This window comes from Salvia splendens, chromosome 22 (genome assembly GCF_004379255.2).
Source record: "Salvia splendens isolate huo1 chromosome 22, SspV2, whole genome shotgun sequence".
NCBI lineage: Eukaryota > Viridiplantae > Streptophyta > Magnoliopsida > Lamiales > Lamiaceae > Salvia > Salvia splendens.
This window is the reverse complement of record NC_056053.1, coordinates 20,039,642-20,100,019: the sequence shown is the minus strand read 5'-3', so window position 1 is coordinate 20,100,019 and position 60,378 is coordinate 20,039,642. Positions and strand designations below refer to the sequence as shown.

At 40.2% G+C, this 60,378-nt stretch overlaps 4 protein-coding genes and 1 pseudogene across 10 annotated transcripts; 2 read left to right on the top strand and 3 right to left on the bottom strand.

Moving 5' to 3' along the window:
- The first annotated feature begins 2,961 nt into the window (after positions 1 to 2,961).
- Positions 2,962 to 3,971, top strand: LOC121785961 (putative germin-like protein 2-1). The gene is made up of 2 exons (XM_042184453.1): positions 2,962 to 3,163; positions 3,232 to 3,971. Exons 1-2 carry the CDS (start codon positions 3,040 to 3,042, stop codon positions 3,795 to 3,797), a joined length of 690 nt encoding a protein of 229 aa, XP_042040387.1. The 5' UTR covers positions 2,962 to 3,039; the 3' UTR covers positions 3,798 to 3,971.
- A 61-nt stretch (positions 3,972 to 4,032) lies between these two features.
- On the bottom strand, positions 4,033 to 6,161 carry LOC121785960 (annotated as a pseudogene).
- A 6,252-nt stretch (positions 6,162 to 12,413) lies between these two features.
- Positions 12,414 to 24,683, top strand: LOC121787615 (tubby-like F-box protein 5). Of its 6 annotated transcripts, none has more exons than XM_042186401.1 (5): positions 12,414 to 12,675; positions 13,208 to 13,566; positions 13,654 to 13,741; positions 23,545 to 23,674; positions 23,755 to 24,683. In XM_042186401.1, exons 2-5 carry the CDS (start codon positions 13,228 to 13,230, stop codon positions 24,422 to 24,424), a joined length of 1,227 nt encoding a protein of 408 aa, XP_042042335.1. In that variant the 5' UTR covers positions 12,414 to 12,675; positions 13,208 to 13,227; the 3' UTR covers positions 24,425 to 24,683. The 6 variants fall into 6 exon arrangements, with proteins under 6 accessions (XP_042042335.1, XP_042042333.1, XP_042042334.1 ...); XM_042186399.1 differs by having other exon boundaries at positions 13,204 to 13,566; XM_042186400.1 differs by having other exon boundaries at positions 12,417 to 12,572; positions 13,204 to 13,566.
- Positions 24,684 to 24,788: 105 nt separating this feature from the next.
- LOC121787614 (U-box domain-containing protein 5-like) lies at positions 24,789 to 29,125 on the bottom strand. Its single transcript, XM_042186397.1, has 6 exons — positions 28,730 to 29,125; positions 27,942 to 28,033; positions 27,326 to 27,511; positions 26,984 to 27,091; positions 25,786 to 26,876; positions 24,789 to 25,697 (listed from the first exon to the last, which is right to left on the bottom strand). Exons 2-6 carry the CDS (start codon positions 28,011 to 28,013, stop codon positions 24,965 to 24,967), a joined length of 2,190 nt encoding a protein of 729 aa, XP_042042331.1. The 5' UTR covers positions 28,014 to 28,033; positions 28,730 to 29,125; the 3' UTR covers positions 24,789 to 24,964.
- A 12,852-nt stretch (positions 29,126 to 41,977) lies between these two features.
- LOC121787738 (zinc-finger homeodomain protein 2-like) lies at positions 41,978 to 43,965 on the bottom strand. 2 transcript variants are annotated; one of them, XM_042186567.1, is made up of 2 exons: positions 43,686 to 43,965; positions 41,978 to 43,147 (listed from the first exon to the last, which is right to left on the bottom strand). In XM_042186567.1, the coding sequence occupies exon 2, from the start codon at positions 43,123 to 43,125 to the stop codon at positions 42,193 to 42,195; it is 933 nt and encodes a 310-aa protein (XP_042042501.1). In that variant the 5' UTR covers positions 43,126 to 43,147; positions 43,686 to 43,965; the 3' UTR covers positions 41,978 to 42,192. The 2 variants fall into 2 exon arrangements, with proteins under 2 accessions (XP_042042501.1, XP_042042502.1); XM_042186568.1 differs by having other exon boundaries at positions 41,978 to 43,131.
- Between the last annotated feature and the right edge of the window lie 16,413 nt (positions 43,966 to 60,378).

The window sequence follows — 60,378 nt, the reverse complement described above, 5'->3', positions numbered from 1 at the left end:
GGGGTTTGAATCTTAGCTCAATCTTTGCATTTTGATACTTTATTTCACATGGATTTTCGAATTTTCCAGTTTTTTGTATAATTTGATAGAGTGAAGATGAAAAGAATTTAAGTGTATTAAAAAGTCGATTAGAATTAGTAGAGGAATTAGGCCTAGGGCCTTGCTGTTTGGGCTTAAATTAAAAATACGACTATTGGGCCTGTATAGATTAAAAAACCAGTAGCCCATTTATTCGGCCCTTTAATATTAAGTCCTCAGGCCTCTTGTTTTTGTCATAATTTGTTGCTTTATTTCAAAATGATTTCGATACGTCATACGATTATGAAAAGACTTTTGTTCTCTATATTTTGAGTTCTCAAATATCAATTCCTCATATAACAAAACAATTTATCATTAAATAATTAAGTAGAGTATATATTTGGACGAATAAGATTAAAGTCTAGTGCCGCAAATTGTTTATAGCCTAATGTATTTTTCTTTTTCAGATATTTTCTTTCCTTTTTATTTTTTTATCGATGCTTTGCTTTCTCATTTTCATTACTATATCGAATAATACTATTAGAAACTTTATTACTATATTAATCGACCTCAAACCAATGACAGATCTAGAAAATCGAACTCGTGGTGTCAAAAAACATTAATAATAGTACATAATATAATATTTAAATAATTATTATATGTATATTAATACAATTTAAATATTGCATTATTTTTGTTAAGCACAGTAATTAATTAATTAATGCCAGTATCCATATTTTTTAAAATATAAAAAAACACATCATACAATAATTTAACTATTTAGGCTGTTATAAATTTTTTAATATTTCATCCTTTTTATTATTCTAACTATACTTTTCTCATCTTCTAAGTATTCTCTCTTGTACTTTATAATTTGTTCATTTTAACTATTTATTATTATTTTTATAAAATGAGTGCAGAAAAGTCAAAATAACTCCTAATATGATACGGAGGAAGTAATGAATTGTTATTGAAATGGTATAAAATGCAGTCTGGCTAAGTATACATCAAGGTAGGCAGCATTTCAATTCATTAAATCAGGTTATAGATTAATTACGTCTATATATATGAATATATGTCATGCAAATATAAATTTATTGGATGTTTAAATTGATAATTATGAACCGCTGTCTATGCTGTGACGTCTGACTGTTTCAGATCATCTAGAATTACTCTCTAGCAAGTAAAGGTTACCAAGTCTAACGCACTGTAATTTGGTTGATTTAAATATCAACACAAATTAAGTTGTTGAGGTTTCACTTTCACTTTCACTCACTGTATACATAGAAAATGGTATGATGATGTCAAATTTTGATAGTATGATTTTATGCATGGTTGATTGCCTGATAGCCTTTCCAAAAGGGATCTAGCTAATAACATATTGGCCAATTTAATTAAGTTTGTCCGATAAATTTCCAGACTAAATTCTTACAAACTCCAATCCAATATTACTTATAATTCTAATACTTCTAATTTATTGTTCATTAATTTTTCTAGGAATTCTTTTAATAAGAATAAAGGTAAATGTACATAAATTGCTAATATCTTTAAAATGTAGGTTGAATTGAATTTACATTATATAAATCAATTTAATTATTAGTTTAACTATTTTATAAATAAAGAGGGTTTCTATTTATAAAAGATTTATGAAAAATCCACACATGAATTTGAGCATGAACCGAAAATAATTATGCAATCTCTTCTTGACACTTTAAATATTTAATTGAAACTTTAATCTATTCCTAAATTACTGTAGAAGGATAAATATGTAATATATTAATTTATTTAAAATAAACATCTTAAATGTCCAATTAAATATGTACTTTTACAATTTATGTACAGTGTGGTAGTCCGTTAGAGATAGTAAGATTTAGTTATTGTATTTATTCACGCAACCACAATTATTGTAATTTGACTATGCACATAAGCGTGCATGACAATTTCAATTTAACTCTTCAGAATAAGATAATTTCAAATTTTCAACTATAAGTCTATAACTTACCTGCTCATCGCTTGAATTAATAATTTTAAAAGAATCGAGTTAAAGGACCGCAGTTTATAAGAAAATATTGGCCTAGTCAAATGCATGATTGGTACTCAAGATTTTATACGTATATGTGTTTTTCTTAATTTGGTAAATTACAAATATAATCAATTCATGATCCACTATTCATAGATATTAATGTATCAGAATTATCCTAGTGAACTTTCTTGTGTACAAAAATCTCTGTCCAACATGGTAGTAATCAGATACAAAGAAGGCTAAAACAGCTCTAATTTCTAAATATTTTAGTTCACAACTGCGTGCTTATTTCTTCACTTGATTCACCTTGGTTTTTGTCTACTCCTACATTAATTATTTCTAGTAGTACTAATATTTATTGGCAACGGTGAAAATGAAAGATCAACAGCCTTGGCTTTAATATTCAAAGCAATAGAAACTTTTGTTAGAGATATTCAGTGTGAGTTGTTTTGCATCGAAAGATCAACTTAAATACTTATACTTGGTGAGTAGTCACTTCGACTATCATCAATTGATTATGGGAAGTAAGTTTTTAGTGTTTGGTTTGTCTTCCATTCTTACATCATGTAATCATGTTCAGATATATAGATACGAAGAAGGATAGGAAATGAGGTAACACAATCGAGCAGGTGAGTTAATGAGACAACCAACAGGAAATTAGAAGAGAAGAAAATTCGTAGCACGTTGGTTGTTTGTAAAAGTTACTCCTATATCCAACCTATTATAAATGGAGATTGAAGATGTCTAATTTTTCTACTTAGATATGGAAATATGAAATGTATTAGGTATATGATGAAATAAGATAATGGACTTATTAGAAGTTAAAACGTGTAGCGAAGGTATGACTGACTCATTTATTTTTAAAATAAAATAAGTTTGAAAATGTAATGAATTTTGTCCTATAAAAAGGAGGGTTTCTCATGCTATGTTTTCCCATCACAGGTAGAACAAAAAACAAATATACAAGTGTGATAAAATAAATTCAGCGAACCACCAAAATGAAGATATCTTTTGGTTTCAACACCATTTTTGTTGTTTTGTCATGTGCTTGGATTGCATATGCTTCTGATCCAAGCCAACTTCAAGATTTCTGTGTTGCTGTTCCTGATGCCAACTCTGCAGGTAATTCCTTCAATCAAATAAAACCTACATTCATCATTTTCTTGTAGTGATTAATTGTTTGCATGCAGTGTTTGTGAACGGCAAGTTTTGCAAGGACCCCGACATGGTGGTTGCGGAGGATTTCCTCAAACAGGGTCTAAACAATGCCGGAAACACATCCAACCAGCTGGGATCGGTCGTGACTGCAGTGAACGTTAACCAGCTTCCGGGGCTCAACACTCTTGGCGTTTCCCTGGCTCGCCTCGACTTCGCTCCTTACGGGATCAACCCTCCCCACACCCACCCTCGTGCTACTGAAGCTTTCCTCTTGATGGAAGGCACTCTCTATGTCGGCTTTGTCACTTCCAACCCTGCCGATCTCAACCAGAAGAACAAGCTCTTCACCAAGTACTTGAACCCTGGGGATGTCTTCGTCTTCCCCCAGGGTCTTATCCACTTCCAGTTCAACGTCGGCAAGACCAACGCTGTAGCATTTGCAGGATTCGGAAGCCAGAATCCGGGTACCATAACCATTGCCAACGCTGTCTTTGGGTCGGATCCTAAGATCGACCCTGATGTGTTGGCCAAGGCTTTCCAGGTGGAGAAGAATATTATCGATTACCTTCAAGCTCAGTTCTGGTCTAACTATAACTAAAACTTAAGTCTGCCTAAGATATACAAACATTATATGTTGTGTCTTTTTATATAATAACTGAAATAGTCACAACTGCTTGACTTGGAAAACTGTGTTTCCGAGTCATATATATATATATGTCATGTGATGGTGCAATCTTTGCCCCACATAATAAATAAAGTTCTTCTTGTGTTCTCTGTTTTTCCCACAATTTCGCTTCTAATCCTATAATATGAACAGAAGAATATACACCGAATTAAAACTGAATGATGATGAATCTGGAGTCGAGCTATTCAAAGCAACACTCGTAGGCGTTGCAGTTAGTTCTATACAGAGGAGTCACAGTCACACTTACAGCGCTGAAGCAATTGAGCTTCGACCAAGCAGCATCTTCTGAAGCTCATGGATGAGTACATCCATGGCTTTTGGCGGTAAGCATAAGGGGACCATTATCCCATCCTCGCCCTTGCTATTCTTAAAGGACATAAAATAACTAACTGCACGCGGAAATGAATCCACACCCCCTCTTGCCACTCCACCGTATGCGGGCTTTCCCCAACCAACATCCACTTCTTCGAAACCCTTTGCATAGGACACCAAATAAGTTCGCGCCCCAGTGAGATTCGGTCGCCCTCTCAGCACCATCAAATCCACAACTGATTTCACATATTCCTCTGTTGCTTCATGTATTGCCTTCTTAACTAGCTCTACTGCATAATGCAATGGGTTTTCCAATAACTTCTCAGCAGTGGTTACTGCTGCAGGGTAAACAATAGCATTACCATAGTACCCTTCTCGGAGAGGTGGGTTCAACCGCTTACGAATATTCACAACACACAGCAATCTAACATCTTCGTTAGGGTGAGAAAGGGTGGCAATTGTACGGCAGCGCCACATGCAGGCTGTCACAATTTGAAACCTGGAGCAACTGTGGAGGTGCGGAGGTAAGCTCTGGCGAAGAATGGAGATCTCAGTTGGACCGAAGAAAAAATGACGCATCATGCGATCATGTGGGATAGTGGTTCGTTTAGTGTCGATCACGATATCATGCTCAGTGTGTCTAAATGTCACGCGCGGGGGGGTAACGAGCACAGAGGATATGTCTCTCCCAAACTGGTAAGACAGAAGGGCGTTCAGGACCACAGGCAAGTTCTCCTACTGCTGTTATGAATTGGAGAATCCCTGCAGCGTCGCTCATGGTGTGACTGTAGCGCCAGGCTAAGACAAATCCACCACATAGTAAGCGTGTAACCTGAAAAGGCTGAATGTGTGAAAAAAATAGGCAGATATGAACGATGTGGAACCATTCCAATGCATGTCTTAATACTACTAAATAAACATTTGTTTTCCCTTCCACATAAAATGTATCCATGGACATGATTTGTATCATTGTATCACAGATTGGCATCTATCTGGAACTAGCAGAAGCTTTTTGGGATTAAACACGGTTGTTCAAATATCATGGTTCAGTCGTTGCATTTATGAGTTTAAATACCTTTTAGAATGAATTTGGTTAACAATTTAAGAATTCACTCATTGACACACAATTATGATATTCAATTTATTAGTTTAGCTTAATGAATTTGCTTTCAAATCAATACTATATGAGAAAGAATTTAGTGATCAACCTCGAAAATCCCAACAGTTTAATCGTGAGCAGATCAAAGTTTCACAAGGTAATGATGTATGTAAAAATACCTGAATAAGCATCAAAGGGCAATCGATGACTCCTGCGACGCCGGGGACATCGTAGAGAAGCTCGCGCAGGTTTTGGATCGGCGGTAGAAGCGTGCCGAGCTGTTGCAGAGTGGCATCGGCGTCGGCCTCAACGAACAACACCCCCTTGCTGGTGCACTCCACCAACAGTTTCCTGGTGGCGAATTCCCTAATTAGCCGGCAAAAGGGTAGTAGAAGACCAGTGCTTCGGCGACAGCATCGCGAATAACCCTAACAGGATCTCTCCCTTCCATGGAGGGGCTATGCCGGTATATTAGTATCAGCGGCATCTGAAAACGGAGGCCATCTTGATCGTCGATGTCGGAGAGGATTCTCAATTCATGAGGAGTGGGCTTCGCCGGCCGGATTAGCTCGGGGTTTTTCCTACTTACTTTGAAGGTTGCACCAGCGTTGATTGATGCCATCCTTCACTGATAATTAGTGGATTCCAAAATTGATCAAAATCCAAAAGCTGCAGAAACTCGATCGACCTGTTCAATAATCATCAAAATTAAAGTTATTAATAACACCGAAAAAATTGAACATTGTTAGGTGAATCGCGAAGGGAACATACAGATTGGCCAGAAGTGAACATGAGGAAGAGTAATGAAAGAGGTGAGTGATGAGAGTCAAGTACCATCGTTGCACAGTTGAGAAAATTCTAGTTGGTTCATAACATCCCACTTTTGCACGACTCTTCAAAAACGTTATTTGCCAATAAATACCTTTTTTCTTGTTTTTCCCCAACACTTTAAAATTTAAATAGAAATGCATGAATTTTAGATTTTTTTTATTTTTCCCACTGGAGCTAAAATCAAAATATATGTGACAAATTAAAGTACACGTGGCAATTAAAACTACACCATTAGGCCATCCACAATAGGAATTACCCAGCAATAGCCCAGCCATAGCCTAGCCACTGCCACATCAGCAGCACTAAAAATCCTCCTGCCACATCATCAAAACAAGCAAATAGCTCAGCAATAGCCTAGCCACATAATATCCACATCACTATTAACAAATATATACAAAATGAAATAATTAACAATCACACAATATGCGAAATTTAATTTACGAGACATATACGATAAATGTTTAATAATACTATTAAAATTTAAAAAAGTACAATAATTTAAAAAAAGTACATTAATTTAAAAAAAAATACAATAATAAAAAAGAGTGACAATTCACTCCTCGTCTGAATTAATTTTCGGAAATTAAGATAGAGAGAGTACTCGTTAAAACAAGTTGTGCGAATGAAAATGACGAGCAAAGCGCGTATATATAGTGTTTCGGAAGAAAAAAAAATTAATTTTCGCGCGAGGCGGTGCACTGGGCGATCCGGGCGCTGCAATAGCGCCGAACGGACCGCCCAGCCGACCGCCCAGCGCCACATAACCGCCCAGCGCTGCGCGGTTTCTCTCTCCACTCAGCCGCTGGGCGGCTGCAATAGACCGCCCAGTGAACCGCCCAGCGCCGGCGCTCGGCTGGGCGGTCGCTGGGCGCCTATTGTGGATGGTCTTAGTTAAAAAATAATAAACTTCAAATCCACATAAGCCATCTCTACCAACCAAACCATCCCCCCTCTATCTTGTCGAGCTGAAAGGTTCTTCTACCGCTGGGGACAGGAGATGTATTCCAAACAGTAGAGTCAAAAGGTATAGTGGATAGGTAAGAGCATCTCCAATAGCTAGTGGACAAGCAATAGCTCAGCCACAAACCCCTCTGCCACATCATCAGCCTTAAAATCCTCCTGTCACATCATCAGGACAAGCAACTGGACAAACAATAGCCCAGCCATAGCCTACATACATCATCAACACTAAAAACAAATAATTAACAATCACACAAAATACGGAATTCAACTTACGACACAGACATAGGAAAATGCAATAATTTCATTTAAATTAAAAAGGTACATTAAAAAAAATTACATAATTAAAAAAAAACTCTAACGCCGTGCAGTCCTCCGCGCCCACAACTCTTCAATTAAATCCTTTTGGAGTCGAATATGAGCTTCCACTTGGCGCATGTCGGCATGTGCTTAGAGGCGGCCGACGTCATCGTGAGGTACCCCACTTCGTACGTTCGGGGTGGCCACGCCGTGGCTTGGACCGGCTTCGTTATCGTCGTTGGCCCAACTAGTCAGTTGTCCACCTTCATCTTCGACAATCATGTTGTGCATGATAATACAGGCGCACATTATATCAACAATGCAGTCGACATGCCACAAACGCGTTGGACCCCTAATTGCCGCCCATCGAGACTGGAGCACACCAAATGCGTGCTCCACGTCCTTGCGCGCCGACTCCTGCCGTTCCGCAAAGTATGCCTTCCTCTCATCCGATGCGCATCTGATCGTCTTCACAAAGACGGGCCACCTAGGGTATATCCCATCCGCCAAGTAGTAGCCCATATCATGCTGGCTCCCGTTGGCGACAAAACTGATGGCCGGACCGGCGCCCTGGCACTGCTCGTTGAAAAGGGGCGACAAGTTGAGGACGTTGAGGTCGTTGTTCGACCCATCTACCCCAAAATACGCATGCCAAATCCACATCCGGTAATCAGCTACGGCCTCGAGGATCATCGTGGGATTCTTTCCCTTGTAGCCGGTCGTGTAGAACCCTTTCCAAGCAGCGGGGTAGTTCTTCCACTCCCAATGCATACAATCTATGCTGCCTAACATACCCGGGAACCCATGTTTCTCCCCGTGCATCTGCATCAGCTCTTGGCAGTCTTCGGGGGTAGGGCTTCGAAGGTACTGCTCACCGAATATTTCAATCACGCCCTGACAGAAATACTTCATACATTCAAGGGTAGTCGACTCGCCGATGTGGAGGTACTCGTCCCACATGTCTGTCGCGCCTCCGTAGGCCACCTGCATGATTGCCGCAGTGCACTTTTGAATAGGTGTGTGGCCGGGTCTACCAGACGCATCGTGCCTGAATCGGAAACACTTATATCGATGCTCCAAAGCGTCAACAATACGCATAAACAGGGCTCTGCTCATCCTAAAACGCCGCCTGAAAAGGTTGGCGTTAAACCGAGGCTCCGGTGCGAAGTAGTCTTCGTATAGCCGCTGATGTGCAGCTACGTGATCCCGCTCAATCACTGCTCGGCGGTGGACAACGGGTCGAGGTCGAGGTCGAGGTACCGCCGGCTGCAAGGCCCATTGTAGCAGCCGGTCTATCTCTCGGGACGTACAAGCATCCAAATGTTCGTTCAAACGCCGTTCGTACTCCTCAGCATCCCCACCACTATCACTACTACTACCACTCGCGTTACTCATTTCGCGTTGTTGATCTTGTACATAAATTAAGATAGAGAGAGTACTCGTTAAAACAAGTGGTGCGAATGAAAATGACTTGCAAATCGCGTATAAATAGAGTTCCGAAAATAAAAAAATCAAAAATCCGCTCGCCGATCGAGAGGCTGCAATAGAGGCGAGCGGATCGGCGAGCGCTCGCCGAAATTCTCGCCGATTTGGCGCTCGCCGGCTGCAATAGTTCGGCGAGCGCCAAAAATCGGCGAGTCGGTCGCTCGCCTATTATTAGAGATGCTCTAAGGCAGTGGTGTGGGGGAGGATTTAGATTTTAGAGATTTTGGGATATTACATGTGAAAAATGGAGAATCAAATTGATAGAGAAATCTGGAATAAGAAATTTCCATGGAATGGAAGAAACCGCCGGAAGAGAGAAAGAAGAGAAATGGGAGAATTTTCATTAATGGACTATATTTTTGGAGAGTTAAGCAAATTACAATAAGGAGCCTTATATATAGGCTAAGTAAAGGAACAAAAATCCAACTAATCAATCTAACCAATTACACTTTATTTTCAATTTTAACACTCCCCTCAAGATGGGAGCAAAACAGATGCAACCATCTTGCCAATAGAACACCAAATGCAGAAGTGGTTGTGTTTTCAAGATGCAAAGGATCCTGTGGAGCAAAACAGATGCAACCATCTTGCCAATAGAACACCAAATGCAGAAGTGGTTGTGTTTTCAAGATGCAAAAAATCCTGTGGAGCTGCCTTTATGTCCGATATCATCGCATCAAAATCCAAACCAAACAATTTTAGGATCATAATATCAGAACTCCGGCATCGTTGAAAATGTTCTTGTGATTCCCCAGGTTGGAGCTGATATCAGAACTTTAGCGCCAGGAAAACATCTCTCTATGAGCACTGCAGCAAGCCGCAGAGAGCCAGTTCCCGAAAGACCAAACACAACTCTTGCATTTCTGCAACAACTCTTTGTTGCTGAAGAACAGAGCTTTCTGCTCCAAATAATAGTTCAGTCGTAGCCTTGGTGAATGCAGCCAAACCTTAGATTGGTAGATCCTCTTTCTTCTCTCCCCTTTCCAGCATAAGATTTTCTGCTTTCTTCACAACATCCAGCACATTACCAACACATAACCAAACACATAAGAAGATGTTGATTACGCAACTCCAAGCTTGCAAACAAAAATTCACCAATTGTTGCAATCACCAACAACAAATTTCCAATCCCCTACCAAATGCAAGAGCATCAACAGCCTAGCAACCAAAGGTCTTGCATTTGCAACAACTAAGAACAATGAGTCAATCACAACACCAGCTACGAACAACAATGCCACGAACCAGGCTTCGATTATAGACAAGAGACTGAACAAAAAGGTTTAGAAAACAGAGGATCCGATTTGATCGGAGAAAAAAGAAACTGATTCACAAACGAAACAGATTCAACCGAACAATTGGTGAACAACAAAACAAACATCCGACATACAATTGGAAAACTAGAGATAAATCTGAAAACATATTTAGATTCAATAACAAATTTGAGAAAACATATTCTGAAACACTCATCCGATTTTAATCGGAGAGATACAAGCTTGGATCATGCAAATCCAATGAACAAAGAATTGAGAAAATTGAAAAACTCAATTGAGATTAGAAGATAGAGAAATCACCGATCAATTGGTGAAAACATAACAATTTCAGTGAGAGGAACAAAAAAAAAAGAGATCGGCGAAGTGAAAAATCATGGAGAAACTGCCGAAAAAAATGAGATGAATCCAATCGATAAAACCAGAGAATTTCAAACAAGAGAACCGATTGAAAATCAGAATTGAAGAAAAACAGATCGGAGAGAGAATAGAACCTGATAATTTTCGGATCGGAAATAGAGAGATCCAAAAGATGATAGAACCCTAGTTGGAAACCAAATGAAAATTTGAAAAAAAATAGAAGAGATGGAGGTAATCAGATGCGCGCAACGGATTTGCGCTCTGATGCCATATGAAAAATGGAGAATCAAAGTGATAGAGAAATCTGGAATAAGAAATTTCCATGGAATGGAAGAAACCACCGGAAGAGAGAAAGGGGAGAATTTTCATTAATGGACTACATTTTTTGAGAGTTAAGCAAATTACAATGAGGAGCCTTATATATAGGCTAAGTAAAGGAACAAAATCCAACTAATTAATCTAACCAATTACACTTTATTTTCAATTTTAACATGACATTTTGAGGGCGAAAATCAGAGAGAATTCAATTCGGTGTCGACGGTGTGGAAAGCGAACTACAGAAGCACCAGTGATGCGGTGGCTCTCAGGCAAATAGGGGCCTCCAAGCTTACGTCACACCTCAGGAATTGCCTCGACTGCGAGCTCGCCTTCTTGTCCTCCGTCAATCACCCCAACATTACCGCCTCCTCCATGTGCTTCATTTTCTTTGCTCATGAACAAACACACAGCATAACATGACATGAAGATGGGGTTGTGATCCCTTTTATATGCATCTGATCACACGCCCCACACCTTCTTTGCCACCTCACTCCGCCAGCTCGGTTGACCCATGTGCTACTTATTGATCCACATAAGCTTATTCATATCTAGTAATTAACTACGCCACATGCACCGCACCACGCAACTAGCTATGTTGCATGCACATACGAATATTGCTCGAAATAATTGTGCATGCAACATGCGGGGGACGGAGGCGAGGAGGAGGGAGACGTCGATGCGGTGGCAGACGGAGAGGTCGAGGGAGGAGAGGGAGGGGAGTTTGGGGAGAAGGGAAGGAATGAAGTCGAATAGGGCGACGAATCAAAATTAGAATAATAATTAATGATATAATTAGTGAGTTAAAAATCATAATTAACAGCTTTAATCGGTCAAAATCGGGTTAAAACCGTTGGCCGTTTAAAAATTGACGAAACTGTTAGTGTAGGACCAATTGTGATCCGAGTTCAAATGTTCATGATGCAAAAATTCAAAAGATAAAGTATAAGACCAAAATCGTAAAATGAGCTATGTTAAGGACCAATTTTGGCCTTTACTCTAAAAAAATCTCATTTTCTATTTTTAGTTTTTTTTTCTCTCTTTTATTTTTTCATCAACTATCATTATTATGGGCTGATATTACAAATGAAATTAGACGTACCGAGATTATTTCTCCTCTGTTCACTAAAAAATAAGAAATGCAATTTAGTGATTCATATATATTTCCTGTAAATCACGTCCATCACAATTGCTCAAAAGGGAATAAAAGAAACAGTACTCCTTCCATCCCATTTAATATGGTTTATTTCTTTTCGACATAAAAATTAAGTATTAAATAAGTTAAATGATAATGATAATAATATAAAATATGAAGAGAAAAAAATTAGAAAAGATAAGAAAAGTAAAGTATTATCATAGAGTAAAATAAAATTAATTAAATATTTTATCTTATTATTAAAAAAATGATTCAATGAGATGTCTAAAAAGATATAACTCTAATACAAAGAGAATCATTGCATACAATACGATTATTGGACAGTGATAAAACGCTATTTTCCACTAATATTTTAAGCATAGACTCAAATTTATGGAAAAAAAGGGAAAATAAATTAATTTTGAATAATAAAATATGTGGTGAGAGAGAACCACAGATTTAAAGGTGTGCAGACAAACGCTTGCGCTCAGTATTATGAAAGCAGCTGTTATTTTCCGTCTTCTCCTATCTCGTGATCACAATTTGCGCTATTCCCGCAGCGGAGACGACGCTGATTTCTGCTATGTAGAGGTTAAATCTGAAAATTTAGGGAAGATGATAAGGTTTTGGTCTTCACATTTTTATGGATCTGAATCTGCTTTCGTCCGATTTATTCGTTCTCAGCGAATTTTTCCCATTCGGTTTCATTCTTAGTTTATTCTTCAGGTTTGTGTGAATGTTTCAACTCATTCTCTGGATCTCCGGAAAATTGAATCTCCCCTCTTACTTTTTCTGGTTTCTTTTTGCACTGTGGGTTTAGTTCATGATTTTTTTAATTATTTTATATAAATGTTTTCAAGATTAGAGTTTGGGTTTAAGCAAATTTTTACTCGGACGTTCGTGAATCTGTATAAATTTTATATCTTGTAGCTATATGAATGCGAACTACTGGTAAATATGATTCGTTTTTTTCTTTTTTTTTAAATTTCAGTTCGAATTTCACATTTTAATCTCTAGGTTCACTGATTCATAAGGTGCAAATACTATGATTCTTGAATTTCTTATGTTTGTGTATATCTCTTTGGAACTTCTTCAATTCAGTTTATGTAGCAATTTATGTGTTTATTGGATTTGAGCTTGAAATAATTGTCTAGGATCCGTAAGCAAGCCTGATAAAATGAATTGAGCTAAGCATGGAGATGAATTGGGATTCTTGTTTTCTGATTGCCTCTGATTTGTCATGTTTACTTGAAGATAGCGTCTGACGATATCACTGAGATGTCATTCAAGAGCATTGTACGGGAGCTGAGAGATGGGATTGGCAGCATGTCAAGGAGAGGTGTGGAGGGGAAGCACTGGCGCATCCATACGAGGTCTTTTGTAGCCCCTGATGTAACTCTTTCAGAGCCGATAGAGCAAGGGCAGTGGGCAAATTTACCATCGGAATTGCTTTTAGATATCATCAGGAGGGTTGAAGAGAGTGAGACTGCTTGGCCTGCTAGGGCGGTTGTTGTTTCTTGTGCATCAGTCTGTAGATCTTGGAGGGATGTTACCAAGGATATTGTTAAAACCCCTGAGGAATGTGGGAGATTGACATTCCCCATTTCATTAAAGCAGGTATTTTATGCATTCTGTCTTAGTAGTAGACCTGTTTCTCAGGATGAATTTTATTTGCCTAAACTGTGGTTCATTTATTGCTACAAGCCGGGGCCTCGAGATGCTCCAGTCCAATGCTTTATCAAGAGGGATAGAGCAACATCTACCTATCGCCTGCGTTTTGGCCTGTCTCCCTGTAAGTTATTTTATTCACTTAGATAATTTGATTCTGCTTTGTTTCTATTATTTCCCATACTACCTACTTATATCATCAAAGGCTTAGAGCATCCACATCCGTGCTCTTGCCACGAGCACGGATGTGGGCCCGGTCCCACTTTTACTCCCTGCTCTTAGGCAAGAGCACAACACTCACCTCCGTACTCTTCCGCAAGGACAAGCTCAAGGGTCCCACCATTCTATTATTCAATTTAAATAAAAACTGGGTCCCACTATTATTTATATATTTTTCATATCTTGCATTATTATTTAGTTGCATTATTTAGTTAGATATTTAGGGAGTGCATATCTTTTGTCTTGCTCATTAAGTTAGTATCTACTATTATAAATAGTGGACATTGTTATTCATTTCATTCAATCAAGAAATATCATAATTTTCCTATTTTTATCGTCTTCTTTATTTTCTAGCAACCCTAGTTTGGAGCTGATCCCGGGGAAAGCCCGAGACGTCCACTTTTATCGCTCCGTCGTCGACCTCTCATCGTCGCCGGAATCTTGTTAAGGGAGTGCACCCTTAACAAGGATCCGGCGACGACGAGCAGTCGACGACGGAAGTAAAACGGTGGACGTCACGGGCTTGCCCCGGGATCAGCTCCAAAAACTAGGGTTTATGCGAAAATAATAAAGAAGACGGAAAGTGGGAGAATTATGATATTTTTCTTCATTCAATAAAAAGAGAACAATGAGTCATGTTTATAATACTAATTCTCTAATACCCTAACTTAGTGATCAAGAAAATAATCAAAAGCATATATGGAAAATAATTGATAGACAAATTAATAGAGATATCTCGTATCAACTCCCCCGCGGTTAAAATCCACATTGTCCTCAAGGTGGGAACCACGACACAACGAAGAGCGACGCGAACAGAAGTTTTGGCGAGCTCTCCCCTGACACAACGAATAGCGACGCGAACAGAAGTTTTGGCGAGCTCTCCCCTCCTGGATCAAACGCACACTGAATGGTTAAGCGTCTTCATGCACCAATTCCTCGGCGACCAGCTTGGCCGCTTGATTGTATATACTCTCCATAGATAATAATCTTCAAACCGGTATAAGCACCTCCTCTCTTGTCCCAACAAATCTCAACATCTTGAGATGACACACGAGCAACATGAATTGATGCGATGATCTCCTTCACTTCACCAATAGAATCCTCCTCCAACGCCTCTTCTTCCTCACTAACATCGAGGATGTACAACTGCAAAATTGGGGGCGGTTGGGGCGGTTCGTCGTCGAACAATATCCCCTCCTCCCCACTGATATTGCTAGTCACGAAAATGGCTTGGTTCGACACGTTTCCTTTATGAGAATAAGCAGCCTCACGATCTATGAATTTAGTCGCTTCCATTGCTAATATAGAGTCCGTGGACACCAACCCCCTCTCTGGAATATCACAATGCTCCCCTTCCACCATACCACGATTAGAAACGCAGTTGAAATCTTTGGGATCATCACATGAATATTCAACCCGAGCATCTAAAATCAAAGAATCTGACATTGCACCCTCTTGCTCCCTCATTCGATGCTTACTTTCATACACATAACTATAAATCCCTTCTTCGCTTACAAATTTAGTAGCTGCCACGGACTGCATAGGAGCTACATCGAATGAAGTAGATTCGGGTCTCCATGAAGGGGTGTAAGCTGCAGGTATCTCCGTTTGAGTTTGATTGTGATAATCAAGCCATTGATTATAGCATTGCTAGATCACATCATTGGTATTCTTGCCGCACGCGATAGTCCCAAGTAGGGGGTCCGTAACTCGGCGCCCCGTAGGATAGGGTTGGGTCTAGCTGCGGCTGTGGAGCGTGGTAGGATTGATTGTGGGGCGGGAAGCCGTGAAGGGCTCGTTGCGAAGGTGGATCCCAACAGCAAGGCGGGCTCGACAGCGGCTGATTTTTCTCACGGTGGTGGTATGGCATCGGATATTGGTCATATGGCATGAACCCCGATTGTTGGCGGTAGCCTGGAGGGTCCTAGCTCGTTGGACGTCGCGTTTGGACCGGCCGCGTGTGGGGCTGATGTTGTTGCCACAACCAATCCTGCATCTCCGGTTGTTGCGGTTTCAGATAGTACTGGGGTAGTTGTGCAATGGTGTCTGTAGAACAGTAAAATATAGAGACATAATGGAGAAAGTAGTAGTGTATCTCTCATTAGTAAACATAGGCCACATATATATACAAGTAACTAAGCTAGGCTATGTTACATAACCGATGTGGGATAGAAATCATATACTATATTAACACTCCCCCTCAAGCTGGATCATATATATTGATCAAGTCTAGCTTGGTACAAAGTTCTGAGAAACGCTTCACAGGCAACGGTTTTGTGAAGATATCAGCAATCTGGTTAGACGATGAAGTGAAAGGAGTAGTAATTGTCCGATTCAAAACACACTCTCGAATGAAATGACAATCAACTTCAATATGTTTAGTCCTCATGAAAAACCGGATTGTTTGCAATATAGATTGCAGCTTGGTTATCACAATGCATAGGTAAAGGTTCATTGAAAGTGAATCCCAATTCTCCAAGTAGATTCTTGACTCCGATCATCTCAGTAGCAGTATGAGCCATAGCTCTATACTCGGCCTCGGCAGACGATCTCGCAACAGTATGTTGTTTCTTGCTTCGCCAAGTTACAAGGTTTCTTCCCAAGTAGGTGCAATATCCAGAAGTAGACTTTCTATCAGACTTAGAATCAGCATAATCAGCATCAGAATATCCTTCAATTTTTAGATGCCCATTCTTTTTGAATAACAATCCGTTGCCGGGAGATTTCTTGACATATTGAAGAATTCGAATAGCGGCATCCCAGTGAACTTGCTTAGGCTTATCCAGAAAACGACTGACTAAGCCAACAGCAAAGGAAATATCCGTTGACTAAGCCAACAGCAAAGGAAATATCCGGCCTTGTTACTGTCAAGTAGATTAGTTTTCCAACTAGACGTCTATACTTAGCTTTATCAAACACTTGGATCAACCTCCATAGGAGTATCAACGGGCTTTGCTCCAAGTAGTCCAGTTTCTTTCAATAAATCTGTAGCATACTTTTGCTGAGATAGAGACACTCCAGAATTTCCGTGTGCAATTTCAATTCCCAAGAAATACTTAGGACGGCCCAGATCCTTGATAACAAAATGTTGCTGCAAATATTTCTTAGTTTCCTCAATTCCACGAACATCACTTCCAGATATGAGTATATCATCAACATATACAATGAGAATAACAATACCCGATGCTTGATGTCGCACAAAAACCGAATGATCAGACTTGCATTGCTTAAAACCAATAATTCCAAGGACACTGCTGAACTTATCGAACCACGCCTTGGGACTTTGTTTAAGGCCATAAATTGCCTTTTTGAGACAAACTTTGGTAGCATCCTCCCCCTGAGCAACATATCCCGGAGGTTGCTCCATAAAGACCGTCGGAGTCAAATCACCATACAAGAAAGCATTCTTCACATCAAGTTGATACATGGGCCACGAAAGATTAATAGCCAAAGAGAACAGAATTCGGATTGAATTCATACGAGCAGTGGGCGAGAACGTCTCAAAGTAATCAATACCATAAGTTTGCGTGTATCCTTTGGCCACAAGCCGAGCTTTGTAACGATTAATACTGCCATCAGCCAGAAATTTTATGGTAAACACCCAACGACAAGACACAATATCCACCGAATCAGGGGCATGGACCAGAACCCAAGTACCACGACTCAAGAGAGCTCGCATCTCCTCATCCATAGCGGCTCGCCATAAAGGGTGTTTGAGTGCCTCTTGGTAAGAAGTTGGAATCACTGTAGACAAAAGGCAAAGAGCAAAGGCACGAAAAGGAGCACTCAAGCGAGTAAAAGAAATATGATTAGATACGGGGTGTTTGGTGGTACAAGTACGTTTACCTTTGCGAATGGCTATGGGTAACTCATCAGAAGGAGGTGGATCTTCAGAAGCTGGAGGCGAAGATGACTGTGGCAGTGGACATGAGACTGTTGGTACTGTTTCAGGGGCTTCAGGGGCTGTTGCAGGTCGACGACGTCGTGTATAGACCTGTAAAAGAGGAGCAGGAGGAGCAGAAGACATAGGAGAAACAAAAGTTTGGGCAGGTAAAGGAGTATGATATAACTGGCTGGTTGGTTTAGTTTGAGAATTGAGTAAAATAAGGCTGAAACTCAAAGAAAGTAACGTCTGTAGAGATATAATGACGTTTGGTAAGAGGGTCAAAGCATCGGTATCCCTTTTTGGTTCTAGAATAACCAAGAAAAACACACTTAATAGAGCGAGGAGACAACTTATCCAACCCAGGAGTCAGATCATGAACAAAACAAGTACATCCAAAAATGCGTGGAGGAATATGATAAAGAGGTTTATCAGGATGAAGACACGAAAAAGGAATATCCCCATGCAACACACTAGATGGCATCCTGTTAATAAGGAAGCATGCAGTAAGAACAGCATCAGACCATAGATACTTAGGCACATGCATGTGAGACATAAGAGTACGCGCAACATCTAAAACATGACGATGCTTACGCTCAGCTACCCCATTTTGTTGAGAAGTGTGAGAGCAAGAGGTTTGATGAATTATACCATGAGATTCACAAAAAAATGAGATAGACTGTTGTGTGAACTCAAGAGCATTATCAGTACGAAGAACACGCAGATCAACAGAATATTGGGTCTTTATTTCATGATAAAAAGATTTTAGAACAGTAGGGACTTCACTTCTGTGTTTAAGCAAATACAACCATGACATACGGGAATAATCATCAACAAGAATTAGAAAATACTTGAAACCCCCTCTGGACTCAATCCTACTCGGACCCTAAACATCACAATGAACTAAATCAAAAATAGAAGAGCTACGAGTCTCGACTCGAGAAGGAAAGGAAGTGCGATGGTGTTTGCCCAACTCACATGGCTCACAATTAAAATCAACAGACGCAACTGGAACTAAACTACGAAGACTAGCAGAAGACGGATGACCAAGACGACAATGCCACTGATAAGAGAGCACTAGGAGAGACAGGTGAAACATTATCCAAGTAGTACAGACCGCCACGCTCATGTCCTCCACCAATCGTCCTCTTCGTCTGCAGGTCCTGAAAGATACAATATGAAGGATAAAAAGTGACAGAACAATTGTGAGTTTTTGTTAGCTGACCAATAGATATTAAGCTGACTGGAAAATTTGGGGCAAACAAAACATTATCAAGGGTAATATGAGTAGTGGGATTGACAACACCAGTGCCAGTTACAGGAGAATAGTTGCCATCAGCAAGACGAATAGATTGGAGAGAAGATGGAGAAAAAGATGTCAAAAGGGATTTTGTACCAGTAATATGGGTAGAGGCACCTGAATCCAACATCCAAGACTTACCAGGAGACACAGCAAACGCAGCTACAGAGGTAGAGGCATCAGTAGTAGTAGATGAAGAACTTGGCGCAGCAAACTCAATGTTATTAGCCCAATCTGGTTTGCCAAACTTCTTCCAACACTTATCAGACTCATGATTCGAACGACCACAATGATCACATAGTCGATCATGAAACCCTCGTCCTCGACCTCGGCCACGTCCCTGTCCACGGCCACGTCCACCATACGAACCTCGACCGCGAGCAGACATAGCTGAATTATCAAACGAGGTGGATTCCGTACGCCCGGTGGAGACACGAAGAACGCGAGACAACGCATTAGACAACGTTGGAATGTCATCACTATAGCCATTAAGCTATCTCGAAGTGGCTGGAGATCAGCATTAAGACCTGACAAAAATTTTGCTACCATGAATTCCTCCCATTGTTTTGCTCTTGTTGTGGCATCACAGGAAAGAGGATGATAAACTAAGATCTCATCAGCAAGGCCTTTCAAGGTAGAGAAGTAATCATTGACTGACTGAGTATCCTGAGTATGAGAGAAGTTTCTCATATAATTCAAATACCCGAGAAACGTTTTTGTCATTGAAGAACATCTCCCGTAGAGCATCCCACATGGCTTTGGCACTATCCAAGCACATGATATTTTGACTGATGGCTGGTTCTAGGCTATTGAGAAGCCAAGTCATGACGGATCAGTCATCGGCACACCAAGTGTCGTAGTTGGCATCTGTAGTAGCAGGCGGGGCAGTTTGAACATGGCTTTTCTTCTTCTGTGATCCCAAAAATAGGAGAAAAGCACGAGACCAAAGCATATAGTTGGAACCATTCAGCTTAATGGTGGTTCCAATTGGAGGTCTAAAATCAGACATGATAAAACGAGAGTAAATCCGATAAAGAGCAGTAGGCAAGAGTGCAAGTCAATAAAAAAGAAGTAGCGGGCAGCAGCGCAGGCAGATGATAGCGCAGAGCAACGGAGTAGGAGTAGAACAGTAGCCAGATAAGGTTGCAGGCAGATAACAGTTGCAGAGCAGCGGAGCAGGAGCAGAGCAGCGGAGCCGGAGCAGGAGCAGGAGCAGAGCAAAAAAAACCCTAATTTTCGAAACCCTAATTTTCGTTTTTTTTTTCTTTTTTTACAAAACTAGCTACGAATTCGAACCCGCTGTGATACCATGTAGAACAGTAAAATATAGAGACATAATGGAGAAAGTAGTAGTGTATCTCTCATTAGTAAACATAGGCCACATATATATACAAGTAACTAAGCTAGGCTATGTTACTTAACCGATGTGGGATAGAAATCATATACTATATTAACAGTGTCCAACATGGCCGTGTCGGGTGGATCCGGCTCCGGCCGATGTGGATGCCGCGGTGAAGAAGGACGACAATCATACTCGTCCATCCTCGCCTCAACCCTAGCCATGCGGGCTACTAGATGCTCCAACATGGTACGAATTGGATCCAAGGGTGGTGAATACGCCGCCGGCGAAAGCACCGGGTTTGAAATCGTGGGTAGGGAACACATTGGTTCCGTACGCCCCTTGTTGCCTGAAAGTCTGACATGAGTTCAATGAAAGCACCAATTGTTAAAGGTGCGCTCCCTTAACAAGGATCCGGCGACGACGAGCGGTCGACGACGGAAGTAAAACGGTGTACGCCACGGGCTTGCCCCGGGATCAACTCCAAAAACTATGGGTTTATGCGAAAATAATAAAGAAGACGGAAAGTAGGAGAATTAATAAATTTTTCTTCATTCAATAAAAAGATAACAAAGAGTCCTATTTATAATACTAATTCTCTAATACCCTAACTTAGGGATCAAGAAAATAATCATAAGCATATATGAAAGATATGGAAAATAATTGATAGACAGATTAATAGAGATATGGAGATATCTCGTATCAGGGGGCGGATCGAGTCGCGGCGTGACGGCGGTTGGCCGCCGCCTTCTTCCTTCCTTCCTTGCGGCTGGCGTTGGGAACTGCTCGGGCCGGCGTCGAGGCTATCCAAGTTAGCTCCGGCAAGTTGGCTAGTCACATCCTCGGAGCCGGCGTCGGATAGGGATACCGACCTCGACCGTTTGGAGGAGCTAGAGGAGGATGATACGCCTCTCCTATACTTCGGATGCGCCCGCGTCTCCTGCAAATGTTGAGGTACTTGAACGGTTTGTAGTTCATGGATTGGTAGATCGCCAAGGCGGAACTGATGATGTCCGGCCGCTCCCCGCCGACCGCTCTTCCTGGAGATAATACCCCTGGAACTTTTGGATTTCTTCGTTGGCTCTGTATATGGCATTGCGCACCATACTCTCGTTGCGCTCGATTGTTGCAGCCGGCCGGTTATGATTGTACTGGCGACAGATGCGCCACCAATAATGGTCATCGGATTAGTTCGTGCCAACCACCGGATCTTCGGAGATTGACAAGTACGCTTTGAATAATTGCTCCATCTCCCCCGAAGTGTACGGGGTGCGGACACCACGAGTAGGAAGAGGAGGAGTTTGAGAGGGGCCGCTCTCTCCCGCTCTAGGTACGAGTGGTTCGGGTGTCCACCCGAATTGCCCTTCGGGGCCATCTTGGTCGTAGATCGGGTAAGGCCGGTAGCCACCCGGAACTTGCGAACCTTGGGTTTGAGGAGGGGCCGAATACTCCGTTTCCGGACTAGGAAATGGTTGTGAACCGAACCAATCGGGTTCCAACTGTGGGAGCCGGAGGGGTGATCGCCGGAGCTGGACATTTTTTTTGTTGTGAGTGAAAGAAAGATTGAGAATCGTAAGAATAGAAATGAGAGAATTTAGATGAGAATTGTGTAGTGTGGTGTGAATTTTTGGTGTGGAAGTGGGGGGTATTTATAGATGAAAATGTGTATTTATGGGAAAAAAATTTGAAAAATAAATTAAAAGTTGGTAGAAAACGGATATAATTTTTTGGGAAGTGGGAAAATATTTTTATTTTGATGAGCAGCGGTTGCCGCGCCGCTGGCACGGACGGCGGAATTCAACCGCTGTGGATGCTCTTAGTAGGAGGATTTATGAATGTTGATCACAGATTAATAATTTTTAATAAACTACTCAACATATTTATACATCAATACACTGTATGTGCGCTGGAAATTAACATTTTTGGCTTACTTTTGTATTCCCTCTGTCCCAACCCAACTAAGTTGCTACAAAATTATTGGGCACGAAGATTAAGAATTGTGTTAAAAAGTATGAGAGAAGAATAAAGTAAGAAAGATAAAGAGAGAGTAAAGTGGCGATGGAACAAAGTAAGACTGATTGGATGTTTTGTTTTTTTGTCAAAAAAAGGAAATGACTCAACTTTATTGGGACATCCAAAAAAGGAATATGACTCGACTTACTTGGGACGGAGTGAGTAATTGGTTCTTAAAGTGGTCTCTTGGGATATATGTGTCTCCATCTAGTAGATATACAAAAAGAATTGTCTCATCCGGGAACTGGCTTGTTCTTTTACCCCCTTCCATGTCTGTTACTCTATGATTTAAATCCAATTTGCAAAATTCGTCATAAATCACCCGCTTTCTTCACATTGACAGACCTGTAACACTACGGAAATCCCTTTCTGAACTCACACTGCCTCTCCATGGCGCATAGAATAATGCATGTTCAGTGAATATTCCCCAGAGAAATACGGAGTAATATGGGATCAAGATTAATTCTTGCTTGAAGTTGAATGATGCATCTTTAGTCTTCTATGAAGCATGTATGATTGCTTTTGCTTATGTTGACCATTGAGTAATATTGTGTGTACATGCTTTTGGGTTCTTCCTTAACTACTATGTGGAATGAAAGGAATCTAAAGTGCATCAGCTGTAATCTTCCGCAAGGGTATTCTAAATGAAGTATATACCTTATGAAAATCTAGAAATAATTGCGTAAAGGATGTTTTCTCTCTACTTGTTGTTCCTTTTGATTGTGTCCTGCCAAGTGATTACCCCTAATATAAATTCTACACTGTAGTATTTATATTAAGACATATGGTTGCTACTGTCCTTAAGTAGATCATTACAAGGATGGAATCACATTGGCAATAGACTTTGTATTGGAAAATAATCAGACTTATGTGAAATATATCAAAGATTAAAGTTGATACAGTTCAGTTATGTTTAAGTGAATGTGAATGATATAGTTACTTATCAAGGATGTTCATACTCTTCCTATATTTAGGATGAACCTGGGTTAAGAAGCACACAATTAAGTAAAGGCCAGTTGTCTCTGGGTTTTTTAAACATATATATACATTTATGCGTAATAATTTGGTTCCTTCTTTGTGGATGAGTTTAATCACTTTAGCATGCCCGTTAGATAGTACTATATGGTTAGCCACCAGGATGCCTTTTGCTGATTCATAGATCTATGTTGGCAGCGGAAGACGAGAGTGATAAATTATTGCTGACAGCTAGAAAGATGAGAAGGGCGACAAGCACAGATTTCTTAATTTCTCTGGTTGCTGATGATTTTTCTAGAGCCAGCAACACTTATGTTGGAAAACTTAGGTAGGCAAGCCATCTCATACAATTTTTTTAAGAATCTATCACTATATTCTAATCTAACAAGATTGCATTTCTGTGATCAGATCTAATTTCCTGGGTACCAAGTTTACCATATATGATAGCCAATCTCCAAATGATGGTGCAATTCAGCATAGGAGTCGGCACAGTCGAAGATTTAATGCTAAGCAAGTTTCTCCAAAATTACCTGCTTATAACTACAGTGTGGCCACCATTTCCTATGAACTCAATGTTCTTCGCACAAGAGGTCCTAGAAGAATGCATTGCACGATGCTCTCTATTCCAGTCTCTTCTATTCAGGAGGGGGGCATTGCCCCAACCCCGACATCATTTCCTCTGTATAGTGAGGACAAGTCCTCAGTCCTAAAGGTTTCGAAAGAAAAGGAGCCAGCTATATCTTTCAGCTCCCCGAACCTGACAACTTCACCGGTACCAACACATTCTGGTGAGGCGCTCGTTCTGAAAAACAAGGCCCCGAGGTGGCATGAACACTTACAATGCTGGTGCCTGAATTTCAAAGGCCGTGTAACAGTAGCATCTGTTAAAAACTTCCAGCTTGTGGCCCGTATTGACCCTCTGCTAAACATTCCTGCTGCAGAACAGGACAAGGTGATTTTGCAGTTTGGAAAGATTGGGAAGGACATTTTTACCATGGATTATCGCTACCCACTCTCTGCATTTCAAGCTTTTGCGATCTGCTTGAGCAGCTTTGACACCAAACCGGCCTGTGAATGACGAGTCTTGGATGGTTTATGTACTTCAAGATCCTCGTCTAGCTTGCAGAGGCGCCATGAACGAACATGCATGATTCTGATTCAGAGTTCAGAACCTTTACTGTGCAGGTAGTAACTTATTAATTTAGAAGCTCGGATGGAAACACTTGTTCTGAATCTATGGATCTTCATTTGGGTTATGATATTTGTTATGAACGTTGTATGTCAGATGAAAGATTTAATCATTCACCTCTTAGTCTAGGTGGTTTGTGTCTTCTAAATATGGTAAATGTTATTCAGATTAAATATACAATTGAAATTGCAGCTGCAACTTGTATGTTCGTGAGACTATCAGTTAAAATCCCCATGAATGAAATGAGAGCAAATACCAAATCAACAAATCTAGTACTATCTGTGACCACTGTTTGGCCGTCATGGATCAAAATCCTTCTACAAACTATATTACATACAGAGACAGGGTTACATCACCATATCACACTAATTAACATCTTCAATTCTCAATCTAATTCAACACCTAACCATATGAACAAGCCATTACCTATTATTTCTTCTTTGCACTTGATTTGGCAAAAAACTTCCCCAGAAATCTTGATGCTTTTGGAGGGTTTGCATCATTCCTTTGTGGGGTAGAGCCTATACTAGCAGCATCTGCTTCAGAGTTTTCTCCAGCAGTATCCTCTTTCAGAATCCGCAGCATTTCAGAGGCCATCGCAGCTGCTCTTCTGTTTCCGTTAACAGAGATGCAGACAAGGCCAGGGATAACACCCTCCTCCATGGCCAACTTACAGAATTCAACACGCTGTGAGCACAGCTTAAGGAGTACTGAAACTGCATACTCTTGATCCTCCCGATTGTCACTCTCAAGTACTTTGGCCATCGCAGCAATACAACCATCTGTGTAAGCAACAGCAACTCTAGCCTCTTCATTGTCGCTCATGTTCCTCAAAATGACTATGCAGTGACTCGCTAGGTTATCATCTTCGAAAAGTGGGACTAGTTTGGGCATCAGTTCTGAAGGGGTGATGAAAGAACGAACATCACCATTTGAAGACAGATTTCTCAATATCTTTAACGCTGGTTCCAGCAGTTCCTGAATCTGGCTGTCGAGTATGTTAAAGATGACAACGAGAGCACCTGAAGCAGCAATTTTCTGACCACATTGTTGGTGGTTAGACAGTTCCTCCAATATGAAGAGAGCTTGCTTTGAGACCTCTGTATCAAGAAGCAATGCTAACTGACCATACTCGTCTTCCTTCAAATACGATACACTGTTACTGTAATGCCACAAGAGCAAAAAGGAGATTAGAATCTGCAACTATCTCAACTATCTCAAGAGAAAATATAGTAGAGATATATAATTACCTGTGCTTCCGCACCACCTCATACAATAGCTGACATCCTGTCATCTGTGCTTCCATGTCATGACGGTCGTAGGCGTCCTTCAAAAATCCATGGATTAGTCGGACAAACTTTCTTAACGGGATACCCGCCAAATATTGTTCATTGTGTATCAGTTTCTTCAGGATATCACCAACTGCATTGCACTGAGTATCCCAGGGAAGTGTAGTGAATTTGGATAGAAACTTCCAATCAATTTCATGTGTCGATCTCACTTCGTTACTGATCATGGTGTTCGAGTAATCTGAACCGAGACTAGATCCCATTGACACATTGCTGTAATCCAGTGGAATATTTAAACCAACCATAGAATTGGTCAGACTAGCAACGGAATTGATGGAATCCCAAGACCTAAGAAATCCCTCCTGCATCTTTTTCGGGTCAGGAACAGACACACTATGCATGGCAGACCACTTGATGATCAGATCCTTCATAGTGGTATTTGATGTGAAAGACAAATTAGATAGCTCCACATGAGTCTTGGGGCAAGTACAGTGACCTTCATCGAACCATTTTTGGATCCACATCCTTTCAAAAGTTTGCCCTGATGCAATGACAACAGGATCATACATTAAGCTCGATGATAAAGAGCATATGAATTCTTGGGGTGGCACGGGCCTGCTTAAGGTGTTGATATGAGATTCATTAGACCTATAAACTGCACGGAGCTCCACGTCCTCTGTTAAAAGGTACGGGTTTGGAATCGGGAGATGGTTACCACGCTCTGATGCAGCATTGTCAGTTTGTGTTTCTGCTATAGCCTTTCCATATTTTTTCAGTAGATTCAGGAAGAATATTAAGATCTTCCTCTTACTTGAATCCCTTTCACCAAATTTGTCAAGCAGCTTTCGGATAGATCTTTTCTCGGTCAGTAGAGCCTTTTGTGATGAAATATGAAGACAGGAGGATACAGTACGAAGAGCTGCAAGTGCAGCTTCCTCTGTATAATCAACTGCTGAGCTGTGAATCAATTCCCGCAGAACCCTACCAGCCTCTTCTTCAGATGGATCCAAAAAGAACGCAGCACTCCTGAGATCGGCTATTATTCCAGAAATCTGATGGAAAATACAGACACAACAACTTCATCAGCGTGCATTACTATGAAAATTTGCAATAAGAAAAATGCAGGTTGTTCTTCTATTATTTAGTGATGATTCCTCACCTTTGCAGCCAGCAACACTGGGACCATAGATTGAAGTTGGCAGAGGCTTCGCTCTAATAAATTTCTTGTCTTTTTGCATCTGGACAATATTGCATCTCCAGTAAGTGCCTGTAAGATTTTAATGAATATTGATCATTAGAACAATATAGCAATTAGATACAGAAAAATGAATTTCTATTACATGTGATGTACTACAGCACAATGTAGATTAGGCAAGACAGATGTCAAGAAGGTCTTAGGAATTATTTGCATTCACATTCGTGCACATGTGACGGCATACACACCATAACATATTGAGAAAAAACAAGAATTCCATATCAATCGGACGGAAGAGACACATACCAGATAAAGTACACTTGACTCACTCCATTGCTGTAGGAGAGACTTAGCTTTAACAATACCATCATTTAACAAGCAGAGTGCCTCTATTCCTGAAGAGCATCGAGGGCGAGCTGCTTCTATTTCTGGAAAGTTCTTTGAAACTCGGACGACCACCTTAAATAATTCTGAATAGATTTGAGCATGCACCTGCAATCATATTTATATCCCAAGTCTTTAAGACACAGAATTTGATGAACTACCTCATATTTGATTGCAGAAAATATGGTTTTTCTGTTGAAACAGTTGGTGTATGAACTATTTGAAATTTGATTGAATCATAAATATATAACTCGAGGCTTTTCAATATAGTGACAAAGACTCTGAATGCAAGGCTTTATTGGATAAGGGAAGAGCATGTTGAAACTGCAATCTCGGTAAAAATGGGGTATACTTTCACTATTCTTTTGCAAAATCAAAGACTCCTTTCAAGACCAAATAAAAAGAAAGGAACTGTAGAATACAAATTATAATTCGAAAAACTCCAAGATGTTCCATGGTGTGAGTAGCCTCTTAAAGGATTTTTTGTTAAACACGGTATCTAGAAAATTAAAAAGTGATTCGAGAGTAGTAGTCGTACCTTGATGGTCTGAGTTTGCAGGAGTTCTTGAACACTTTCGGCATGATTTCTCATTGAGGAAACAACTTTCATGGAAAACTAAAAACCTTCAGCTGGCAAAGAAGGACATAATTATACTATTAGTTTGTTGATCCAAGTTATGTCTACCACTCAATTAACCTCTCAACATATAGTACTATTATGATTACACAGACATTTCAAGTCATAACATCAAAATTCCATTCATGAACCAGAATTTATAAAATACTGTACACATTTTTTATAAAAATCACCAATTTCCAATTCAACTGTCTTAGAGTAACTAGAATGTTGAAATTTTATCTTCCATCACCTGAATCAATTGAACTCAAGTCCAAATTTTCATATTTAGCAAGGTATAAATCACTAGCATGTCAAATAATGCATTTTTTATACATCACTTGTAAATCTTCAAACTTTTTCATATTTGAGCTAGCCTAACAAACTAAGAAATGCAGTCTGCATCACAAGAATCTATATATTCAACTCAAACTACAGCATCTCCCAAATTCTGATTTTGAGCTTATAAAACCACAAGATTTCCATCAAGTGTAGATATCCAATAATTATAATCAAACATTAACAAAAATTGATTCTTAAAACATTCACTTCTACCATAGACATTGTAGATCATTGTTTTTCTCCTCCCAATCGATCAAAATGCATCATGCATACATAAAATGACACTGAAGCCGTCATCACAAACTAAAAACTCCTTTTAAAAAGCATAGCAAACGAAAAACAGAGCAACCAAATCCAAAATCCCTTACCCCCTATGAAGTTCATGCCACACACATAAAAAAGGAATCTTTCACCACAATTTTGCTCCAAGCCGCAGCAGAATCTCAAAATATTTCAGATGATCAAAACTCCAGGAACTTAATCTCTATCCGGAATCAGCCCAGAAGACAAAACATTAGAAAATGAAATTACAATATGTTTCTTATTCGGAAATGGGGGAAAAAATGCAAACTTTATGTGAAGAGTACAATGATAAGGTCGTGGATGTGTACATCAAACTATAAAGGAAGATGCACAATGCCTAAAGCCTTTTGGTTTAGGGTGCTTGGACCACAACAATTAAAGCACCCACCAAGAAATTTTCATGGCAACCCAGTTTGACCCTACAGAATACAACCCAATCCAAAGGCTTAGCACTAAATATGATGATGTAGGTCACCTTGTGTTTCTTTCAGAGAGAGCGCTTTTGGAAATAAAGCATAGTTAATTAATTAAGGTCAAAACTGAAAATCAGAAATCAAGAAGAAAGATTGTCTGTTTAATAGTAGTACTACTCCCTCCATATAGAATAAAGCTATGCGGCCACGTTATGGCTAGCCATAAATTAATTAAATAACAAAAAAAATTAATTTTTTTTCAAATTTTTGGTTTAATACTACTTGATTTTACTTTTATATCATCTTCATTATATGTTGCTCAACATGTTAGTGTTGTTCTTTCGTAGTTTTTGCTCAACTTATTACTACTGTCATTTCTTGATTGTTGTTCAACGTATACAGTAATTCGTGATATTAATGTGTTTTACGTAATAGAATTCAAAGATAAGTATCAACTCACAAGTCCATTCACACACATATAAGTTTATATCAGTAATTCTAATTTTTTTATACATGTAAATGGACTAAATTAACTCTTTATGGCCGGCCACATTATGACCATTTAGCATCACTCCTCCATATAAGGTCATCCACAATAGGAATAGCCCAGCAATAGCCCAGCCATAGCCTAGCCACTGCCACATCATCAGCACTAAAAATCCTCCTGCCACGTCATAAATAGCCCAGCCATAGCCTAGCCACATCATAAATAGCCCAGCCACATCAATAGCCACATCACTAATAACAATTATATAAAATGACATAATTAACAATCACACAATATACGGAATTTAATTTACGAGACATATACGGGAAACATTAATAATACTATTAAAAATTTAAAAAGTACAATAATTTAAAAATATTACAATAATTAAAAAAAAGTACAATAATTAAAAAAAAGCACAATAATTTAGATAGAGAGAGTACTCGTTAATACAAGTGGTGTGAATGAAAATGACAGGCAAGTCGCGTATATATAGTGTTTCGGAAAAAAAATAAAATAAAATAAAAATTCGCGCTAGGCGGTGCGCTAGACGATCCGGATGCTGCAATAGCGCCTAGCGGATCGCCTAGCGCACCGCCTAACGCCGCGGAACCGCCGAGCGCTAGGCGGTTTTTTATCGCGAAATCCGCTAGGCGGTTGCAATAGATCGCCTAGCGCCGGCGCTCGGCTAGGCGGTGCGCTAGGCGCTATTGTGGATGCTCTAATGGAGGAGTTTTTTTTCGCACTGAAATTAAGAAAAATTATGCTAGGTGAGTTAAGTAAAGGGAGAAATAAGTAGAAAATGAAAAAGGCAGAGATATGAAAAGAGAAAAAAAGTAAGAGAGAGTAAAATAGCTATGAAAAAATGTATTGACTTTTACTAAAAAAAGGAATGACTCTATTATTATGGAACGCACCAAAATGGTAAAATGACTCTATTACTATGGAACAGAGGGAGCATTATCTAAGTAGGTAGGAGTATTAATTTGGTGAATTGTGGTTGTGGGCCTATGCTAATAATGGTGTGGTTGAACTTGCGTGGAAGCAGTCATCCATCAACTTTTTTTTTTTTTTTTAAATATGATAAAATGCAAAAGATTAGAAGTGTGTGTGATAGATTAAAAAAAATATAGTACTAGTACTAAAAATTTGGGGATTCAAGCCAATATAATCAGATTGTAATAGCTCACTGCAAAGTGCAAACTGAACTTGATAATGTGGGGGGAAATTTGTAAAGTATTCTATAAAAAGAAGAGGTTAAGTTATTGTCACTGAGATGATAAAATGATATTACTACTAATTTTGCTCCTAATTAAAACACTAGTCTTTGTCAATATTTCCACAAGCCACAGGCTAAATATTATTGGTCTATTTGAAAATTAATGAAAAATGAATTTTGATTGGCCTACCAAAAGACAACTTTTTAATTTGGCCCTATTTTGATGTCGAAAAGCCCTCTTACACGGAACTCTTTTTATTTTATCTTTCCCCCTATTATTCTTCCCCTTCATATGCGAAGCCAAGAATTTAATAGTGGGGTTCAAACTTATTATTCCATCCTTCCACAAAAAATAGGATACATTGTGAATAGTACGAGTTTTAATGTGGAATTAGTAAAGTAAGAGAAAAGTAGTATTAGTGGAATGTGAGGTTCATATTATTAGTAAGAGAGAAGGGAAAAAGTATGCTGAAAACTTTCCTTTTTTAAATGTGCTCTATTTTTCTTGGACAACCAAAAATAGCAATTGTGCTCTATTTTTCGTAGACGGAGGGAGTATGATATGCCATTGCCGAAAATAATTGTAGCATTAACAGTAGGATTTGCATAAGAGCATCGGCAAGAGCATGGAAGTGGGCACGGACCCACTTTTATTCATTTTTTACTCCTTACTCTTCCCTAAGAGCACAACACTCACATTCATGCTCTTTCGCAAGGACATGCTCAAGGGTCCCACCATTCTATTATTCAATTTAAATAAAAACATTTCCACAATATTAGAATGTATTAAAAATATCCGGAATACTATTACAAATTACTAAAAATTAAAAATTACATAATTCAAATCCTAAAAATTACATAATTACATAATTAAAGTCCTAAAAATTAAAAATTACATAATTAAATTCATAATATTATAAAAACCACTACTCGTCATCGAATTTCGCTCAAATGTGTTTGATTAGGTTTTCTTGTAGCTCAATGTGGGCTTTGGTATCGCGCATTGTGTGTCTTGTTTCGATCATCTCTCGCACCGTCGTATGCACACATCGGCGTGGGGGGACCTTGCGGTTGAGCTTCCGGATTCATCCTCGTCGTAAAAGTTAGTCGCCCTCGGTCCTTCGTCAGCTATAATCATGTTGTGCAAGATAATACACGTGTACATGATGTCGGCAATATTCTTAGAGTACCATAGCCGAGACGGGGCCTTCACAATATTGAATCGGCCTTGAAGGACCCCAAAAGCTCTTTCGATGTCTATCCGAGCAGACTCTTGACGCTTCGCAAAAAGAACCCGTCTCGGGTCTTGCGGATTGCTGAGCATCTTCACGAAAGTCGACCACTCTGGGTAGATACCATCGGCGAGATAGTAACCCATGTGATATGGATTTCCGTTGACGGTGAAGTCGACCACCAGTGCCACACCATTCAAAACATCATTGAAGAGTGGTAAAGAATAGAGCACGTTTAAGTCGTTGTTGGATCCGGCAACACCGAAATATGCATGCCAAATCCATAGGCGGTAGTCGGCGACCGCTTCAAGGATAAGCATTGGGCCGCCGCCTTTGTGGCCGCTTAAGTGTTGCCCCCTCCAAGCATTCGGGCAATTCTTCCACTTCCAATGCATGCAGTCAATGCTGTCAAACATACCGGGAAAACCGTGGACTGTTTCGTGAAGATGAAGCAACCGTTGACAATCTTCGGTGGTGGGTGCCCGAAGGAATTCCTCACCGAAAGCAGAACGAATATCGTCGCAAAAGTTTTTGAGACATAGGATTCCAGTTGACTCACCCACATGCAAATACTCATCGAAGAGGTCAGCCGTTTGCCCAGTAGTAAGTTGTAGGAGGGCACAAGTACACTTCTGCAACGCCGAGAGACTTTGCCGACCGGTTGCATCTTTACGTGATTGAAAGTATTCTACACGGGCGGACAATGTGTTGACAATACGCATAAACAACCGCTTTGACATGCGAAAACGGCGCCAGAAGTAATCTTCCAGAAACCGCGGCGTGTCGGAAAAATAGTCGGCAACGAACCTTTCATGGGCTCCCTCCCGGTCACGAGGAATGTAGCGGCGTTTTGATCTAGTTGGTTGAGGAGGAGGGGAGGGGATGGCGGCGGCGACATAGGCTTCATAGGCGGCACGATATTTTTCATAGAATTCTTGTTCTTCGCGCTACGCTTCAGCCATGATATCGGTGAAATCCATTTTTGAATTTTTAGAGAGGGTTTGAGTAAGAGAGGAAGATGGATGATGAATCCGTGTATTTATAGATGATTTTGGGATTAAAAAAATTCAAAAAAACGGTAATAAACGGCTATATTTTTTGGGAATCCGAATTTTTTTTAAAATTTTTGGTATTATTTTTTATTTTTTTAAAAAAAAGAAATTACAACGGCATTGCCGTTGACTAATCGCACGCTGCCACGTCGACCTGCTCAGCGGCACGGACATGCTCTTATTATCGAGTAGTGTCGTGTCGTTGGCGCGAGCACAGCGGCGGACAGGGCTGTGTCGCTGTCCACCCCGGAGAGTGGCGATGGGAATGCTCTAAAAATAAATATATAATAAGAAAAAATGAACTAGAAAATTGGTGTTAATAAATAGAGATGAGAAGATCGAAATCGAATGTTGCAATGAGTCCCGAACTCAAAACCTAGTGCATATCAGGCTTCTCATATTTACTCTTTATAATTGCAACAGACTATAATATACTCGCTCCGTCCCATTAAAGATGACTCACTTTCCTTTTTTATTTGTCCCAATCAAGATGACCCATTACTAAAAATGGAAACACATGTATATCTACTTTATTCATTCTTTGTTACTTTACTCTCTCCACTTCACACACAAAACAAACTTGCATAAATTCCCGTGCCGCCTAAGGAAGAGGTCATCTTCCTTGGGACGGAGGGAATACTACTTAAATTTAAAATTCATGAGAGACCATCATGCCCCCACTTACCTTCGCCTCTACCTACCGAATTTATCGATTCTTTGCATATATATTTACATGGTCTTATTTCCTAAAGTGACGTCACTGATATAATGAATCATTTTTTCTCAAGTTCTCATTTTAATGTACCGCGTAGTTCTTAATTGATCATAACTTTATATGATTATATCCATAAATTACTATATCCGTCTCATGCTATGATCCATTTTCTTTTTTGGTTTGTCCCAACCAAAATGACTCATTACTTAAAATAAAAACACATTTATCTCTACTTTATTATCACTCTCTTACTTTACTCTTTTCACTTAAAACACAAAATAAAATTGCAATAAATCTCGTGCCACCTAAGAAATGGATCATCTTTCTTGGGATGGAGGGAGTACAATATTTGGATTAAAAAATCATAATTTCAATGTAATAGGCATATTGTAACATTTTGCATGCAGTAAAGTGTAAACAAAAATGATTTTGGGAAATCAATTCGTATAGTGTGGTAGGGCATCGTTGGTCCACCACAAAAAGTCATGCAGCCCAAAACAAAATAGATTTCTGGTGCAAATTTTTTTGCTTATATCCGTCCGTCAGCGCACATACCAAATATATCTACTCAAGGACTATAAATTACGAGAGTCAGCCTACGACAAATTCAAACACGGTTTGATTTGTCGCAGATTAATTTTAGACAAGTTTATTTCTAGTGAATACTACTATTTGTTCAAATTTGACTCATCGTCTCTTTCATCTACAAAATATCGAATGCAACTTGCTTGATGTAACTTAGAGCCACTTAAATTGTTTTCTTTTAATGAAAATGGTCTATTAATTTATTTTTTGATTTTATATTGCTTTCGACACATTATCAACAAGGAAAACCTCACAGCCTCAGACGATGTTGAGGCCTGCAGTTACGCACGGAATAAATAATTTGGGCCTGCAATGATTTTTGTGCTAGAGGTATATAGAATATTCAGTTATTTATTTCATAGCCACAATATGGATTTAAATTACTACCAAAAAAATAATTGTGACACTATTGGTCTTAAAGCATCCACAACTGTGCTCTTGCCAGCGAGCACGGTTGTGGGCCCGGCGCCACTATTCTTGCCTGCTCTCTGGCAAGAGCACAACACCCACAACTGTGCTCTTTCGCAAGGACGAGCACAATTCAATTTAAAATTCAATTAAACAAAAACATTTCCATAATATGAAAATTCATTAAAAAACCGAAATAACATTACAAATTACAAATAAATTTAAAAAGACATAATTAAAATCCTAAAATTTAAAAAGACATAATTAAAATCCTAAAATTAAAAAAACCACTACTCGTTGCTGAATTTCGCCCACATGTGTTTGATTAGGTCTTCTTGTAGCTGAATGTGGGTTCGGGTGTCGCGCATTGTGTGCCTTGTCTCGATCATCTGGCCAACCGTCATATGCGCACCTCGGCGTGGGGGAGACCTCGCGGTTGAGCTTTCGGCTTCATCCTCATCGTAGAAGCTAGCCGCCCTCGGTCCTTCGTCGGCTATAATCATGTTGTGTAAGATAATACACGTGAACATGATGTCGGCGATATTATTCACGTACCACAGCCGAGCTGGGGCCTTCACAATGTTGAATCGGGCTTGAAGGACCCCGAAGGCTCTTTCGACGTCTTTCCGCGCGGACTCTTGACGCTGCGCAAAAAGAACCCGTCTCGGGTCGTGCGGGTTGCTGAGCGTCTTCACGAAAGTCGACCACCTTGGGTAGATACCATCGGCGAGATAGTAACCCATGTGGTATGTAGTTTCGTTGACGGTGAAGTTGATCGCCGGTGCTACACCATTCATCACATCATTGAAGAGTGGTGAAGAATAGAGCACGTTCATCACATCATTGAAGAGTGGTGAAGAATAGAGCACGTTCATCACACCATTCATCACATCATTGATCTAGTTCGCTAAGGAGGAGGAGCGGGGGTATTCGCCGCGACATATGCTTCGTAAGCGGCCCGATGTTGTTCGTAGTATTCTTGTTCTTCGCGCTCCGCTTCCGCCATAAGATGGGTGAAATCCATTTGAGGTTTTGAGTGAGGGATGAATGTGTTGATAGTTTGTATGAGAATTATGAATGATAGATGAATGCGAGATGATTTGAAGTGATAAATGGATGATGAATGTGTGTATTTAAACCATCCACAATAACCGCCCAGCGACCGCCCAGCCGAGCGCCGGCGCTGGGCGGTTCGCTGGGCGGTCTATTGCAGCCGCCCAGCCGCTGACTGGAGAGAGAAACCGCGCAGCGCTGGGCGGTGGCGTGGCGCTGGGCGGTCGGCTAGGAGGTCCTTTCGGCGCTATTGCAGCTCCCGGATCGCCCAGCGCACCGCCTAGCGCGAAAATTAATTTTTTTTTTTCCGAAACACTATATATACGCGCTTTGCTCGTCATTTTCATTCGCACCACTTGTTTTAACGAGTACTCTCTCTATCTTTCTTTCTGTTCAAGATCAACAACGGGAAATGGATCTCAACAACGAGCCTAGTTCCGGGAGTAGCGGGTCACAAACTCCGTCGATCCCTGTGGGAAGTGGATGGGGTCAGGTGCCCGGGTACTACAACATGTACCCATGGCAGCAGATGATGCCCGGGGCCCCAATGGGGGGAGTCCGCCGGGGGGGTTTCCGCCGATACCGGGGTGGGTACCCGGGATGCAGATGATGCCCGGGGGAGCACCGGCGACACAGTGGACTCCGGGGGTCGTACCGGCGACACAGTGGACTCCGGGGGTCGTACCGGCTACACAGGGGACTCCTGGGGGGTCCCCGGCGACGGCGGGGGATGTCTATCGCCCTAGTTTTGATTTTTCGACTGGGTCTTCGCACACATCGACCCAAACACCCTTGGGGTTTGATAGTTTCTCCTTGGATGAGTTGGGGTTTGATACTCTCGGAGCTCCGGAGACTCTAGTTCAGGGGGGGCAGTGCCGGGGCGTGGCGCCCCAAAGAAGAAGGGCAAGAAGAAGGTCGGCGAGTCGTCGCAGCCGGGTGAGGAGGAGGTACGGAGGAGGTGGACGGACGACGAGAACGTCGCTCTCAGCAAGGCGTGGGTGAGTGTTTGCGACGATCCTCTCGTTTCGAACGAGCAAAGGATCGTCAACATGTGGGGCAAGATAGCAGCAGCCTACCAGAGATTTTGCCCGGAGGGGAGGCCCCGCAACGGGGAGGATTGCCGGAAGGGCTGGAACCGAATCAGGGCGGCGGTCTCCCGATTTTCGGGTTTGTACACCAACGCACTCCGCATGATGAGCAGTGGCCAAACGGAGGATGACTGCAGGAGAATAGCGGAGAAAGCCTTCCCACTGAAGGGTTTATACAAGGACTTCACCTACTGGAACTGCTATCTTGTACTGAGCGAGTCCGAGAAGTTCCGAGTAGGTGTCGACTCTGGCTGGCCGAAGAAGCAACGACTGAACTACACCGGCGATTACAGCGGCAGCAGCGGAGGTTCCCACGACCTCCCCGAGACGACGCAGGAGTTCCCCACGCCGCGTTCGGTCGGTGGCCGACCTCGCCCGATTGGGCGCAAGCGCGCTCAGCAGGCGTCGAGAGGGAACGCCGCAGCTTCCCAGGAGGTCCAGTCGGCATTCCCCCTTGGCCAATCCACCCAGGAGCTCAAATTCTTCGCTCGCGCCCAAACGCGCGCTCAGTTGATCAAGACGATGGCCGAATGGCGGGTGGCGACGGATCCCGTGGAGAAGAGCGTGCTTCAAACCTTGCTCATGAGCCTGCAGGACGAGTTGGAGGCTATACGGAGGGAGACCGGTGGCGGCGGCGGCGGCGTAGGCGGCGGAGGTGACGGCGATGGTGGCGGCGGCGATGGTGGCGACGGAGGCGACGACGACGGAGACGAGGAGTGAATTGTCACTCTTTTTTATTAATGTATTTTTTTTTAAATTAATGTACTTTTTTTAAATTATTGTACTTTTTTAAATTTTAATAGTATTATTAAACTTTTCCCGTATATGTCTCGTAAATTAAATTTCGTATATTGTGTGATTGTTAATTATGTCATTTTATATAATTGTTATTAGTGATATGGCTATTGATGTGGCTGGGCTATTTATGATGTGGCTAGGCTATGGCTGGGCTATTTATGATGTGGCAGGAGGATTTTTAGTGCTGATGATGTGGCAGTGGCTGGGCTATGGCTGGGCTATTGCTGGGCTATTCCTATTGTGGATGGCCTTATAGATGATTTTGGGGGGAAAAAAATAAAAAAAAATTCAGAAAAACGGGCAAAAAAACGGTCATATTTTTGTGATTTGGAAAATATTTTTTTTATCATTTTATAAAATTAAATAACGAATTTTAAATAAATAAAAAAAATTCAAAGGCAACGGCTATGCCGTTGCCCAATCGCGTGCCGCCACGGCACAACGCCGTGCCGCCGCCGGCGAGCCTCGTCCTTACCAGCGGCGCGGACGGACGCGTGGCTGGCGTCCACCGTTGTACATGCTCTTATAGCCCCGACCTTTACAACCCCTAAAAATAGTAAAGCCCACAATATATAGAGCTCCAGCCTACCAACAAAATACTTGTTCTGCCTTCTAATTATTATGGACCATATTGTCATGAATATTATTATGTAGCATTGACATATGGTGATTGTCAGTTTTATAAGATTTAAATTCGCAATTTAAAATGACAAAGTCTCATTTTTGCAATGTTTCATCCACGAAACTTTCGTGAAATTGGTAGTACAGTATGAGCCAAAATTTCCTCCATGAACTAAATGTAACAAAATATATCGCAGAAACTTAATCAGTATTAACATATAATGTGGGATGTTATGGACCTAGATCAATATTTGGCTCAATTCTGATTTATTGGTGTAGGTCCAAATGTGTTATGAGAGGCCCAATCACTTACATGCGGTATGCGACGAGGATCACGAGCATGAGAAGTCGGATTGTGCTTATGTTTCTTTTGTGAGACACATTACTCACACTGACGCTTAATCGCCTCTCTCAATTCACTCACTCGCTCATTCTAGACTCTTCTGTACAATTAGGGTTTTTGCTCTCGCTTTTCTCCAGAATTTTCTCTCTTTCGATAACCGCCTCCGATCATCTCCTCAGAGTGTTCCTTCTCTTCTTAGTGATATCTGAACGAGGTAATCTCTTGCAGAGGTAACCTCTTGGGTTGCTTTGCGAAGTCCGACGCTTGGTTGAACTTCTGTTTTCTACTTCCTTCTAAGTGGAAGGTGATATCTTCGTTTCTTCTTGTGAGATTCGAGAGATTTATGTGTTCTTGAGCTTTTGGTGTGAGTCCTAGAAAGTTTGGTGTGATCTCGTGTTGAGTTGGCCGTGGTGTGCGGTAATCGGTGAAACTCTAAGGTTCCGCGTTCAGGCGTTCCTACGGTTCTCACCTTGTGGTTGAAGGTCTTTGGCCAGTGCAATTGTTGTACAACCTGAGCTATCATTTCTTTCACTTTATTGCTTTACATAACTTCGTTTATTCTAGACAGATCTATTAAGATTTGTTACTTTATTGTGTTACTAATTCGTTCATCTAGTGTGCATGTGATATATCAGTTAGCTTGGACTTGAATAGGTCGAGTGGTCGAGATCCAATATAACAAGGGTTCTTTTTCCGTACTAACTTATGCAATTAAAATTTCGTTAGAATTTTTATAACATTATCTTTAACTTAATATATTATTTATGAGTAATAATTTAAACTAAAAGAGTTATTACGAGAATCATAACGTTTTGACATACTGTTAAAATGACCGAATGCTCTTATCATATTATTAAAAAAACACGGATGCCACGTGGATGAATCGAGTCCCTATATTTTATATTGAATTCTATGATTTCGTTAGCAATGTTACAACATTACAAGTTAATTAAACAAAAAGAAACCTTTGGAATACCAAAGGAACTTTATTGGAAGTTATTATTCCAACATAAATTTCACCATTTCATCAAGGATAGTTGTTGGAATAGTGGTATTTGGAGTAGATGAATACAATAAATATTCAGACAAAAAAACAATTTTCCAATTCATGATATTACAACAATAATAGTATCATGTAATGCCCCTATGACTATGAATGGCTTTCCCTAAGGAACCCTATTGATTGTTAAAATATCCAAATGTTTCAATAATTCATTATCGCATGAATTTCTATTGAATTTATGAAATATTTCATGCATAGTTTGGAACTCGGTCGTCTGTTTATTAGTTACCGTTTAATAAAAAAATCGAACTTTAAATTTTAAATACATATTTTTTTATTTATATGTATATACTCCTTTCTCTGGATGAACCAATAATGATTAATGCCCATGCAATTTTATGAGTCCCTCAATTTTATAAATCAAGGAGTAATACATATCTAAATCAAGATTAATTAGTCATCACGAAAAAAAATAATGCTTGTTTCCCCAAACTGGCAATCAATTAATCCTCTAATACTAAATTACTCAAAGTTAAGGTTAGTATTTTTGTACTAGTAACAAAACTTTGAAATTGTTAATATAATAATATTGGTGAATAAGAAGATGACCATATCAGTCAAAGGATGCTGTACCTGATATAAATTGGTCATATCTAATTAGGCATGACCTAATTAAGGCAGGCATGTTAAGGGTATCCACTATAGGGGCGGTGCCCCCGCCGCCGCCCTGCCGGATTATAGTAGGGAAAATTTCCGGGGCGGAAGAGGCTTCGGCGTGTTTTGTGCGAGGACGCGCCGATCCCCGATCGCCGTGCCTATAGGCGCGTCGGCCGCCCCTGCGATTTTTTTTTTAATTTTCGACATTTTTAGGGTTTAGAGGGAGATTGGAGAAGGAAGAAGGAAGAAGGAAGAAGAGAGGAAGAAGCAGTTTCAAATTTTGTGTAATTAAAATGAAAATTGGTTATAAAATTTTGAGGCTATTGGAAGTGTCCGCTTATAATGGCGGAAACCTTTTTTTTGGGCGCGAACAAAAAAACTGGGGCTATGGACAAAAAAAGGAGCGGGGCTATTGGGGACGTCGCTTATATAGTGGATATTCTAATTGCAACACTGTGACTTCCATGTAACCTTCCATTTCTTTTTCTTCTAGTAATATTGTTTTTATTTTATTTTTTATTTATTTCATCCGAATTACTGAGGCCCCTGAAATTGGAGCAGTACTAGCGCTGCAATAAATGGTCGCTTTAATCTGTTCCTTTTGACTGCCAAAAAATAAAGCTCACCACAGAATTCTGCACTCATTTAGTTGAGTGCATTCAAGTTGTATGTCAGATTTCATTTATTATTAGTTAAAATATAGAGGTGAAATTTGCTATGGAATTTATTATTTTTTCAATTATGAGAATAAATTTTATATACATGCAAAATCAACTTTATTGCAGAAAACATAATTAAAACACGGAGATCATTTTAGTATATATCCGCTGTTTGAGACGGAAATTGGGTAAATCCTATTTCTGTGCAATGTGATATTTAAACTTAACGATCTTTCAATATAGAGTATATATAACGAATATCATAATACTCATATGTTATATATGGAGGCACTAGGTAAGTAACCCTAATATTTACCTTATACTACCAACTAAAATTTCACTTATGATCATAATAAGCGTATACTTACTTCAATCAAGACTATCAAAAAATTAAAATATTCATATACTCCATACTACAAAGTACTATGATGTATACGAATTTTTAGTCTTAATAAATACAACCACCAATCGAATAAGTGTAATATATAGAAATGAATTTTGTTCCTAATTATTATACCATCTTATTTCACAATTTCATGGTAAACTGGCGCCAAGTTTCTTACAGTATTCAACTCTTATCACAATACAATTTTTAAAAAAAAATATTTCCATGCAATAATAATCAAAAGTATACAAGAAAATTCTGCTGGTCAATTTGCGCATCATAATGTTTTGAAATTTTCATGTAAAGTAGTAAATAAAATTCCTTCAATGTGTGCCTTTTTCTCTAGAACATAGATATATTCTATTTCCCTACATATGTTTCCTTTCACTAGATTATAGATATATTCCATTTCCTTACATATGATACATGGCGTGTTCATATGCATTACAGAAGTAAAGATAAGTAGGTCAGCTTTTCACAGCTTACCCTGGCCCAGTATAACACTTCCATTCGTTTACAAACAAGTCCATCAATTAATTTCTTAGTTTGCACATAATTGCCATGGATTATCTCATGATTCCACAATAACAACAAATTAGATAAATCAGTCTGTTTATTATTAGAATGTAGTAACAAAAGAGGTAGCCTAGCTAGGGCGCCGTCAATTAATCCTACTAAATTAGGACATAGCTAGTTCGAATTGAGAAGAATGAGGTGATTAATTAATTTAATCAACTAATGATAATGATGATGCTAACTCACCTAAATTAAAAGATCATCATCTTCATTTCTTCTTCTTCTTCTTGATCATCAAATTTGCCTCTTCTTCATAGCCTGCTTATTGTTGTGCATCCACACCTTGAAAACCTCGCGCTTGATGCCGGTTTCTTGGCAGAGCTGCTGCACTAGCTGCTCGTCTTGTTTCTGAATCCGCCACTCCAGTTTCTCCGCGAGCTCCTGCATCCGATCCTTCTGCTCCTGGCTGAATTTCGTTCGGAACCGCTTCTTCGACCCCAATTGCAATGCTGCATGTCCGCTGCCTCCGGACTGGAACATGTTCAGATCCTCGCTCGAGGACTCATCGCCGCCGAAGCTCATTATCGCCGGCGCCGCCGCGAACCCGCCCTGGGCCGAGTGATGAGCGGCGGCGGAGGGTTGGGAGGGGAGCAATGGCGTGCGGAATTGGTATAAATTGGCCGGCTGCGCCACCTCGCCGTCGACTTCTTTCCGGTGGAAATTGCGGTGGCAGTCGCAGGCGGCGCAGCGCAAACCCTCGGCGGTGCCGTCGTCTCCGTTGGGCATGAATTCTCCGCATCCGTCGACCACGTGGCCGCCCATGCTCGCCGCGTGATTCTTGAGGCACTCGCGGTATCTGATTACGCAATTGCTTGGAGCTTCTGGCGGCGGCGGCGGAGGAGGAGGAGGAGGAGGATGAGGCGGCGGCGACGGCGGGGTCCGTGAATTGGATGGGCCTTCAGCTCTTGGGGTGGATGGATCTGGATCTGGATCTGGGGAGGGGTCTTTGAGCACAAGCGGCGGGCGCGGCGGAGGGCTGAGATTGTGGCTTTGGCGGTGGCGGTGATCTAGGGTTTGACTAGGGCTGAAAATGGCGCTGCCGCGGCGGAGCGACGCCACCGCATTTCCCCTCCTATCCGGCGGAGTGGAAACAATAGGGGCAAGCGGCAGCTTCAATTCCGACTCCGGATTGAAACCTATATCCCTCTCTTCACCTCTGCGTTCCATAAAATCCTAGAACAAGATGAAACTAACACCACAATATCAATCACTCCAAAGCCATGATCATCATCATCATAAAATGTTTAATTAATTAGCTCCTTTTTTCACTATAATTTGGTTTAATCACTAATGAGAGGAGGAGGAGAAGCTAATAAATCAACTCAATAATCAAAGTGTGATTTCCTTTTGTTTTATGTTGCAATGGTGAGTGGTAAGCCCACCACCCCATTCTAGCCAATACTTCTCAAAACCCTATTCCCAATAAGCAGAAAGGAGGGGGCATTCCAAGAAAATCTAAGGAGAAATAATTAATCAAGGAATCTAAAGACTTAATTTGGGACATAAAACCCAAAATGGGGCCACAACCCCACCACCCTAGCAAAGATGCAATTAAAGTAACCAAAGCCTCAAGATAAAACGACAGTGCACCACCGTCAGCAACAACAAATCCAGTTTCAGGCAACTATTTTAGAGAGAGAAGTTTGCAAGAAACCGAGGAAGTTTGCGTGTCCCCCAAAAGCCATCCAACCAAATAAAATAAGTAAAAAAGTAAAAAAAAAACTTACTCTTATACAAAATCACAGACAGACAAGATTATGTTGCTTCTCTTCAACACTCATCCATTTCCTCATTTATTGAACACTATTCATTCCCCCAGAGAGAGAGAGGACTGATTGTTTTCTCAGTTGTGCATACAATCTTGGTTATAATCTTAATTGATAGTAGATGTAATTGGGAGGGTTCTTGAAGCAATTAACATTATTTAGAGAGAGAGTTTTGTGGGAGAAAATGATGGTCCACAGCAAAGCATTTTGGTCAAGTTAGTGTCTGTAACGTGTGTGTCAGATTCTCACTTCTTTCTCTCAAGCAATTAGTGCGTTTGGAAGCAATTTAAAAATCGACTATTCACAATATACAAATGGACTATTCACACCTTTTTCATAATAAAAAATTAATATTTGAAATAAATTAAGACAGATGATTGGTTGCTGGCCGCCCACAAATTAAACTGCTGTCTAATCCCCTTAATTAAACCCTAACCCCTTAATTAACTCCTAAATTTCTTAATCAATATCGTATTCTTAGGAGTTAATTTTACTTTGATTAGGTTTTAATAGCTCTTGATTTGAATTTAATTAACTATAATGAGGTTTAGTAAATCATAATTATATTTTAGTAGTTCACATTAAATGTTTAAAATTAATTTAATGGAAGGAGATGCACCACTTAATAAATTTCGTTTAGTAGTTCTAGTCTCTAGAACACAATATTTTATCCGAATCTGAATTTTCACGCCACGAACAGACAGATGTAGTGTAACTGAGCAGGAGAGAATATTATGATTTTAAGTTTGAGAACGTCAATTTTGATATCAAAATGTATAATTGGGATATCAAATTACACGAACCTAAAATTTCCAAAAAGTGGAGTTTTCATTTTATCCATCACACTATTCTCATTGCGTGATATATACATTCGACCTATAGTGGTAAGTATAACTTAATTGGTACTTAAAGGAACATTTTTTTTATTTAGTTCCATTTAGAGCAATATATGCGCAGTGTGGATATGAATTAAATTGAATATTATTATCATGGTAGCAGATTTTTGTTTATATATAAAGCAAGCTTATATAGTCGTCATATTTCAAAGTGTGCTACTAGCTAGTACTGTATGTACAAAGCATTTATGCAATTGAATTAAATCAAAATAAATTAATAAAATGAATATACTTTTTTTATTTGCAGAAACAAGCGGGCAGAAAACATCTATGAATACTAGCTCAAACAAATGTTTAGCCTAATTTGCATTGAAACATATGATCTAAGCATATACTAAAGTCCAAAACTAATTCTAAACGTATGTTTATTTTACGATTTTTGTCCAGAATAATATATTTGGTACTTTCATGTTCCTAACTTATGAAATTAATCCATTTTCTTAACCAACTTTTAACAGAATTGTCAAAAGCTTATGGTCAACATATTTTTGACCAACTTAGTAAACTAATTCGCCCAAGAACTTAAATATCGTTAACTAATTATTTTATTTTCTGGTTTAAAAAATTAATGTTTGCATCCTATTTTATAATTCCCCCACCAAACGTCATAATCAGATATTGTCCTAAATAAATTGAACACTTTTGTAAAATAGTTTATCACCTGAAGACATCGGGTTACAACAAACAAAAGTACGAATATCATGATCATGTTTTAACAATGCGGGCTTAGAAAAAAAAAGTGTATCATGATGCCTTAATTACAAAATAAATATAAAAAAAAGTGTTTCCCTGGCTACATATTTAAATATTTAAGCCAGTCCTCCATCCAAAATAACAATGAAATGATGAATGTGGTCATGAAGCCTAATTTCGTCCACAACTGACGAAGCGGAATCTCCATACATATCAGCAATGACACTTAGACACCTTGCCTTGCTAATAAAGATACAACACAACTTTAACATTATAAACATTGCATTCAAAAATATAAATTGAAAACATAAACCACACTGATGAGTCTGCGAATTTCTGATGGCGATGAATGCTGGTAGAGAATAAAGATCACGACACAATGAATTTACGTGGTTCGATTTACTGAGGTAAATCTACGTCCACGGGAAGAAAAGAGGGCAGAGTTGTATTGCTTGATCTGTTTTCTACAGCTTACAACACAGACTTGCTATTTTGTATTTGATCTCTAGAAAGCGAGAGAGTCTAACCCTATCTATCTGATCTAGGTTCTATTTATACATTAAACCAAGATCGTGGCATGCAGCCATTTACTAGGTAGTGGATGTCGTGGAGATCGTGGCGACCTTGCATGGGTCCACTATCCTGCATGAGTTAATGACTGCTTGACACCACTAAATAGATCGTGGGTGTAACGGAAGTCGTGGAGATCCTGCATGAGTCCATTATCTCCTAGTTCGGTCGAATACTGAGACCGAACTGCTGAATTATTGCCGAGCAGCTTTTGCCGATCTGAGAGTAGAGCTTGATGCCGACCTGAGAGCAGAGTTTGATTGGTTGGCTTTTACCGAGCTGTAGGCTGGAGCCGAACTCTTTGGTTGTGCCGAACTGAACTCTTTAGTCATGCCGGACTGATACTCTTTAGTCATGCCGAACTGATACTCTTTCTTGGGCTTTAGGCTGATGGGCTTTACTGCTGTTGGGCTTGTTTAGTACGTACTCCATCACTACCCCCCCCCGGAAAGCGAAGTGAATCACTTCGGCATTCTGGATAAAGGTACGGGGTAAGTTGATGTTTGTCCTCGGTTTTATGAAGTGAACTCTTCTTTGACCGAACTCGTCTTTGGTCTGATGAAATAAACACCTTTGACCGGACTAAGCTTGTGTCCTAATTTGGCGAGTTTTATCGCTCGGATCGGACTTTCCGTTGTCCTAATTTGGGGATCGGACTTTCCCTTGTCCTAATTCGGCGAGTTTTATCGCGTGGATCGGACTTTCCCTTGTCCTAATTCAGGCAAGTTTTATCGCGAGAATCGGACTTTCGTTGCAGTTCGTTTCAGACGAAGTGCTTGATTCTTAAGCTGAATTGTGGTCTTGTATCCTCTTTAGAGGCTTTGACTCACAATCGTTGGCTTATTGCAGCTCGTTTCAGACGAACTGCTTGTTTAAGCTGAATTGTGGTCTTGTATCTTCTGTAGAAGCTTTGACTCACAATCGTTGGCTTGTTGCAGCTCGTTTCAGACGAACTGCTTGTTTAAGCTGAATTGTGGTCTTGTATCTTCTGTAGAAGCTTGGACTCACAATCATTAGCTTGTATATGTTCTAAGAAGGGGATCAGCCTTCGAAGAACAAGATACCTCAGTAACATTTGTAAGAGACGACACGCACATAGACAGACAACACATATAGACAAATAAAAAGCACATAGAGACAAACAAAGACCAAGTAAACCAAATAAAGCACATTGACCGAACAGGACTCAAGACTGACTGACCGGACTGTCTCTTACAAATGGAACTTTTTGAGGTTGGAAATGTGCCATGTTCGGGGTACCTGTTCTCCTGACATATGAGCCAATTTGTAAGACCCTTTGTCGAGGACTTCTGACACCCGATATGGACCTTCCCATGTGGGTTCGAGCTTGCCCAGCTTTTCTGCTCGGCTTACTTCGTTGTTTCTCAAGACGAGATCTCCCACTTGAAATTGCAGCTTCTTCACCCTTTGGTTATAATACCGGGCTACTTGCTCCTTGTACTTGGCTGCTTTTATGCATGCCAATTCTCTTCTTTCTTCAGCAAGATCTAGCTCGGCTCTCAGTCCGTCGTCATTCGTTTCTGCTGAGAAATTTAGAGTTCGGGGACTGGGTACGCCGATCTCCACCGGAATTACGGCTTCAGTGCCGTACACCAGACTGTACGGAGTTTCACCGTTGGAGGTTGTGGGTGTAGTTCGGTAGGACCATAGGACTTGAGGGAGATTTTCTACCCATTGTCCTTTGGCTTGTTCTAACCGAGCTTTTAACCCTTTCACCAGGATACGATTTGTTACCTCCGTTTGTCCGTTTGCTTGTGGATGAGAGACCGAAGTGAACCGCTGTTGAATATTCAGCTCTTGGCACCAATTCTCGAACGTCTTGTCGGTGAACTGAGTCCCGTTATCCGAGATGAGGATGTGGGGTATGCCGAATCGGCACACTATGTTTTTCCAGACGAAATCCAATGCCTTCGAGCTCGTTATCGTAGCTAATGGTTCAGCTTCCACCCACTTCGTAAAGTAGTCCACGGCAACGATTAGGAATTTCATTTGCCGAGGAGCTTGAGGAAGTGGTCCCACTATGTCTATGCCCCATTGCATGAAAGGCCAAGGGCTTTGCATAGTGGATAGATCGGTCTGCGGCATCCTTGGGATATTTGCATGGATTTGGCACTTCGGGCATGTCTTGACGAGCTGCACTGCTTCTTGTACCAAGGTTGGCCAATAATATCCCCATCTTAGAACTTTTTTAGCTAAAGCTCTAGCTCCGATGTGGCTGCCGCACGATCCTTCATGAACTTCTCTGAGGATGTAGTCCGTCTCTTCTGGTCCTACGCACCGCAATAACGGCTGGAGGTAAGACTTTCTAAAGAGGACTCCTTCATGAAGTTCGTACCGAAGTGCTCGGCACGTGATCTTCCGAGCTTCTCTCTTATCCTCGGGCAATTGTCCTTGATCCAGATACTGCAAGATCGGCGTCATCCAGTTTGGCGAGCTGGATACTGAATGTACCTCGGCTTCATCAATGCTTCGATGCATTAATTCTTCCGCCTTTGAGCTCGGATCTGAGGCCAACTTACTTAAGGTATCTGCTCGGCTATTTTCCGCTCTGGGAACGCGGATTATCCGAAAATAGGAGAAACTTCGGCTGATGCTTTGCGCTTTGTCCAAATACTTCTTCATTCTCTCGTCACGAGCTTCACTTGTACCCAACATGTGATTTACTATGACTTGTGAATCACAATGGACTTTGAGAGATTTGACGAGCAGACTTTGCGCTAACTGGATTCCGGCAAGGAGGGCTTCGTACTCGGCTTCATTATTAGTAGTGGGGAATAGGAACCGAAGTGAGTAGGTTACCTCGTGTCCGTCGGGAGCGACGAGTAAAATACCAGCTCCACTTCCCATCTTGTTTGAAGCTCCATCTACGAATCCGCTCCAGTAGTCTGGCGGCTCTACTTCGGATTCCAAGGGCTGTGCTAGTTCGGCATTGGCAGAATTTTTCTGTTCGGCAATGACAGGGATTGCTTGATCGAACTTGGCCTCTGTAAGAAAATCTGCCAAGGCTTGTCCCTTGATGGCTTTTCGAGGTAGGTACTCGATTGAGTGTTCTCCCAGCTCTATGGCCCATTTGGCGATTCTGCCTGATGCTTCTGGCTTGGTCAAAACTTGCCGAAGAGGCAGATCGGTTAAGACGCATACCTTGTGAGCATAGAAGTATGGCCGCAGTCTCCTTGCTGCATTTACTAATGCCAGAGCAATTTTTTCCAGAGGTTGATACCTTGTTTCTGGACCTCTTAATGCTCGGCTTGTAAAGTAGATGGGAAACTGCTTTAGGCCTTCTTCTCGTACAAGCACCGCGCTGATGGTTTGATCTGATGCCGCTAAGTATAAGAATATTACTTCGGCTTCGGTTGGAGCAGAGAGAATAGGAAGCTCGGCTAGATAACTTTTGAGCTCGTCAAAGGCCTTTTTCTGCTCGGCTCCCCACTCGAACTTTGGTGCCTTTTTCAACACCTTGAAGAACGGCAGTTGCTTTTCGGCTGCTTGGGAAAGGAATCGATTCAGTGCGACTAGACATCCGGTTAGCCTTTGCACGTCATGTATGGACTTCGGCATTGCCATGTTCTGAACGACTTGAACTTTTGAGGGGTTTGCCTTGAGTCCGTCCTTTGAAACCCAACAACCCAGAAACTTTCCCGAATCTACCAAAAAGGTACACTTTTGGGGATTAAGTTTGAGGTTGGCTTTCTTGAGCACGTTGAGAGTGGACTTGAGGTTGTGCTCGTACTCCGAAGTGCTTTTGCTTTTGACGACTATATCGTCAACATACACTTCGACCTCCTTTCCAATCAGGTGCCGAAAAAGCTTGTCTACCATCCTTTGATAAGTGGCTCCGGCATTCTTTAAACCGAATGGCATCTTTTTATAAGCGAAAATGCCGAAATCGGTAATGAAAGCTGTTTTCGGAGCGTCACTCTCATCCATCAACACTTGGTGATATCCTTTGTATAAATCAAGAAAACAGAAAATTTCGAAGCCGATCAAAGCTTCTACTTTTTTATCTATATTCGGAAGGGGATAGCAATCTTTAGGACAGTGCTTGTTTAGATCGGTAAAATCTATGCACATCCGCCATCCTCCTTTTTTCTTGATCATCACAGGATTGGCCACCCAGGAAGGATATTTCACCTCGAATAGTACATCCGCTTTTAGTAATTGGCGGACTTCGTCATGGATGACTTGGCTTCTTTCTGCCGCAAAGAGTCTTTGCTTCTGTTTTACTGGCCGGATTGAAGGATCAATATTTAACCGATGAGTGATTACCTCGGGGGGCACTCCGGTCATGTCCAACGGAGACCATGCAAAGACATCTTTGTACTCCTTGAGGAGCTGAATGGTCTTTTCCCGGAGTAGAGGCGTTCCTGCGAAGCCGATCTTGACCGTTCTGGATGGATCATCTTCGTATAACTGAACGGTCATTGAGTTCGGCTCTGAAGTGACTTCGGTCATCTCGCTTGCCTTTGACTCCGGTTGCTGTGATTGCTATGCTTGATGGTGCCGAACTGATTGCTCGGCACTTTTAAGCGCAATCTGCAGACATTCTTTTGCTCTCTTTTGATCACCTCGGATGACCGCTATCCCACCTTTAGTGGGGATCTTGAGGGTGAGGTGATAAGTAGAGCAAACGGCCCGAACTGTGTTGAGCCAGTCTCTTCCCAGGATGATGTTGTACGGGGACCGAGCTTTCACCACAAAGAACTCGATCATCGTATTGGAGCTGGTAGGCGCTTTTCCCACCGTGATTGGAAGGCTGATAATACCTTCAGGGCGGGTGTCCTCCTGGGCGAAACTTTTCAGAGGAAGTGGAGCCGGACTGAGCCGAGCTGGATCCACATCCATTTTATCGAAACATTCTTTAAAAAGAATGCTGACTGACGCTCCTGTATCCACAAATACTCTGTGGATCAGTTTGTTTGCCACTCCGGCTTGAATGACAATAGCGTCTTGGTGAGGAGAGATGGCTGGGACGGGATCGGCATCTGAAAATGTAATCACTTCGTCTTTCTTCAGCCTTTTATGTGTTGGCTCCTCTTGATTGGAACCTCTGCGTTCTGCTTTTAGGGACGACTTAGTCTTCCCGGCAGGGAGAGCATCAATAGTCAGGATTACTCCATCATATTGCGGCTCGTCGTCGTCTTCGGGATCCTCATGCCTTTTCGGATCCTGAGGATTGCAGTTCGCACCTCTCTGCCTTTTGTTCTTTTTCGGCTGCTTGCTTTGGTATTTTTTTAACGTTCCTGTTTTCACAAGAACATCAATACCTGCAGCCAAATTTCGGCACTCCTCGGTATCGTGACCGTGGGTTTGATGGAAGGAGCAATATTGATCCTGAGGTCGCCGCGCGGCTGATTTCGTCATCCGCTTTGGTCTTTCGAACATATCGGAATGTAGTTCGAAAATTTCCGCTCTTGACTTGTTCAGCGGTACGAACTGAGCGGGCGGCTTCTCGGGATTGAGACGGGGTCCCAATCTGTCTTGCACCGGAGCCCTTTGAATTCTTTCAAATGGAGTCCGGCGAGGATGCCCCTGATCGCTATGATCGGGCTTCCTTCTGTCTCCTCGGGACGATGAGCTGTCTAACGACCGTTTGCGACGGTCTGCCTCATCGGCCCGGGAGTACTGGTCCACAATGTCCCACATTTCCTGAGCTGTCTGCGGACCGCACTCAACGAGCTTCCTGTAGAGAGCTCCGGGCAGGATTCCATTTTGGAATGCCGAGATGACAAGCAGATCGTTGAGATCGTCTACTTGCAGGCATTCCTTGTGGAATCTTGTCATAAAGTCGCTGATTTTTTCGTCGCGACCTTGACGAATGGAAAGCAGCTGAGCCGAAGTAATTCGGGCTTCCGCTTTCTGAAAGAACCTCCTGTGGAAAGCATCCATTAGATCTCGGTAGGATCTAATGCTGCCTTGAGGAAGGCTGTCGAACCACCTTCTGGCGTTCCCGATGAGCAGCTCGGGGAACAGCTTGCACATATGGACCTCGTTGAGACCCTGGTTCGCCATGTTATACTGATAGCGTCCCAAGAAGTCATGAGGATCCACTAGCCCGTCATAAGTCATTGACGGTGTCCGGTAGTTCCGCGGCAAAGGAGTTCGGGTGATATCGTCCGAGAACGGAGTCTTTAATGCTCCGTACACGGCGAACCCGATATCTCTTCGGTACGGAGGAGATGGAGTTCTCCTGTGGTTCCGGTACCGAGGAGGAACAGGAACATGTCGGGGTTGAGGATTCTTTCTCCTGGAAGACACGTCCCTACTGCGGTAGTGACTTTCATGTCTGGATGAGGAGGGAGAATCCGCCGTTGTCTTCTCCGGCTGTTGGCTCTTCTGCAGGAAGGTTAAGAACTCCTCCTGCTTCTCGGCCAAGAACAGCTTGACAGCTTCATTTAAATCGGGCTGCTGGGAAGACTCGGTGCGATGACTCCTGGAGTGGCTTGTTCCTTCTTCGTCAGAACCGGAGGTAGATGTCTCCCGAGGCCTTTTTTCAGACCTGCGAGCTGGACTAGCTTCCTCACGGTTATCACGAACGGTATTATGGGTGTTACGTGATCTGGTATGCATTTTTTTTTTTTGGGGTGGAAAAAGGGTCAAAAATTCGCTTTATCACAAATTTGGTTCTCTGTTTCCCACAGACGGCGCCAGTGATGAGTCTGCGAATTTCTGATGGCGATGAATGCTGGTAGAGAATAAAGATCACGACACAATGAATTTACGTGGTTCGATTTACTGAGGTAAATCTACGTCCACGGGAAGAAAAGAGGGCAGAGTTGTATTGCTTGATCTGTTTTCTACAGCTTACAACACAGACTTGCTATTTTGTATTTGATCTCTAGAAAGCGAGAGAGTCTAACCCTATCTATCTGATCTAGGTTCTATTTATACATTAAACCAAGATCGTGGCATGCAGCCATTTACTAGGTAGTGGATGTCGTGGAGATCGTGGCGACCTTGCATGGGTCCACTATCCTGCATGAGTTAATGACTGCTTGACACCACTAAATAGATCGTGGGTGTAACGGAAGTCGTGGAGATCCTGCATGAGTCCATTATCTCCTAGTTCGGTCGAATACTGAGACCGAACTGCTGAATTATTGCCGAGCAGCTTTTGCCGATCTGAGAGTAGAGCTTGATGCCGACCTGAGAGCAGAGTTTGATTGGTTGGCTTTTACCGAGCTGTAGGCTGGAGCCGAACTCTTTGGTTGTGCCGAACTGAACTCTTTAGTCATGCCGGACTGATACTCTTTAGTCATGCCGAACTGATACTCTTTCTTGGGCTTTAGGCTGATGGGCTTTACTGCTGTTGGGCTTGTTTAGTACGTACTCCATCACACACAAAATGAAGTTAGTTTAGTAAATAATGACTTGGGGCATACAATTGCTTATAAATATCACAAAATGAAGTTTTGTTAGCAGATCAGAATTCTTGGCTACTACTATACTTTTGATCCCCTTATCACTTTTAAATAATGATACGTAGGCAGCTGAGTAGGCTTCATTGGTGGTAGATCAATAGGATGTTAGTATTTGCTTAATTACAAGTTGTAACTGCTCTCTATCCGCTTACCACTCCATAATAGGTTTATTTGCAGTATATTATTCCCTCCGTCCCAGAAAAAATTTATCACATATTTCCTCCATTCGCATTAGGAGTCTCATTTCTTGGCGGCACGGATTTTAAGAAATGTTAAAAAAATGAGTGAAAAAAAGTTAGTGGAATATGAGTCTCACTCGTATATATTTGTTTTAAATGGAATATGAGTGGAATGAGTCAGTTGAACGTGAGACACTATTACCATTAATGGTAAAAGTAAACGGACTCCTATTCACGGATGGACTAAAATGGAAAAACATGACTCTTAATTATTCGTGGACAGAGGGAGTATTTCCATTTCTGTCCGTCAAATAAAATTTGTCACTTTTTACTATAATTTTATAGTGAATCACACATTTCGCTAACTCATTCTCACTTATATTTTATTATAAACGTAATATTTAAAAATAGGTCTCACATTCCACTAACTTTTTAAACTTATTTTTCATTACAATTCTTAAAAGTCATGCCCGATCAAATTGTAACAAAATTTAAGTGACGAATGGATAAGTATTTCTTTGTAAGACACTGATTTACAACTGTATTTGTTGGCAAATTTTCACTATTATAATTTCAAGTTCCAAGCGACTTTTGTACCCATAAGTCGCTTGGAACTTGAAATTATAATATACCAATACATAAATTGTTTTATTACATAATATAATACTTCTTCATCAATTTTGACATATCCCTTAAAATTAGTTCAGTTTCAATTTTGGCAAAAAAAACATTTAATTTATCTTGAGTTGATTAACATATAAAAATAGGTTATAATAAATCTTGACATTGAACATTTAATTTAAGAGATGTATAAATAAGATAATACATAAATATATTTCAAAATTTTAAAACGTATTTTAAGATACATTAAGATATATAAAGGAAACTGAGTAAGACCCGCTTTTCTAAAATATAAAAAAGTAAATGAGACTTATCAACATTCTAAAATGACAATTGACTCATTATTTCATAGACAAACGAGGATCACCTAGCTAGCTAGTACCTAAATTATTAAAGACTTTTACATTATAATTATATCAATATTTTCTAGTCATAAATTTAAAAGGTAAATATTTTTTCAAATACCTACGTAAAAATAATTATTGTTTCTATTAATGTTTAAAGAGAAGGATGTATTAGTAAATTCATATGGTTTGCACAAAAAATGATACTAGTAGTAGTAGTATGATTTAGAGTCTGGTAAACTTAAAAAATATATTTTGAATTAAAGACTGAAATTCAATATTGTCATTAACTATGTTGTGGATAAACTTCTAGCTTTGTGTTCAATACTCAATAGTCAATAGTGAACAACTTACTATATCTATATTATTTGGAAGAAATAACATTATGTTATCATTCCTTTCGAGTAGGGTTCTATATACAGCACGTTTCTGCATATTGTGGGAACAAATTTAGGGCATTTACCTTAAATCGCTGAAAACATAATTTTTAACGAAAGTAACCAACTTTCTTTTTTTAGTTTGTCTTAACTAAATAATGGATCATTTTCCTTGGGTTGAATAACAAAACTAGTAAGATTAGAATTTCCGACCCAAATAAATATACGTGGTCAAGCCCTACCCTTGCAAAACTTTCGACAATTTTCTTATACTTTGTTTAGGGTTTAGGTCGATTCTACCCCCTCTCCCTCTCTTATTTTTTTCTTCCTTCCTCGATTTTTTAACTCTAAATTACGGATAAGGGTGTGAGGGTGTGAAAAGTGTTGGTACAAGATTTGTGAGGCTAATCAAATTAAAGAGTTTTCCTATCTAAAATTATATGCCTATCATTAACTTTGTAAAACAATCCACGAGGCAAGAGCAATTTCAACCTTTTTTATTCTTTTTTTTTTCTATCGGTTTTGAGCCTTTATTTAGTTTTCAAAATAATAATTTCGTGTTTGAGGTTTTTGATCTGAAATAACAATTTCAACCTTTATAATAATTTTATCGTAGAAAAAACGGGAGATAAAAAAGTATCTTAAATTCCTAATTCTTTTCACGTTTTTCAATAAAAATAAATCCAACCTTTTTATTTACTATTTATCATTTCAATAAGAAAAATATAAGCACAACATACCTCATACGTAATAATATTATCTTTAATTAATTCATTACTGTAAAAAAAAGAGAAATAATACTTTTACATAAAATAAAAAATCAGTAAATTCAAAGAAAAACAAGTTGTTTTCTTATGATAAATTTATGATAAAAAAGAACGCAGAGCACGAATCGAGTTAAATAACGATGCAGTTGGACGTCCGTAAATTAATAAATGCTACGTACACCCGTCACCCGGTGAATTTACTAACATAACACATAATACATGCAAATTTACTATAAAAAATAATTGATTGTAGTATATTATCACGTGTTGTATTTACAGGTGGTATTTCTGCATGTCGGCACGCGCAATTAGAGGGGACAAGTCACAAATGACATGATTTAATTCGATATGATTTTGGCTATAACTCATCTATTAATCATGTGTACTACACATAGAAAGGAAAAACAAAAATAAAGTGAAAATATAAACACATCACCTTTTTCCTGAAAAAGTTATGGGCATCTATTGAAATCTAAAATTTGTCTAAAAAATGGTGGGAATAATTGGCCTGCTGCGACAAAATATATTGGTATAGTCACGGAAGGAAAAGTTATTTCATATTGCAAACTTAAAACCGCTCAAGTATTAGGAAAAATTGGCCGCTAATAACTGTTGTTTGACTTTAAAATGTGCCAAAATAATAAATAAATTCGAACTACACATTGATTAATCAATTCAGATCCAATATCCCAAAATGTCTGATACGAACCTCTATTATTATTATTTAGTTTAGATATTATAAGGATTTAGCATATCTTTTTCTATATCTTTGTTTTCTTGTTCATTAAGTCAGTAGCATTATAAATAGGATAACAGAGCATTATAAAAATTAATTGGTTGAATGCTTAAAAAAGATAACAGTCTATCCTATTTATAATGCTACTGACTTAATGAACAAGAAAACGAAAATATAGAAAAAGATATGTTAAATCCCTATAATATCTAAACTAAATAATAATAATAATAATAATAATAGAGGTTCGTATCAAATACTTTCAAATTTTCATATTTTTCTTCAGTTTCATTATTTTCATATTTGTTTTTAGTTAAATTTTGTTTATTAACTATAATTGGTCATACGGTTATACATACAATTTTAGAATTTGATTGTAAATGTGTATTTGTGTTAGTTAATAACTGGTTATCAACGTTAATAAATTCCTAATTACGGTGTATAATTTTTTTAATTTCATTTTCTATAATAATATTAATTATGATCCATTATATTATAGTAATAAATTCTATTTGAAAATAAAAAAATTAAAATAAGGAATTTATAATGAAACATGAATTGAGGAAATGCGAATCAATGCAAGTCTCACTCAAATATTCTTTATTACAATAGTTATTAATTTAATATGCATTTTTAATCTTAGTAGTATGATTTATGATTCTCATACAAAGGCGTTATTATATAGTCTAATATACGTATAAACAATAAAACAATGAAAGAAGTATCATTTTGTGTGAATCGCGAGTTTGTAAATCTAAAATAAATTGATTTTAGTGATTGGTTTTCAAACAAACTCGCAATGAGTTGGTTATATTTATAACTGATATTTTTAACTTAGGCGAATTGATTGTAATTTCTGGCAATGAGTTTATACCGTTGGAACTGACTTTTGTCACTAGGTGAGGTAGGTACCACACAGACAAATCTTTTTCTCATGATAAGTAAGATTTAGTTGTTCAAACTACAAATGATATAGTGTAATAAGATAAATTTAGCTTAATTAAGTTATAACTAATCATTTATCTAAATTCAAACTTATTTTATTATTAATATCACACTATCTAATATTACACTATACCAATTTACATCACCTCAAACCCAAATTTTTTTTGCTGGTATTACTTTTATATCTCCATTTCAACTATACCTATATATTTTATCTAAGCTACCCATAACCCACAACAATTTATAGTCAATGATTTCATATAAAATTGAATATTATAATAAGATTTGATCATTAATACATCATTTTTTGAATAAAAAAATCACACAAATTAAAATTTTGAAATACATTAAACATACAACGTAAATATTAAAATTAAAATTAAAATTAAAATTAAAATATAGTACTAAAACATACAGCAGCATACACATAAAACGCGTCTTTATTTTGACCTTCAGTTGTTCATATGTATTTTATTGTACTCTTTTTACTTAATATTGTAATTAATATTTTGTTAAATTTCATTGTATATCATGTAATTTTATTTAGATGAAAACAATCAAACCATTAGCTCCTTAATAAGTTAAGGTAATTAATTAAGTGAAGATAATTAGATATTTTCATTAGCCAAACTCATTTAATTAGTCAGAGACAGCCTAATTTAATTAATTAATTAATTGAACTAATAGGCATTTGTTTAATTTAATAGCCAATTAAAGTTAATTATGAACCTCTCGGACAAGGCCATTAAGCCATTTATCAATTCCAACCCAAATAAATAAATAAATACAGAGTATATCTTTAACCCTAGTAATGTGCGCTCACGAAGTTTACAATTCAATTTTTCGTGATAAAAGTGACTACAAAAAGTTCCGATCATAATTCGAACATTTAGCACATTTAATATATATGTAGCTTGTGAACTAAAACGAGGTATGGTTTTCTTGAACAAAATATTCTAACTTGAAGAAATTAGAAAGCACTATATTCATCCAGAACTTTCCTATTGTGTAATATCCGAGATCTTGTGGTTTTTGGTTCTTTAATTTAATGAATGTCTTATGTGTTGTGCTTAATATATGGTGTGGAAATATTAATTGCTTTACACTTTTGTTGCGGATGGGGTGTTTTTACCTAGCATTAAAAGTGATTAACTAATTAAGCTAGAATTAAAATCCTAAATAACAAATTAATTTCCTCCCTCCCTAATTCTCTCGGCTTTTCAAAAAAAAACCCCTCCCCCTCTCCCCACTAATTTCTCAACCTCCCCCACTCCCTCTTAACCGATTCTTTTCCCCTTTTCCAATCTCTTTCCCTCTTCGGTCTCTCTCATTCTCTCGCTCGCTCTCTCTCTCGCAAAGTTACTCTCTCTCTGGTAAGTCTCCCTTCTTCTCCCTCTCGGTTTTTACCTTCCCTCTTACTCCCTCTCATTGATTCCTGATTTCATTAAGGTAGCAAACTCTCGCGTACCGTTTTGAAATCGGAGTAGGGAAGCTTTGACCTACGTTTCGAACTATTCGGAGAAAGGTAACCCCTAACCCTTGTTAATTTTCGAAACCTCATGCATATAGGACGTTTTGGAGGGTTTAGGTGCTGAATAGGTTGTGGGATGACGTGTCTGTGTGAAGCATGTCTTTGTTGGTAACTGACAGTGGGTTCCGACCCCTTTTTAACTAAGCAAACGATCTCCGTTGGGTACGAGTTTTGAACTGTGTAAAGGTTAATGTGTCCTTTGTGTGGTGTGTAAATTTCAGCTTCTTTGGATGTCGTATGATTTTATTATGATTTTTGCAAGTAAACTGCGCAGTTTCGCGAGTTGTATGTTTTTGGGAGATGTTTTCATGTGCAAGTGGCGTGTTTCTGAGTGATAGGTTTTTGTGATGAATGTGGGTGTGTTTGGCCAAGAGATGGCTCGGAGGAATCAGTGTTTGGTTCGAGAGTTTTCGTGTGTGTTGGCCGAGAGTTGTTGGGTTCAGCCTAGGGCAGATTTGTGGAGAGTCTGGAAGGGATGATCCCAGGTGTTTGGGTGTGTTTTGGGATGTAGAATGCGTGGTGTGTTTGTCGTATAGGGTTTGAGAATCGGGGGTCAGAGGAAAAGGGGTGTAAATTAGGCGCCGAGCAGACGGCCGAGGTGGTCGGCCGAGGTGCCGAGCCGGACGGCCGAGACGGTCGGTCGAGGTGCCGAGCCGGACGGCCGAGACGGTCGGCCGAGGTGCCGAACAGGCGGCCGAGACGGTCGGCCGAGGTGCCGAGCCGGACGGCCGAGATGGTCGGCCGAGGTGCCGAGCTGTGCCGAGACAGGTGCCGAGCTGAGCCGAGACAGGTGCCGAGCTGTGCCGAGACAGGTGCCGAGCTGTGCCGAGACAAGTGCCGAGCTGTGCCGAGACAGGTGCCGAGCTGTGCCGAGACAGGCGGCCGAGGTGCCGAGCCAGGCGGCCGAGACGGTCGGCCGAGGTGCCGAGCCAGGCGGCCGAGGTGCCGAGCCAGGCGGCCGAGACGGTCGGCCGAGGTGCCGAGCCAGGCGGCCGAGACACCGAGCCAGGCCGAGACGCCGATCCTTTTTCCGAGCTTTTTCCGAACCTTTCCGAGCCAAGTGAGCCGTTGCACAGTAAGGGTATGCCAGGACTTGGAGTGCTGTGTTCGTGTGTCGTGTGCGCGTTTTGGGTACGTCGTTTGCGTGCGGGGTGTGTTTCGAACGTGTGACTTTGTGTGTTTGTCTTGTAACATGTGGCTAGTGTATGTACGTGTAACGTGCTAGATGTTGAAGTCGTCCACGTAGGAATCATGCATTGTCGTTTAAAGTCTCGTCTCTTCTGACTCTAATCATGATATTATTTATCTTTCAAAAGGGTGATCTTTTTCGAGGAAAGTGTGGTTGAAGGGAACTGTTTTAAAAGCTAAGCAATCGAGGTGGGCTTTTCTACCCTACTTTTATGTGGGTTATCTTTAAATACGGACTTTGTTCCGGAAATGTTTATGGAGGTGAACTGTTTGTCTTGCCAATTTTTTTGTTTTGAAACCTATCTGAAGTGGTTTACCACATATGTTTAATCGAATTCGGGTCTGTTGGGCTGCGAACCCTCAGGCTAGTG

Excerpts from the sequence above, each read along its gene's own strand:
- LOC121785961 (XM_042184453.1), top strand. The coding sequence starts at position 3,040 with ATGAAGATATCTTTTGGTTTCAACACCATTTTTGTTGTTTTGTCATGT. Across the intron at positions 3,164-3,231 it reads TCCTGATGCCAACTCTGCAG|TGTTTGTGAACGGCAAGTTT; the intron begins GTAATTCCTTCA and ends GTTTGCATGCAG.
- LOC121787615 (XM_042186398.1), top strand. The coding sequence starts at position 12,445 with ATGAAAGCAGCTGTTATTTTCCGTCTTCTCCTATCTCGTGATCACAAT. Across the intron at positions 12,541-13,203 it reads CTGATTTCTGCTATGTAGAG|ATAGCGTCTGACGATATCAC; the intron begins GTTAAATCTGAA and ends GTTTACTTGAAG. Across the intron at positions 23,675-23,754 it reads ACTTATGTTGGAAAACTTAG|ATCTAATTTCCTGGGTACCA; the intron begins GTAGGCAAGCCA and ends TTCTGTGATCAG.
- LOC121787614 (XM_042186397.1), bottom strand. The coding sequence starts at position 28,013 with ATGAAAGTTGTTTCCTCAATGAGAAATCATGCCGAAAGTGTTCAAGAA. Across the intron at positions 27,092-27,325 it reads AGTCAAGTGTACTTTATCTG|GCACTTACTGGAGATGCAAT; the intron begins GTATGTGTCTCT and ends AAAATCTTACAG. Across the intron at positions 26,877-26,983 it reads CAGTGTTGCTGGCTGCAAAG|ATTTCTGGAATAATAGCCGA; the intron begins GTGAGGAATCAT and ends ATTTTCCATCAG.
- LOC121787738 (XM_042186567.1), bottom strand. The coding sequence starts at position 43,125 with ATGGAACGCAGAGGTGAAGAGAGGGATATAGGTTTCAATCCGGAGTCG.